Source organism: Falco peregrinus, chromosome 4, assembly GCF_023634155.1.
Source record: "Falco peregrinus isolate bFalPer1 chromosome 4, bFalPer1.pri, whole genome shotgun sequence".
Classification (NCBI taxonomy): Eukaryota; Metazoa; Chordata; class Aves; order Falconiformes; family Falconidae; genus Falco; species Falco peregrinus.
The window spans coordinates 9383292-9454939 of NC_073724.1; the positions used below are offsets into that span (position 1 = coordinate 9383292).

General features: G+C 43.6%; 1 protein-coding gene across 2 annotated transcripts; it reads left to right on the forward strand.

The window, feature by feature from the left end:
• The first annotated feature begins 18876 nt into the window (after positions 1-18876).
• VGLL3 (vestigial like family member 3) lies at positions 18877-47268 on the forward strand. 2 transcript variants are annotated; one of them, XM_055803054.1, is made up of 4 exons: positions 18877-19200; positions 28456-28711; positions 34169-34669; positions 41261-47268. In XM_055803054.1, exons 1-4 carry the CDS (start codon positions 19096-19098, stop codon positions 41302-41304), a joined length of 906 nt encoding a protein of 301 aa, XP_055659029.1. In that variant the 5' UTR covers positions 18877-19095; the 3' UTR covers positions 41305-47268. The 2 variants fall into 2 exon arrangements, with proteins under 2 accessions (XP_055659029.1, XP_055659030.1); XM_055803055.1 differs by having other exon boundaries at positions 28459-28711.
• Positions 47269-71648: the final 24380 nt, after the last annotated feature.

Genomic DNA, 71648 nt, shown 5'->3' on the forward strand with positions numbered 1-71648 from the left:
AGATCTGGTATTTTGCAGGGTGTTCTTTTCTACCATGTTATGGGGATAGAACAGCACTGCTACTTTTTTTACTGTCTTGCAATGACTGATTTTAAACCCCCCAGTCTTTTTAAGTAGAAGGTTGTTTTGATCCTGAGGAATGATTTAAAAGGACCAATATTGATCTGTATGTTCTTAGTTTAGTTAAGACTAGTCCTTTGGCTTTGTTAAGAATTTAAAAAACAATGAACTCTCATTAACATGGACTCACATAGTCTCTGTCATCCATTTAGTTAACTAGCTGTACTGTAATGCACCCTGCTCAAACAAGATAAAAAGGCGGCTGTGGCTCTGCCATCCTTTGAAATCCAAGCTGCCACCTCCTCAAATCTCACAGTGCTGGGCCTGCTTAAAAGTGGAGTACTCCTGGTTCTGGATGCTGTAGGGCAAAGATCTTCACCCAGTAGTGATTGGAAGGCTCCATGTGCCTTTGCTGCATCATACATCATCTCATTACCATGCACAAGACCTTTCAGATTTGACGCTTCCCATCTGCTTAGACCACTTTCAGACTGCCTGGAAGATTTTGGCACAGTCAGGACTCAGCTGAGCACTGCCTGACCTCTTTCGCTTTGTATTCCTCATTGTTTTTTCCCTCTCCCTCTTTGATTCTTTATGTCATTTATCATCACTACACTGATCTATACCTATGTGTGCTCATGACTTTAACTCAGTGTTTTTATGTGACTTTTAGTAAAAAGACTAAAAAAGTAGTAAAAAGTAAAAAAATTAGCCAGTGTGTTATATCTCTCCTTGTCACAGCTCAGTATTTCCCTTACCTTACCTCTGCCTCACTAAAATAAATACTAATTCTACCCTCTAAAAACCTATCCAGCAGTAAAAACCTTCTGCTGAGATCTGTCTGTAATTGCTGACTGTTCTCCACTGGAGCACTATAAGAGGATTTTAATAAGTTTTTTTTCCTATCAAGTCCTATCAGTAAGGCTTGACGCAATATTTTTATTAATGAAGTGTCTGACTGTTTCATGGACTGTTTGTTTTTCATATTGTACTCATTGAGCAGTGGAATATTTTAAAAAATGAGAGGACACATCAGATGCTGATTTGAATTTATTGTAAATCAGCAATTGGTAGTCATATCATCTTACCTTATTCTGGCAGAGAACATGAAAAATGTAATAGGAATACAAATTCTGTTTCCATAAGTGTGATGAAACACTTAAATACATGACAATTTCCTAGGTGACTTTTTCACCTTGTGTATTTGATCAGTTGTACCACGCATTGCTTTCTCTTAAACGCCCCAGATCCATGGAAGTAAGAACAGAAGAATCAAACAGCTGTCCCTAGCTGGCCGTAAACCTGGATGTGACCGAACATAGGAAAAATAATTGGCTGGGTACTTTTTCTGCAGTGTTCAAGCAAGTAAGGTGCCCACAGTAATTCCTTCAGAGGCTTTCTGCATGCAGGGTCTTGAACCGCTTTGTTGATGTGTGTTGGTGTGAGGCTACTGTGTCTGGCTCTTCTCACAGATTACTGGGTCCTACTCCATGCCCATACATCAGAAGAAGACATATACTGGAGTGAAACCTACCCTGCAGACTTCATGGCACAAAGTCAGAACGAGCCTCTGTAGCCCATTTAAGCTTCACATTTTTAATATATGGAAGGGCTTCCATGTATTACAGGGTCAAAATCTTCTTCTACTGCATTATCAGCACAGTCCTACCCATTGAACTGCATTTGTCACTCATCTGGGGACTGAATTTGGGCTTGAATTGAATTTGTCAGTCATCTGGGGGTGATGCAGAGGTTGGGAACAATTAGTTGCAGGGCATGTGATGCTCTTCCACATGTAAATTGTCTCAATATGTTGTGTACTTAGAACAAAATCGACACTTCGTACTAGCAGAGATGAAAAGGCATTTATCAGTATTTAGCACAGCTCAAAATTTGAGCCTGGGTGAGGGGTATGTAAGCTATCCTGGCTACTACCAGGCAAACCACAAACCCTTTATCTATTTTCAACAAACCTTCAGTTATTCCATCATCTCTGTTTCCTACTTCAAATTGGAGCTAATATACCGTAGGTGCTAATTTAAAAGCAAGCTCATTTTTCTTCATAATAAGACCCGCCTTGTTTCGGTATACAGTTCTCTTCAGTGCCCTTGGTGCAGGAGTGTGAAATGTTTTTTTAAACAGATAGATTTAGCTCAGCACTGTAGTATACTGAGGGCTGCTGCTTTAGCCAGGTGGCCAGGACCCTCTTCTCTGGAGAGTTATGACAGCAGATGATGCTGGTAAAAGCCCAGAAGGATCAAGAAACACAAAGGATTGCTCATTCTGCTCCCTCCCATATTATGCCTTTTTCCTTGGACTCTTTTGGTGGGGGAAAGGCTGTAGTTAGGAAGGAATAGGCTAATTTATCACTTTTTTTTTCAACATATTCTGTTGGCAAGGTTCAAAAGGTCACTGCTTGAAAACCAACAAGATATTCTTGCTCTAACTGAGCGGGCAGAAGTCCTTTGCTGAAGTGAAGATGCTTGTAGGGTCTAACTCACTTTCATTCTTAGACAGTGAGTGCTTCTTCATGCTGGGGCAATGCAAATGTTGCTGCCTGTTTTGAGCACACAGTCGTTCTACTGAGTGTATCCCCTTCCATTTCCCTTTCAAATGGAAGGGCCTTACACCAGGGCAGGTGAACTGAGTTTGTTACTATTACTTAGCTTTCTGTTGACTACATGATTTATCATGACCTTTCCTTCGTAGTATTTCTCTTCTGAGAGAGCAGTTCAGTATAATTCCAGGAGTGAAAGGATTGCAGTAAGGAGCATGTAGAGCTGAAGGATATTTTGAAGGTGCTATCTTTTCCAAGAGCTCCTAAAGGTAGTGAAAAATTACTTGACTTTGACTCCAAATAATGTAATTCTTTTCCTTTTAAATAATTTTCTAATAAGCTACAGTATCTTTCCATTAGAATGAAGCAGTCCTATTTTGTGACCTGTGTTTTATTTTGAAGGTTCAGCTCTCATCTGTATTATGAGAAATACATGAACATAACATCATCTACCTATCAGCATGTAGATTTTTTTTCCATAATTCCCGTAAAATAAAAATAGAAGTAAGGTACAAGATATGACAGAATTAACGTAGTACATAACTCTGGAGGCATCGTTATCTGACAGAACAAGTCCTAATGAAATCATCATTCAAAGGAAACCTTGCTTCAAGTTGCAGAATGAATGTGAAAATGACAGATTAAAACACTTAAAAGAAAAGTAGATAAATAGACAGAAGGCATGAATGAATAAAATTCAGCTAACCTGGGTAGTTTGCATTTCATTTTGTGTCTGTAAATCCATGTTATAGATGCCTAGCAAAGAACTGGTGTTTTCCTATGGCTTTCCATCAGTAAGTCATCATTGTGGATTTCTCTGCTGATTGATATCATATCACTGACTATCTTGTGGCAACTACTCCCCAGCAATTTAGCACATCCATATTACTCACTTTTAATCAGATAAGATATTTTCTTCAGCACCTCCTGTCATCCTCAGTAGGCTTTCTTTAAACTTACATGAATTTTACTAAGAACTGATTTAAGCCCAGTGTGGTAATAAATGTACCCCCATTAAAAAAAAAACAAGCAAACCAACAACAAAGTAATTTTATTGGAATGTAGAATAAAACTTAGAGTTTTGATACTTTGATGGACTGTTTTATGATCACATTTGATGGGTTTTATCAGGAAGTTAAACCTACTTCACTTGAAGTGGCTTTATCTACCCATGGGCATGAAGGCAAAGCCTCATTCTTGTATTCTGGCTGCTCCTGCAATTCAGGCCATCCCATCGAGACTGAAATCAGACAGTGTTCCATAGTTGTTCAGAGAGGACTACTTTACGAGCTTCCTTTTCTGTGATGCTTGTGGTTCCTGTGCTCCCAGAAAAGTGCAGGTTTCACTTAGGAGACTGCTGGTGTGGTGCCTGAGGAGTCAGTGTCAATTGCTCCACAGCTCTACTGAACTCCATGGGTTAGGGTCACCATCTGAATTTCTTCTCCCATGATGAGGAACTTCCTCTCACCAAGCACAGGAAGGCATCATTCGGTATGACTCTGGACTACAGTCAGGAGCAGAATTTTTATTTCCCTTGAGGAACAATGGTCATATAACCCAGTTAAAATAGTCCAGGTTTATTCATGGCTAGCCTGAGTTATGACAGATTTTCTTTGAAGAACAATACAAAACTGCTGATGCAATTAAAATTAAAATATTATTCAGTGGTAAGGCTATAGGAAGAACAAGGATATATAAAAGCAATTTAATTTCATGGGTTTTGGAAGCATTGCCCTTCATCTATTTAAGATCTATTTTTATTAAAATTTTGCAGCCTGGAGGTTAATTCATTTTTTAATGTATGTTTGTCTTTCAGAAGCTTATTGATTTAAGCAGTGGTTTGTATGGCAGTTGTCTAGAAATACTAATCTACATGCACCATATCTGTATTTCCTCTGCAAGCAACACAAACGGCTTTTTATCAAAGCTTCTTTCACTTGGTCGCTTTTTTTGAAAACTATGCTAAATGCAGATGGGTCCACTAATGAGTTATTCCCTGATCCTTAGGATAATGAAGTTTGTCTGTATAGGTCTGTGCCCTGTCTCCTTTACCCTTCCCACTAGGATCTTTCCTGTTGCCTCCCAGGTCATCCCTGAGATTGCTGGCTCCTCCGCTGTGCTCTCACTTCCCTCTCGTCCCTCAAACCCAACAGGTCTCCCTACCGGCCTTACCTTCCTTCTCTGGCTTGCTGGCTGAACCAGAGGCAGAAATACCCACAGGCTGGCCGGCTGGCTAGCACCAGACTGCCTTCCTAGAAACAATAACTTCTGGAGTAAGTAGTGCTCTGTAGTGTTAATTAACAGGGTATTAATGTAATTCATACACAGTGGCGGCTCATACTGCAAGGCAGATCTTTGATTGACAAAATCTTGTGTGCTCTGGCTAAACCAAGCACTTTGCCAATTTAAACCAGAACCTAATCCTGAAAGTGGAAGTGGTAGTCATGTAAGAAACTGGGTGATCTCATAAACTGAATTTATCCCCTGTTTGATCCTGCAGTTTTCTACAGGTTATGATACTAATTAATTCTTACTTCAAGCCCGCTCTGCATTTCCATGCAGCTGTTGCAAAATGCCTCTTTCAGAGGTTCAGTGTGTTCCAGAACTTCTTGGAGAAATCCATTGATGAGTTTAGTTCTGTTTTTGAAGCCAGGTGGCATTCAGATCAAGAAGAAGCTAGGTTTATTTTGCAGGGTATTCAAAATGGGCTTTTATAACTCAAGTCTCAGTTTAAAAACATGTATGGTGTCAAGCAAAGCCATGTGTTTACATGTGTTTACCAAAATGCCTGAATGTATAATGCAAAATATGAGCCTAAAACAGTAAGAAAGGAAATTTGTTTCTGTTTTGCCAAAACTTGTTATTCCTGTCGCAAACTACACAATAGTTGCTGGGTTTGCGTATCTATTCTTTGAGTCACGTGATTACTGTTTTTTACATTCCTTACCTTTCATTTAAAATGCAAACCAAATTTTGTTCTTAGAATTGCTGAGAAAACACAAGAGTGTTTTCCAAACAATCCAAACCAACTAAAACCCAAGGCATGGTAAAACCAGAACAAACCCAAAAGCTCACAAGCTCAAAGTCTTAACAAGAAATCCAGATGGGCTCATTCTTACAGTAATTTCTTTTTTGTTTTGATTGTAAGTTATGACTTTAGGGGTACACTGATTTGTGAGTTTTGATTGCAATAGTCCAAAAATAGCACCTTATTGTAATTGGGCTATTAAAACAGGGAAAAAAATCAACAGTTTTTACCTCTGACCTTCCGGAAACAGTCACAGTTGATACTTGTGTTTGCTAAGACAACGGCAGTGTGGGCATGGACATATGAGATCATCAGTGGAGATGATTCTATTCAGCTATCGCTACTCAAGTCCCTGTTAAGTGTTAACCAGAAAAGAGAGCGCATAATAAAAAATAGCGGCTGGGGCTATGAGAGTGAGCCCCGGAGCCCGGAGCAGACCCAAACCTTTCAACTTCTGGAAAATGACATCCATCTAGTGGGCACAGGGCGATATTGCAGCAGCAAACCCCAACGCCTTCATAAAAGGGATGTTAGCATTGTCCACATGTGTAAAAGCGTTTTGTTGGGTTTTTTTTTTTTTTTTAAGGAAATAGGTTTATTTGCAAATTCTTGGAGCCTGCGAGAGAGTTTCTCTGATGGGCTGCTTTCCTCAATAAGCCTATCGTTCTTGACAGAGATATAGGCTCCCATTTTTTTTTTTTCAGATTCTTGCCTACATCCTGATTAAGTTGCTGGTGTTTTCTTCAAATTCAAAATCTGGACTTTGTCTCGTTCCCTGCTGATCAATTTATCACCAGAGAGCAAGTGGAAATTTTGGAGAAGAATGATGGATCACTGTCTGAGAGATCTAAACGGCATGAATGAATTAAAGGTGCTGTTCTGCAATCCCTCTCCATTTGCTTCAGCAGACATGATGCCAGGAAGACTCCTGAAAGACTTAAATGAATCCTCCTACTGGTGTGCACTAGATCTTGCTGCCTAGGAGATGTACAGCTGGCATATGTAACAGCACAGTGTACCCGAACTGTGTTCAAAACCAGGAACCCTGTGAAATGGAAAGGTAAAATCTTGAATTAGCATGATTAACAAACAGGTTTTCCTATCAATTACATTTATATGAATATTTGGGAGTATCCCAAGTCCCTCATCATTTTGACTGCCATAATCCATGAAAATAATCAAGGAAGAAATCACAGAACCCTTTTAAAAATGTCATGTGATTTTGAGACCATCTAATCAAAATTATCCAAAAGTAAAGGGTTTTGCAGCGCTAGACCAAAGTGCTGGCCTGCCAGAAATGGGAATCCTGCTGCTCTCCACACCTTCCCCTCATGTCAACATGGAAGGGTAGCACTCTTGCTGCCTATATGCTGCAGTCACCTACTCCCCCGGAGCCTCTTTTTACCCGTGCTGCCTGAGTGAAGTGAGCAACTGAGAGATGCGTGGTGGCTCTGAATCCCAGCCAACACAGTGATCATTTACTTCAGTTGTTTAACAGAAGGGCCGTAACCGCAGTGTAACTGGAAAGTGGCTGCAAGTCTTGCTTTGATGGGCTCTGAGCTCCCGGTGTCCTGCTGTGTGCTTTTTTTCCCCCCTTCAAATATCCCTATCAGGCTAATTAATTACCCAGTGAGCTGTGCTGTCCCTAATGCTTTGCAGAATGAGTAGGGCAGCATTCCTGACCATTAACTTCTCTTAAAAATTGATGTTTGCAATTTGACAAGACATTTGCTTCTTGTGATGTGTTTTGCACGCTTGTTACAGCAAAGAAGCTCGGCTGAAATGGAATACCTCTGGTGGGAAGCTCCAGGGTTACAACTCAGCAATTCTGTATGAAACACACTTAAGAATTCTCAACAAATTTTAATTCTAACAGCCTTTTAAGACTGCTCTAAACAGAGAAGGTCAATAAAACCCTACTCAAGTTGTCATTTGGGCAATTCAAAACCATAATAAATGGTTTGACAATTGGGAAGTGATGGTTTGATGTGTGTTGGTACTTAACTATGGCTAACAATGGTTCACTTTCTGATTTAACTCACTTAAAATTCGCTGTATGCACTCAGCTTTCTTTTTGAGAGGGAAAATCGTGAATGAATATAACAATTTCATTCCCTTGCACATCAAAAATGTTAGTTATGCTGTCAATACTAGTATTTGTAGCACCCAATTCTATTCCTTGCATATAGCAATGCAAAACACTATTATACTATCTAAGGACCTTCCAGCTGTGCACGGTAATGTTTACATCCTCTTCAGAGAGGTACTGGTGTGAAGGGAAAGAGTCGGTTCCGTTACTAAAATGGCTATAGTTGCTGCTGTGTATGTTTTGCAGAAAGCAATCCCTTATATCTGATGGAAACAGTGCTGAGGTTTGCAAGGACTCTGGGGGAGGCTGTCCCCTTTTTGTCTGCAGAAAGGTCTGTCATCTGTAGACATTTTTGTCGCCTTCACTCTAGAAGCTCTGCCCTCACCCTGGAGAGGCAGAAACCTCATGCCAAACAGGCTTTGTTTCCAACTAGTTCCCAGTATGGAGCATCAGGCAGCCTTTCAGTATGGAGCCATCTCCAGGCACTGACCATGACAACAAGTGGGACATAGATCAAAACTACTCCCGCACCTTAAGACCTATTTTGATACTGGTTTGCTACATAGATGCTATTCAGAATAAGGTGAATATTTCTGCCAAGGTTAAATATTCTGAGAAAAGAGCAATTACCTTTATAAATATTGCAATATGCCTAAGGGACATTTTTTTCTTACACAGCATTAATTTTAAAAGTAATCAAATCTCCTAGGAGTCCCATGTCACATGAAGTCATTTAAAGTGTCAGAAGGTGAACAGAAAAGTTAACACTACCTTTTCATCTTTGCCATTTTCTCCATTATGCCCAAACTTCAGAAAACACAATAATGCATGTAAGAGATCTGGCAGTCTGATGTCTGTCCATCCTGAGGCACAATGGAGGGAATTAAGAATAGAGCAGCTGTCTGATTTCTGAACCATCTTGTTTTTATAGGCTCTTACATAAGCCTTTTTTCTTCTGACTCTCTGTTTACCAAGTCAAGGGTCTATCTCATTGTTCCATTAGTGGAACTTGAATTCACAGCAAACTAATGAAATATGGCAATAAGTCTTATTAGATGTTGTATGTGGAACATAGCTCAGTCCCAAATGCTCTCCTGAGAGTGCCCCATCCCTCTCAAGCAGATATCAATGAGAGCAAGACTATATGCGGAAAAAGAGAACAAACAAACTTTCTCAAAATGGTGATATCTAAATTGCATGGCACAAATGCCATTCTTTGGGAAAGCGAGGTTTTTCAAATGGTCTATATATAAAACCACTGATGGGATGTGTGAGTAGAGGGGACAAAGTGCTCCCACTCTCATTCCTGTCTCCCCCTCCATGTTCCTGACAGGACTCTAAGTGGGGAAAGGCTACAGAGGCTTTCAGATGCTACAGCAGATGAGCTTCAAATGTTAGTCTGACCTGGGTCCCACAGAACTTAAAGGACCAATCTTCACACTTTGGCCTGAAGGGAGACAGTGCAGGGCTCTAAAAAGCATGTTTCTTGCCTTGCTATGGGCGAGGTACCCAGCTCATTCATCCTTCATAATTTGCAGATCTGAATGTTTTGGAGAGCATTGGGACTGACTCTCTGCTGTATTGCTTCCTGTCATGTAACTGCTGGATGCCTAACATGCCCTTAAGCAGTCCTTAAGTTTGCTCACCAGATTATCATTTATAATTAGGATGACCTTATTTAGAACCCGTTCAAGAGATATAGGCAGGCTTTCAGATGCTTCTGTCCACCAGACATTTATCGTTCATCGTGGCTGAAACCTCTCAGGTTTCCCCCAGCTCTCGAGAGGCTCAGCACTGGGCCGGCACGAGCTTCCTCGGCACTGTCAGGAATGAAGTGTTTCTTGGCACGTGCAGAAGCTGAATGCTAGGCACCTGGAGAACTTTAAAACTGAAATAGGTACCTACTTAGGTTTAAGAGCCTTCAGAGCTGGGCAACAGCTGAGCAGAGGTTTTTAGTGTCACTGTTTGTAATTGCAGCTAAATTCTGCCTAGCTGCCTGCTTAGATACCTAAATACCTTTTTGGGATCTGGCCCTAAGGATATTTTTTTTTTTAGCCTTCTTATACATTAAATAATAAAGAGCAGGCAATTAAGAAGCCTTGCTTAACTGGGTTAGCCTATTGAAGGGAGCTACAAATCAGCCTCATTTCCTCCTCCTGAGAATCGTTAGATCATTTGTTACAAGGGCGAAGGGAGCCTCTGCAGCATTTTGTGGTAGGAGTGTGTAGGGCTGCTCTATGGAGTGCTCTGTTCGGTTGTTTACAAACCATGTGTGCTAGATTGAGCATCCCAGTTGGATGTTTAGTTTGAAAAGCGATATGTCAGTTGCTGTTTAATTAGGACTCTACAGCCCACCTTTCTCAGATGCTGCTGCTTATTACAAGTGTTCCCTGATTGGGAATATGCAGATGCTGTTAGTGGAAGAAATAGTCGCCTTTAGACGAAGTGAAAGGGCTTTGCCACCTCTGACTTGGAGTTATGGCAGCAGACCTGGACCCCAGGGCTTAGGTGTGGAAGGACAGAGGAGACAAACGTGCTTCTATTCTCCTTTCAAGGAAAACGCTGTCAGCGAGGGGTGTTGCGGTGCTCTCTGGCCCCAGAGAGGAAATGTTTCTCCATCGCTGCCTGTGTATCCTGCTCATGTTGTTTCTTGGGGTTTCTCTGCAAGAGTTTCAAGAACAGGTGAGCAACTTCTCTTTGCTGCTCGCTTGCTTGTTGGGATTGGGATGCGAGTGCAATAGCAATCAAAAATGTAGCTGTTTAATACTTCAGAGAGAGGCCTGCAAAGAAGAAGCTGCTTGCAGTGAAAGGGCATGGCTTCTTCTCCAGTGGTGCAGCCTTCTCTTATTTGGAAGGCAATTAGTACTTCACAAAATTAAAGGCTTTGAGACTACGTTTCTGCAAAGAGACCCCCCAGTATGCTTTACTGAAATTATAGATGCCTCTGAAATAAACTCTAGTGTACCATTCAAACGCTCTGGTTTAGTCTTGGTGTCGTTAACTCCTTTCTATCTTTCTAATTTATTGCTGCAAGCTTAAAAAAAAAAACCAAACAAACAAGAAAATCTCAACCCCTCATCAAAACTAATGGTTTTCATGGGAACTATGGTGCTGATACACTTCGAAAAGTAATTTTTTTTTTATTCATAGCAAGCTATAGTAGCTATGCTGCTGTTGTTAGCCTGTGGGGCTTGTTTGACAGAAATGTACCTAGCCAGAGGTGACAATTTTCTGTCTCACTTTGAAATATGAAAGATGAGTTTAGAAGAAAGCATTTTTTTTTTTTTTTTTTTTTCAGAAAAGCTAACATGAATGAAATACAACACTGAGCACTGTTGTGTTGGACCCACCTCCTCCAAAAAACTGAAATGCATTATACATTGTATGTACTTTTAAAGCAGAAGCACAGTATTTCTTTTAGATACTAAGGATAATGCATGGGTGTGTATATGGGTAACAACTGTTTACTGGGTGAGAAAATTCTGTTATGGGAGAAAAAGATGGAGCTTAATCTTCAGCTCTCTTATCCCTGACTTTGGGAATATTACCTCTGTTCAGTAGTTTGCTTTAGTTTTGGTGCAAGCAAAAGCTATTCTACTGAATTTCTGCCATCCTCTGGCTTTCTGGGAAGTGAAGAATCATCACTGTGAGCAGTATACTTTAAGTTGCTTTTTCCAGACTTTCCAGGATGCTTGTTCTGCTCATTTAAAGACCTCCTTTTTCATTAAGGCAATCGCATCCAATAGCACAGAGATGCCCATGGAGAGCGGAATAACCATGTCAATGAATTTTGCTCCCTGGAGAAGACTAAACAAGCTGCATGACTTAAGTCCATGTCTGAATGGCAAAAATTCTGGCCATCATCTTGAGCTGATTAAGCCCACAGCCTCTGTATCTCTAGCTCTAAAAGAAATAGCAGTGATTGCTCACACTGTCATTGTGGAAATTAGTACATGTATATATAAATATTTTATGCATTTTACTATACAAATATTAATCCACTAAGAACTAACGACTTGCTTTCCCACTCATACAGAGTATTCTGCTTTTGTGTTGGGGAAGGAATGATGCCATAGACAACTGGGAAGAGCTGGCTAAGTGTTATTGATAGCTGCATTTTTATTTTATTTTATTTTTTTTACCAAGAGACTGATGATAATCTGGAAATTTTTTTTCTAGCCATTTCCTTTACCACAGGTTCTTTTGATAAGCGAATAACAGCTAATGAAAAGCCTATGATAATGATATCACAAGAGCAATAGGAAAAGAAACTTGGAAATGCTGACAGACTTTACTGTTGTGATAATCTAGTATAGGAGAAAGTTACATTGTTACTCTAATATACATTCTTGGCAAAAGGAGTAAAAAAAACCCCAAGCAATTGTTAGATTAATAACTTTTCACTGCCATTTAACATATATATTTAGAGTTGGGAAATGGTGTATAGTGTTAAAAATATGGCAGTTTTTCTCGTAGTTAATGCTTTCTGTCATTTAAGTCAAAGAAAGGACTTGCATTGCCCCGTTTCTGCAAGCAAGAGTCTTCATCAAACGCTCCTATAGTCACTAATCACACCTAATAAAACATAAGGAGTGTTAATTAGCTAAATTAATAGAGAAATCACTTCTGACAAGCAGAGTGAAAGGAGGAATTAAAGTGAGTGCAGTTCAACTGCATGCAGTACTGCAATTCCTTTGTTTCACAAGAAGATAGCTGACATTCCCTTCCTGGGAAACATGGATTTGCCATGTTTGGTGACAAAACTGTATGACTGTGATAGAAGTCTGAGGGTGAAGCAGGAGAGTAAAATTATTCCTGTTTTTCTGCAGATTGCAACATCTAAATTGCAAGACTCGGGGCAGGGGGAGGCAAACATTAGCTATGCCGGCAGGGATGGCTGTAGAAAATCTAGACATCGTTTGGCTGTGGAGAAGTCAGATTGCAAGATTGGGGTGGTGTTTTTTTTTTTTTAAACTAAGAATTAATCCAAGATAAAACTGATCATTATTTTACTGAGTTAGACCTAGCTCACACTGGTGCCTCTGTTCTATTAACCTTACAGATGTACATGTCTGCACTGACACAAGGGAAAGCGAAGGTAAGCAAAGAGATTATTTTGTCTTTAATAGCAGTTATGGCTTAAGTGTCATCAGAAGTCTGAGCCCTACCTTAGGATTTGTTACACTGGATCAAACCCTTGGCAGTTAGCTGATGCAAACATAGTCTGCTACAAACTCACTTTGCTGGTTCAGATTTGATCTAAATGAACTGCTGGGGTAATGTTTTGCTACGGGCTTCATGCCAGACCAGGCATTGTCAGCTTTGCCCCCAGCTGCATAAAACTGGCAGATGCTGTATATCATGTTCTGGCTAATTCATCAAAAAAGGTGTTCGTATGCGTGCCGTCCAGCAGTTACAGGTGGCATATCAGACTGGAAGACCACTGTCATGTTCTGTGAGCAGCTATGCTGATGACAACAAGACTGATTTCAGAGCGAAGTGTCAGTCAGTGCTCACGAACCAGTCACTGGTCCCCAGTCTGCAGAACAACAATTCCATATTGTCCCAGGTTTTCCAGTTGCCAGGAGCTGCTGGGCTTCATCCTGAATCGCTCCATGCTCACTGCTTTGGCTGCAGCCCCAGTGATTCACAGGGGGACCAGGGAGTGAGTCTGTGCTCAAACTGTGGCCAGTTAGGGACCAAGGAAACCTTTGGGGTAACTGGGAACAGCATTGAAGATACCCTGTGTTGGGCCAGCTGCTGCTTCTCTACCAACTAGAAGTTTGAAAGAGCACCCCAATGCGCTTTTTTTTTCCATGAGGGGGATGATGGAGAAGAAAGGCATCCTCCAACATCTGAATGTTTCAATTGGTTTTCTGCTGCTTCTTTACAGTTACTCCCCAGCTGCTTTGCACTTCCCTCTCAGATGCAACAGGGCCCCAAAATTCAACTGCTGAGATGGAAACATGTTTAATAATATGTTATGAAAAAGACATGGTGAAAAATTCCAATATAGATGGAGGATTTCAGTGCCAGACTGTGCCCTTGGATTCCAACGCATATCTTCCATTAAAGCTATTAAAAATGTTTGCGTTTCAAGGAAGAATTTAGATTTTTGACAACATTCCCTCTTTTTCTCTGGGAGCCAAACATTTTCTGTGGTAACAGAAAACATTATAACAAGAATAAATATAATGCATTTAGGCATTAAAATGAATAACAGTCCTTGATCTATTTGCTGAAGATTATAGGCATGAGATGTGAAAGCTGTTAGTGGCTTGAAGAAAGGTCCTTGCTGCAATCGGCACTACGGCTTTGCTTGTATTACAAAATATGAAGGAGATGACTAGAGAGGAATCCAGATCCTTGCATCATATGGAGAAGTTGCTGAGCATCTCGTGATCTTAACTTTGGCCACTGTTTTGCTGTATTTCATCGCATTTGCATCGAGATCCTAAAATCTAAGGGTAACATACTTGCCACAGGTGAGCTGCTGCCTCCTGTTTCAGAGGGGTCAAAACCTCCGTGGTGAGTGTGTAATTGCTGTGTGTATAAGGGAAATGTTGAGCCTGTTTCCTTTACCCCCAAGGTGCTGTATGAATGAAAACGGCATTGTAAAAGGGAATGCTGCTTTCCTTCCCAAACACCCAACCCTTCAATTTCTGTATTGTTTCAAATTAGAGCAATTTAAGTCTGTATAGAGAGAAACTCTTATCTTGTCCTCAGGAAAGGAAATAGCTCTCATCTTTTTCCCCCTCCTCAGATGTTCGGGGTGGTCTGTGAATGTTTCCGTTCCTTTTCTTCAGGAATGAAGGAAGGCTGCCTGTCTCTGTCTTGTGCATCTTCCCTGAGGAGTGGGGAGAGCCTGAGCTCAATGCAGGAGTTGGAGCTCTCTGTTGCCTGCTGCGTTTCTGGAACTTGCACTGTACCAGCTGGAAGCGTAGATCATGGTGGTGATGGCACTGCAGCTTTACAAGAACGCGCTTAGCAGCCCTTCGGTCCCCAGGTCAAGCTGAACTCCCTAGTGAGGCTACCCAGCATCATGTAAGTTAGCGAGAAATCTTTAGGCATTTGTGTGGCAAATTCCACCAGAAACCTAATTTGCTTTAAAGGGTGTTCGTCATCTCCACAAAAATGCTGTTTCATTAAAACTGACTACTTAAAAATTTATTTTTTTTGTCCATCTCATCAGAGAATTCCCAAGGCAGTTGTGAGCAAACGTTATTTTTACCCTTCCTATTCCTTTATATATAAGGCATAGATAACGCCTGGTGTTTATTTCCTTGGGATGCCGTGCATATCTTCAGATTTGGTCTCCTTGTTTAGGAAAAACTAATGTGTTGCATTTTTGGCTGTTGAGCAGACCGTAACAGCAAAGCCAAGGGGCTTTGCCTGTAAATATTAGCCACAGCTAGCTAGGGTGTGGTTTCCAATGATTTAAATGCTTATAGAATGCCATCAGAGAGTGAAACAAGGAGGCAGGGGGAGGGAGGGGATGGGTAAAGGAGAGGACTTGTTTGTTTTAATCTCTGTGGAACTGTTAACTGTACAGAGTTGTCTCCCCAAAGAAATATTTGGAAGCAGTTGCATAGTGGTGAGAAGGGAGGGGGAGGACCCTGACTTCTTGTTGTTATTGTTCAAAAGGTTTGGAAGGCTTGCAACTGTTTTCCAGCATTTATTCAGACCTCTACGTAAATTTTCTGATCTGTGGAAGTGGCAAGCACCCCAAACTCCATCAGGAAAAGTTCATCTCAAAACAAACAAATGAATTCTTGAAGAGCCTGTGCAGGCAGTTTCCACCCCGTTGTTACCTCTCTCCTCCAGAACACACAAGTCGCGTTCCCTTGATGTTATAACCCACAAAACTGCTGTACCAAGTCACGTTTGGCTGTGGTGCTCACCAAGTGCTCTCTCAGGGTTTTCTGGTCTTATTTCCTACGGTTGCCCTTAGCATCGCTGAAGCTAAGCTCGTCTAAGAATCAGTGTAGCCTGATGGATTTAGGAAGCTAGAATACACAGCAAAGATGAATGAACTTTAATTAAAATGCAGCCCGTTGGTTCTTTTCCTCATTAAAGAAACAGACTGTCACAGAAAGCTGGGGTGTTTCTCTTCTGTAAAGACCTCGTACCAGTCATACCTTAGCCTGTTCCCCTCCTTTCCTTTTGTCAGTGTGAGGCATCTGCCTTAGCAAGCTGTGCTCTTCATTCCGGAGTGATGAAAGAGGACAACAATAAATTACAGTGCCTTTTAAGAAATCTCCAAATCTTATCAGATCTCATATTTCATCCTGGCTGTTTTCTATGCCATTCTTTTACTCTAATTGCCACTGAAAATTTACAGTTTGCTGCTGTCCTTGTGCACCCAGTACTTGAAGCTACTGCTGTGAAATGGTATGGAGGCAGAAAGCAGAGATTCTCTCTCCTCCTTTTCTTTTTCTTTTTTTTTTTTTTTTTTTTAATTCCTGTTCCTTGTGAAATCCCCAAATTCACATTTTCCCATGCTTCTGGGAAGAGTGACACTTTATGTACTCTGAGGTATCGTTACGCTGCTAAAAATGGAAACTTGATGCTGCTTCTTGTGGGGTGGAGGGGAAAGAATTGAGAAAGGTGGCAGTTTTACCCCAACTGTCTTATGATGCTTGAATGCTGGGAATAGAAAGCAATATAACAAATGTCTGAAAACCCAGCCACTTACCACTTTTTTATATAAATTCCAGATTACGGGCCAAACTCACTGTTGACATAAGCAGATGCAAATCTAGTGAAGTCACTGCAGTTACTTCTGCTTATGCCAGAGGTGAATTTGTCCTTATTTTTGGAACGTGCTGGGTTTGTGCTACAACATTGGCACACTGTATCGCGTCAGAATGCTTCTGAGCGATGGCTGCCTGCCGCTGGCAGCCTGACATGATGCATCACGTCAAACATCTGCCTGATAATGATCCTGTTCTGCTTTTTGACATGACGTATCATGCCACTGTATCATGCCCAAAGGCACCTCTTGGGAATCGTGGCAGGACGTGTTAATAAGGAATGTGTGCTAAATGAGTACCGGCGCGTTTTGGCACCCTGTGGAAAACAGTGGTATCTATGTTAGCGCATCTATGCATCTCCTGCAAGTGCCTCACGTACTTGAGTGTAAAATGATTGCTAATGTACTCCCACCTCAGTGTATTGTATTAGTGTAGTAGATGATAAATCATTTTCTACTTTGATCTGGTTCTGCTTTAAGGCCCGATAGTGGATTTTCTCCTAAAATCTATCAATATTGAAAGAACTTGTTCCTATTTGTGATTTTACAGACTTGTTTTGTTACTGTTATTAAGTATAGGAGGGTGTTGTGTTGCCCTTGTGTTTTATTCCTTTTTAATAAACTACCATCAGGCTGCATCGCCGTTGCATCTGAAAGCATTTTACCTCTGACAGAACGGTGCTAAACAACATCTTCCCTGAAACAGGAAACATGTTTCACAATCCTCTGCAGCGAGCAGCACTGCTTCCCTGAGAGGATCTGCGCGGGTGGATAGCAGCCAGTTGTCCAAATGTGAGGAGGCCGGGTGCCAGCAGACGGGGCGGCCAGAGGAATGCCTGAAGGCAGCCCAGCCGTAGGCTAGCGGTAAAAACCTCCAGGTCAGGATCAGGCGCGTGTCCAGGAACAGCGAACTTCAGAAGGTGGTGCTTGTTATTGCCGACCGACGGCCCCTGGCTCCCGCGGACGTCGCTGTCGGGATAACGTTCCTGCCTTAGGCTTCTTGTTGCAGTAGGAAATGAGGGGAAAGAGATTTCTGAAATTAATAGGGCCCAGATCGAGCAGAGATTTGTAGATAGCAATCAGCACTCGGATTTTCTGTTTCCCTGAAGAAACTGTTCAGAAGCCCATACGTTTGGTTTAGCAAAGTGTGTGCTGTATGTGTGCAGTGCCCCCGTGGAAACTTCTGAGTGGCTGCGGAGGTTAACACTTCAGGCTGAATGCATTTAGGTAGATACATAAAATGCAACAGGAACAAATTACCAGAGTGCTATTAAAAAAGTATATAGCTGCCTTAAAATCTGTATACCCAAAACTTTTTTTTTAAAAAAAAACAAAACCAAAAACCCTAACCAAAACAAACAACAACAAAAAAACCAACCAAAAACGTGCCTGCAGGAAATTGGATCTTTTTTCAAAGTATTGCAGTTGAATGTTTTGGAGAAATGCTTTCTATAAACAGGGAATCCTACTGGGGTCAGACAGAGCTATTTTAACCTTATGTATTCATCTAACTGTTCTGGCCAAGGAGATGCCTGTGTGTGTATATATACAGAGAAAGAGAGAGGATAAATTTAGAGTTTTTGATTGAAGGCTTCAATGTTTGGCCACTATTAAATGTCGATAACCTTCAAATTTTGTGAAAAAGAAAGTTGAAAAAATTCATTTTAGGCCAAGCAAAAGCAAACAAGAGCAAACGAATGTAGGAATCCCCAGGCTGGTGAGCTGGGGTGATGCTGACGAGCCATATGCCCAGTCCTTTTCCATGTGTGGAATGGTATTGAAAGCCTGCGGGTCCGGGGCTGCAGCAGGGCAGCTCGCTGGCAAAAATGCGCCCCCAGAGCTAGGCCACAAGCGTGTTTGAGTGGGACTGGAGCCATTACAACCAGACCCTGGTTTTCCATGTGCTTTTCAAATAGAGCAGTGCACTTAATTGATTTGGGGGTGTGTGTGTATATATATTTTTTATTATTATTATTATTTTTTCTTCAGCATTGTGGATTGAATGTGGGGAGGGAAGCAAACCTTCCCAGCCTGTCTGGTGGAGAATGCATCCAACCTGCCAGCTCCTGTGGGACCAGCGGGTTTCTCCTCCCTCTCAGATGAATTCCCAGGGTGAGTCCCCGCCGCTGCAGGTGACACTGGCGGCCTCACTGCTGGAGCCTGGCCGCGCTCCCCGCCGACCGACCCCCGCCCCCCGGCAGCGAGCGGGGGGGACTCGCACCAAAAGCGAATAAATACATAAACGCGTCGCGGGGGGGGAGGCTGCCCGGGAGCGCAGCGCCGGGCGGGCTGGGGGCAGGTGCTGCGCGGCCGCGGAGCCGCCGGGCGGGGAGGTGGGGGGGGGGGCGGGCGGGGCGCGGTCCCGGTCCCCGCCCCCCCCCGGCCCCGCTGCTGCCGCCGCCGCCGGGGCGCCCCGCGCTGCCGCCGCCGCGCTATAAGTGCGGGCGCGGGGCGCGGCGGCCGCTGAAGATGCGCTGGCAGCCGGTGCTGCGCGGCGCCCCGCCGCGGCCGCCCTGCGCGGAGGAGGAGGAGGAGAAGGAAGAAGAAGGAGAAGAAGAAGCAGCAGCAGCAGGGGGAGGCGGCGGTGGCGGCGCGGGGCGGCCGCGGCCATGAGCTGCTCGGACGTGGCCATGCAGCAGCCCGCCCCGGCGGCGTGCGGGGCGCCCCGCTATCTGGCCGGCGCTGCGGCCGCGCCCGCGGCGGGATGCCCGCAGGTGAGCCGCGGGGAGGGAAGGGGTGCGCGGGGGACCGCGCAAGGTGGGGCGGGCTGGGAGGTGAGGGCGCTTTTGGGGGACACCCCCCCCCCCCCCCCCCCCTCCCTTAGCGGGCTGCACGGCGCACGCCAGCGATGCGCCGTGCAGCCCCCGGCCTGATTTGGAAATGCGGGGAGCTGCTGAGGGTGCCCCAGGCCAGCGGAGCCTGGTAAGACCTTATTTTTTAAAAAAAGAAATATATTTCCCCCCCAAACGCATGTACTTGTGGGGTGGATCTTGGCTTGCTGGGCTGGAGAGGGGACGGGGGAGAAAGTTCTTTCTTGCTTTCTTCCCCCCTTCCCTCTGCGCCGTCGCTCCGTACTTGACCGAGCTCCCCCGCTTTGTCGCCCGCCGGTGCGGTGCGCTCCGCGGGCGCGCACAGGAGCGCAACCTCCGCCCGCCGGCGGGGGGGGACCCCCGCTGCTCCCCACGGACGGGTGGCGCACCGCACCGCGCACCCCGGCTCTCCTGCAAGATCGGCTCCGGCGAGTATCCAGCTGAATTTGGTGATCAGATGTTTGTTGGTTGTGGTTGTGTTTTTTTTTTTTTTTAAAAAAAAAAAGTGAATCAGGAAATTCTTATCAGGCTGACAGCATTTTTAGACTATGCAGTGCGTGGGTGAAGTGGGACTAATATTGACTTGGCCCTAATGTAGTCATCTGAGAATACATTTTTTGGTTGTTGCTGCATTCCATAAGGTTTTATCATTATTATCCATGAAGATTGTTTTCTCCGTACATGGGAAGTGACCCCTAATATCAGCTTGCCTGGGAGACACGAATATGGGCTAAAACATTAAAATTCCTGTCGCGTGTTACTGTGACTTTTCTTTATTGTTGAGAGAGGGAGCCCGCTGCAGAAACGATACCCCAGCGAACTTGTCCAGGTTGCTCACGTTGTTCAGCGTAAATGCGAGCTCTGGAAAACTTGTGGGTTTCGTCTGTCGCAGCATGCCTTCGTTATTACTCCTTCTCTAATCTAGGTCACAGCTTGCAGAACCTTCCATCTATTCAGTAATTTTAGCTACAAACTTTTGTGTTTGAATATCTGGAGCTCCAGTTGTTAGCCTGCGTGACTTGGAGGGAAAGTCAATAAATAATCCCAAATATCTTGACTCTTTGACTAAGAGACCTAGAAGTAGAAAACTGTACTTGAAACTTCAGTGAACTTTTTGGCATTTAACTTGGTAGGTGATCAGCTGTATTTGTCTTCCAGATCTGGAGTGTAGAACACATCCTATGTGAAAAATCTATTAAACGCGTTAGCAGCTGTGTCACGCTCAAGTGCAATTGCTTTTTATTTTTAAACAGAATCATGAAGTTTCTCCATCAGCTGAAAGCAGCACCGTATATGAAATGTCCCAGAGGCACCCTAACGAGCGCCAAAGTTTCTTGAAATTTTATTTTAAATAAACTGAGTTCTTGTGGGCTGTGCTGCTTGAGAAAAGTGGAGGTAGATAGCAAGGCAGGGAACATAGGTAGCTCTGTTGAGCCAATACAGCTCGTGAGTTGTGGCCAGCACCGTATATCCCCTGTCCACCAAAAAACATTCTAAACCTTGCTGTATCCAACATGTTACTGACAATTTCTTTCAGTTCATCCTGCTTGCACCAGTTTTCCTGAAATATAATGGAGCTGGCAGGTCTTTGCAAACTAGTCAAATGTCAGACTGAAAAACGGAGCTGTTGTTGCCGAACTAAGAATGTTGCACCCTCTAGTTCCAACAGCTGCGAACTTCAGAGCAGTGCATGTATTTTCTCTGAATCCAATGTTTTTTAAATAACAATAAAAAAGTAAACAGAATTAACTCCTCATGCATCTGTAGTGGTAGTGGAAAGATTTATTTTTTTTGCGTAAAGCATGACATTGGGCAAGTGTCTGTTTCTTTAGAATTATCCTGTCAAGGGACATTTAATCGACTGGTGCAGAAGGTAAGAAAGAAGGGTGAAGAAACTGTTGCCAGGTTTTTGTTTCTTCTTACACATGCGTTCAACATGTAAAATGCTCCTGTGCTCTTTGTGAGGATCATGACCGTTTTAAAGTATGTTCTTCTTTGCCAGAATTAAAAACTGTGGTTTAAAAATAACAGCGAGGGAAGATGAATTAGTGGGATATCTTAAAACTAAAGCTCTGTATTGGATCTGATGAAGTGGAGCTCACCCTTAAAATATCCAAGGACTCCATGGAAGCTTTTTTCAGTATCAGTGTGCTACGCTGTTGTCTTTTCGGTACCCAGTTTGTTTTCTGAGAGAGAAAGCTCCTCTGTGCTGTGCTCCTGTTGGCTTTCCTTCTCTCCTCAGTACGAGGAGCTGAAGGTCTGTGACTCTTGCTAAAGCTTGTGCATCTTTGTAGGTATTTTTAATAAATCTGCAACAACTGTGTTGTTGTTATGCCGGTTTTTGGTATCAGTTTTGTCCCTTTTAAAGAGCAGAGCAAGCTCCTTAGCTGTGGAGCTGCCGTTGCAGATGTATAGGCTCAAATTCTGGGCCATGGTGTCTATCTGGAGAGCTAACCTCATCGTGTTTCTATAGGTTGCGTACTGCATACGTGGGTCAGGAGAAGCATCTCCAGCACACAGCTGATATTATGCCACTGCAGTGAAAGGGTTGAATGGTCTTCTCCGTATTTATTTTATTTTTTTAAATAACAGGTCTCGGATTGCTTTTAAATGGTGGACTAGCATGCACCTGGGTTTTGCAGGAGTGACACTTATTAATATTAATTAATATATTTTTTTATAGGGGCTGGTCCATCATGCCTTTTTAAGTTACCCCGCTCTAAAGTTACTCCTACATTTCTGTATCTGTAGTTTTCAGCGCAGGACTGATTTTTGCCTTGCACAGAAATGCAGGATTTCTGGAAGCTTAGCTTTCACCAATCCTTAGCCAAGAAAGGACTTGCTGGCAAATTAATTTCGGTGGGATTTTTTTTAAAAGCACTTAATGGACTGAAGCCTGAATTCCTATTGAATGTTAATGGGAGTGGAGGCTTAGCACCTTAGATCTTTGAGATTGCTGCAGTCTAGGGTGTTTGCTGGAGGGCAGTGAGCGGAGTATGTATATACACATGCTCGTACAATGCCAGAAGGCGCTGATGAAAATGGGGTGTGGCCCTAATTCTACAGATAAATCGGGGTTTCCATATTCCTTTGCCAAAAGACATAGCGAGCGTGTGCCGGTGTTGCAACACAAATGTGCTGCTGTGCGTGGTGAGGAGCCGTGCCGGCGTGAGGGCAGAGCACTGCAGAATGGTGAAACTCAGCCGCTTTGCATCGTACGCTTTCCTGAGGGGCTTTGCAGGAGTTTGGCTTTCCCGTGGGCTGGGTGAGAGGAATGGGTGTAACGGAGCTGCTCATTTGAAGAGACTCCGGAAACACCTAATTACTGAAGAATCCCACTGTATTCCTGGCGTGCACGGAACGCTGTGATGGCTTGCCGTGCCCTGGCAGCCTAGGTATAGCAAGCGGCAGAGCTGAGGTTAAGGTAGGATTCACCCTGGCTCACTAACAGCTGAGCTTAAGACCTTTGAGATGGGAAGTTACAGTAAATGGTAGTTTTGGAATTTCTCCATGGTATGTAGAGGTAGAGAGCTAAGCCAACACCATCCTTGCTAAATCAAGTCTTGCATGAAGAGTTGTGATGTGCTCAAGGCAGACTTTCTGCTGGCAGTGCTGTAGACAGACTTTTTCCAGATAAGGGCTTGTCTTCATTAGAAAATTAGGTCACTAACTCAACTCTTCCTTCCAAACTAACAACATTGCAGACAAGGGCAAGTCATGTTTAACGTCGTGTCAGCTGGCTGTAGCTAAACCCTAATTCACGTGCTGTAACTTAGTTTTTCAGTACAATTCTGTGTATCACATGCTCACAACTTTGAGGACGAGTTTATTATCCTGCTTTTACTGTGTGGCAGTCCACGTAGCTAACGCAGCAGAAGAGAGCTTCGCATTCACTTTCTGTAGTTCAGATGCTTTCCCAAGACTTCTTCTGAAGCCTGACGTTTGCCTTACTGCCGACTTTGCTGGAAGCTGAATCAGACCTACGTAACTCGCCTTTAAAGGCTACTCTCAATTACAGGATGCAAAACCTAGATTAAGTCTTGCCTTGTGTGGGGGGCTTTTGTTGGTTTGTTTTGTTTAATCCCATGAGATGCTGCTGATTTAAAAAAATTGGCTTGCTTTACTTTGTCATTCTGACTGGGACAAAACTCTTTATTTGATCATCATCTGCATAAAAATAGAGCTTTGGACTTGAATGGTACACCTCTGTTTAGATATACAGCAAAAGAAGTAGAAATTCATTCTTTTTCCACTGCTTCCCTCCATCGGCAGCGCATAGCAGGAGCCCCAGGCTCTGCTGCTGCAAATCCAGTGGCTTACCTGAAAGCGAGCGTGTGGCTTTGCTCTTGCCTTGCTCATTTGCGAGGGGAGCAGTGAGCATTTCATGCTTTCAGGCCATGCCGTCAATACTGCTTTCAGGCCCAGCGTTCGGTGCCCTGATTGCTTGAAATTGTCTCCTTCCTTGAATACGTTCTGTGTTATCAGTGGGAGCCTGCTTGGCAGACAGCTCCACAAATGGAGGACTGTCCGTGATTTGCCTCGAGTTTGTTGCTGAAATTCCTTCGCAGAAGCTTATGTCAAATGACAGCCTTTTTCTCAGGATAGGGTCATATAGCGTTTCCTCAGCGTAGTTATTCTTTCTTTTTTGTTCCTGTTCTTTCCCTCATAATGGAAAATCTGTAACAGGTGGCCACAGGCACACCACACTTTCATGCTTGGGAGCGTAAAGGACCATGTGCTGTGTAATGGCATGTGTGGAGATGGGGAGCTGTAGGAATAGGCAACCAGCTTATATGAAAAATCAGAGCTGGCCTGAATTTTCTATTCGAACTTGGTGAAACTGAAACTTTTTCTGTTCTCAGCTCTGCTTGGTTGTTTTTCTGTTTTGCTGCCTACTAGCTGGTTTCAGCTGGAAGTGAATTTTTTTCAATTTGTGAAGAGGAATGTTCTGACATTTTTACCAGACACCCTGGGTGAGATCCGGGACCCTTGAAGTCAGTTGGACTTTTGCCATTGGCTTTAATGTGGCCAGAATTTCACTGCATGGGAACCGTTTTGCTTGGTTCTGGATAGGCTATGTAAGAAAATAACAGGAATCTTTGAGAGGGGGGGTTGTGTGAGATTTTGGACCACATGCTTTCTTGGTCTAGAAGTGGTCAGATTTTCTCCAGAGGACAGGATGATGCTTAGCCAGCGTAAACCTTCTCTTTAATATTCCTGCATTAGTGGTGATTTGCTATTGACCTTTAGTTTCCTTTTGTTAGACAGCTTGTGGTTAAGAGTTTAAATTCTCTTTGCAAGACCCTGTTTGTGAATATATGAAATAACAAAAGTAGCGTTGGTTTAAGCCGAATTCAACCCATGGTGTGCAGCACTATTTACTCAGAGGTTGTACCGTTCATCCTTCAGCCGTGAACTGAAGTCTGTTCTCTTAAGCTGGCATCAGGTGCTATAGACGCTGAATTTCCCTATTTCCCAGTACACTAAGCTGACTATTAATTCTGTATTCTGGGTCTTGGCCAAAATGAGCTTTTGGGTGTTTGTTTTGTTTTCTGGAGGCTGCTTAATGTCAGTCTCTAGTTTGTAAGGAAGGGAGAGGTGGATTTCATGAATATATTAAAGTATTGGTGATCTGAACATAGGCACGAAATCACACTGTGTTTGGTCAGGAAATACTCTTCATAAGATCTTACAGGTGCTTTGGCTACTTCAATATATGCCAGAACTATTCTTATGAAAAACAAAGTGAAACTGGGCTAGCCCAGGTTATTTATCAGAGACCTAACCAGGGTTTTTCTGGGAGGTGGGGGGTGGGAGTAGGTTGTTCAAGCCACCCCCCCCACACCCCCACCCCTTACGGTGGGACAAATTCATTTAGACCTTGATCTTTCATTTAGCACTTGATGATCTCGTGTACTTTTCCACTCACGCAAGTGCAGTCAGAAATGCTATGAAAAGTAAGGTCAGAACAAGTAACACGGAATTTGGGTGCAGACAGGGTGTTTAAGGGAGTGGAGGGGGAGAAAAACGTTAAAGGATGTATACAGTGGAAGGGATGTATATACATTGCATACAGGGAAAACTTACTGAGTCACTCTGTCTTGCTGTAGTCTCTTATTTAAAGAGTTCTGTAATTACAGGCTGATAATTTCATCCTGAAATACAAGTTTATTAGAACTGTGTCTGATCACAGGCTTGAAGCTGGTTCTGTTGGTTTTTTTAAAAGAGATAATTTAGAACTGTCATCCTTTGCAAAAAACTGTCCTCAAAACACATCTTTTCACTATAAATAACTTCAGTCCATACGCGAGGCCTTGTATGTATCCATCAGTACTGTCATGTTTTTTTACATTAAAAAAAAATAATCAGATTTGGGGTTCTCAAAAGCAGCAGTTGCTCAGAGTATCTTGTAATGACTACCCATGGACTGGAGGAGAGGGAAGAGAGTTGAAATGGAAAATGAATTAGATTCTTAGGCTGTGGAAGGGGGGACATTCCTGCACTGAGAAGCGACTCTGGAGATAAGTTTTAATTTCCTGAGCTCCCAATCTTTGTATAGGAACATTGAAAGACTTCCTTCCTGATAACAAAGTCAAGCCAGGGGCTGTATTAAACGGTGTGTTTCTGTATATAATTGCATGCTTGTATATCTGTTTGCATATTTGCAGTAGAAATGCAAGTAGTGTACCTGTGATCGAAGTCAACTTTTAAAGTGTTGCATGTGTTCGAGCGTGTACACTGCGACTGAGATGTGGTAGATCAATGTATATTTAGACTTCTGTAAAGGATCTCTTTCATACTTTGTCTCTACTTAAAAGAACAAAATCCAACCAAAAGCAAAAATGAAAAAAACCCTCACCCTCCTCAGGCACTGGTCTTGCATTTTTAAGAGGGACTGGGTTATGGTGTACCTTTAAGAATGAGCGAGGCACTAAGGTAGATGTGTCACAGATTTCTAATGCATGTCTTCTGTATATGCAGTGTTGTTACAACCATTTCTGTCTTGAGGTCTCATCGTTCTGTGAAGTTCACTGTGAGTGCTATCTTAGTAAGCATTTCGGAAGAGCTGTAAGGAGACTTTTTGTTTGCTGCTTTGTTCATAGAAGGCAAAAAGCATTTACCAAAAAAGTATAGGTCAGCCAGAATTCTGTGTTTGTGAAAATGTGTTTCAGAGCCTCAGACTATGTTTCATTTTGGCAATTTTAGTTTCTATTAAACTGTGTTAATTTGCTGTTTCCGTCTTTGGTTCTTCGCTTTTTTCTTTAAAATGAATCTCACAGTTTTTCTTTATATTTTATAGGATCTTGGGATAAACCCGTAAGTAAATAAGTAAGACTGTGCTAAGCAAAGCCATGGTATAACTTGCTTTGTGAAGCACAGGTTCACCTGAATTCCAGACTATTGTCTGGGTATCCCAGATTGTAAAATAAAATTACTTACATCCCTCATTGCAGTTCATGCAACAGCATCGGAATTAAAGGTGTTACTGAGCTGTTTTATGTTTATCAACCTACTGCAATACTGCTTAGTTGCTATGAGCATTTAGTATTATAGGTTTTAATTCCACTTGCCAATAGTAATTTTTTACGGGTTGTATTTATTAAATAATCATAATTAAGTTTTAGCCCCAGAGTATCATTTTTGTGTTACAATGAGAGAATTTGTATCGGCTTATACAATTTTAGAAAGCACTAGATGTAAATACATTGATGATATACAAGATCTGAAAAAGACTTCAAATTATTTCTAAATTGGACAAGTGTATTTAGTGGATAAATGGAACGTTATAGACTGTGTAGTTGTTTAACTTTTTCTATAGAACAACTTTGGAAAAAGGGAAAAAAGCCATAAACCTAAAGAGAATCTGATGGCGCTAAAGTGTTGCTAAGCCAACCGTAAAAGATAAGTCAAACTTCAGTAATAAGTTGTGTAAGATAAGTAATTCTATAGAAAAGCTATGAAATACTTCGACATATGTGCTGTAGTTGTTTCAGGGTTCCTGAAGCTGCTTATGCATAAAGTCAGCTGTGGAAGTGGCTAGTGAGCTAAAAACAAGGATTCCTGCAGCTTGACTGTTGCGGGGAGATTTTTTTTTTTCTGTGAAAACAGTTGTAAAGTGGAACATCTGAAAAATATGTTCCATGCAAAATGGATCTTCACACACATTTATTTTGACATTCAGGTTTGATTTGAGAGAGAGAGAGATGATTTTGAAATAGCCATTCACAGATGGCTTGTGCGGGTTTTATTTTTTTATATGCTTCTCTGTTTTTGGTTTGGGGTGGATTTTTTTGCATATGTTTGCAGACTTGTCAATTCCCCTCTTCCCCCAGATCACATGTTTACTTTTTTATGACTTGAATTTTTGTCCTTTTTTTCCAGAAGCTCTTGTTTAGAAAATCTAAAGAAAAAGGAAAAGGGGAAAAAAATAAAAGAAAACCACCCCAAAACAACAACAACAAAACACCCCAAACCAACCAAACAAAAAAACCCCCTCAACACCCCCCACTCCACCCCTAACTGCAGTCGCCACCCTAAGGTGTAGCTTCCTATGATACAAGTTTTCTTGGCAGGGAATGAGAATGTATGGATTTTGCGAATGTTGATAATACAGTGGAAAATTTTTCAGGAAGCACCAGATTCTCCCATCTTTACGCCTTCAGCAGCAAGTGGATATGTGGGGTGGGGAGGGCTGTGTGCTCTCGGTGGGGGGAGTGCAGCTGGCAAAGCCTGGTGCACGTACAGCTACACGGGTGAAATGCAGGCGTTGCATATCTGGCCACCTTTCCACAGGGCTGGACTCGACCCCTGTAGGCTTTACTAGCGGGAGTATCCTTTCCAGTTGGGAGTCAGGAGTGAATTGTTAGAGCTTGTCTGTTTTCTTTTGAAGGTATTGAATGGAAGCTGTTGCCGGTAAATTGTGATTGTGAAACGTGGCAGAGAAGCAGGTCCATCTGTATGTGAGGAATAAAAACTCTGTGGGGGGCTGGTAATCTCTTCTTTGTGAAATGGCGGTGCAGAATATCCCTGGGTTCTAGCTATCGTTACGAAATGAATATTTAATGTATTCAGTTATTTTTCTTTAAGGAAACCAGATGTTGAGCTTGCACCGAATGCCATCAGTGATACATCTCTTGTTTGTTTTGTTTTTAATCCCAGAAGAAGTTAGCTGTGTACAACAAGATGCAGGAGTCTCTGGAAGTGACCCTTCCCAGCAAGCAAGAGGAGGATGAGAAAGACCAGCCTGCTGAGATGGAGTACCTTAACTCTCGCTGCGTCCTTTTCACTTACTTCCAGGGAGACATTGGTTCGGTAGTGGATGAACACTTCTCAAGAGCTTTGAGCCAAGCCAGTAGCTTCAATCCAGAAACTGCCCTTACCAAGAGCAAGGCAGGGCTAAGTCCTCTGTGGAGAGGTAAGAGGAGCAGTAACTCGCCTTCTGTGGTGTGGCTTACTCTGTCCGTGTCACGGTAACGCACATTGCATTGCAGCTGAAATTTTCCTCCTCTGTGGAGGTGGAAAAATCCCCCTCAAATTTGAAAGAACCGAGGAGCTTCTTGGGGTTGAGCGAGCTGAAGTGTTAAAGGGGGAGAAAGGTCCCAAAGGCATGGAAGAAGCAGGCGTCTCCCTCTCTTGCCATAGCCCGCGGCCCTGCCAAGGTCTGGAAGGAACGGGGCAGAGCTCACATGGCTTCGCAAACGCCTGCTGCAAGGTTGGAGGCTTATTTTTAAGCTCCAAGTGTGAAACTTGGCCTGTGAGGCAAGAGCAAAGCTGTTTGGGATGCTGGCCTTGGACGTGAGGAGACCCATGCAGCCTTCTCGAGTGACTCTGCCAGGTGATTAAGATTCATCTAAGGCTGCTTTCCAGGTGGGGAGGAGCCAGCACAGGCTGGAAGAGGCTGGGGTGCAAGCCCTGGTCCACGTGGCTGCAGCCGCATGGCGTGGCGCGTTGCAGCCCGCCCATGGGCAGAGCTCACGGGGGAGAAGCGGCTGGTTACTGGCTTCCCACGTGTGAAATGGGGATGGTGTTACTCTGCTTCCGAGCAGAGAGTAGAAACGTGGTAGGTACTGCGAGGCATTTGCGTACTGCCGTAACACTTGTGTCTTCTTACGCATCTAACCAACGTAATGAAGAGCAGATCTTGGCAGACGTGCTAGGCAGACCTTACAGATAAAATTTCAGAATTGGTGACGAGAAAGCCTGCTGGTAGGATGCTGTTTCCATTTTGTTGAATGTGGCAGTCCGGGTCATTCTTCAGATCCACAGCTGCATTGTTTCTTTGTGTGGACTGGCAAAGGGACAGAAACTAAGTGTCATGAGCAGTGACATTGCATCGGGTTGAGTGAGAGGGATACCGCGGGGATCCTTGTAGGGTCGGATCCTTGGGGGGTGGGGTGGGGGGTGGGGGTGGTGTCATAGTCAGCGATGCTGCGGTGAGAGTGTGTTGATGAAAGCCACAGATAAGAGACAGGCAGGATTTTTGGAAACTACTGTGAAGCGAAAAATAGCACAGAAGGACTTGCTTTCCAGAAGGATGATGACAAATCCGAGGAAGTTTAAGCAAAGGTCAGCACAAGTGGCTAGGGAGCTAGAGGAATTTATGGCTTGAGCCGGGACCATTAATGTTAATAGGAAATTTTCCGTTGACTCGACTGAGAGCAGGATTGAACCTATGCTTACTAAAAAGGAGACTGGGGCATTTATAAACGGTCCAGACAGGCTATAAATGTTTCAGAGATGGGATCAAGGCGGTCCCCAGAGACCTCATGCCTACAGCGAGCCCTCCTCACCGAGCCCAGAGACGTACCGTGGGTGGGGTGGGGTGTCTCCTCTTTGGCCTCCGACATTCCCTGCCGCTTGTCCCCTGGCTCCCCACGGGATTGCACAGCCCTCCCCAGGGGCTCTGCTGGGGACACGGTGGCCTGGCGTAAGGGTTGTTCAGCCATGCTGCCTCCTGACCCGCCGTGGCCCGTACCCTCGGCAGGGAACGGAGGTCTGCATGTCCCGAACATCTTCTGGGAATAAAGTAAGGGGATATGCCCTCTGCCGTCACTGCACCTGCTGAAGCAGTGTGAAAACCCTTGGGGAGGCTGCTGGGCAGGGCCGCTTGGTTCTGCACTGTGGATGCTGAGAAAGCTGAAGGTGTTTGCTTCTCCAGAGAGGAGAAGCTGACGAGAGTTTTATCAGGCCCAAACGAGTTTCTGAAACGTGCCTGCTTGGAAAAAGTGGGGAAGGGACGATGCTAACACCTTGGTCTTCTGGTTCATGTACAGTTGTCAAAGATGCTCGGTTACAGCAAATGGATATGAATTTATATCCCATTACCTAAAGAAGTTAAAATAGCATGAGCTTGAAGATCTTCTGTAAATAACCTTCATGGGCAGTTGGAATTTATGTCAATAAATTACTCAAAGATAAATTAAAAAAAATTAAAAAAAAGTTGTTGCGTTTGCAGTAGCTGTTTTGCAAGATACAGATTTAAACGGAAAGTGTGTGGGCAGGACTGGCTACTCAGCTCACTGTTATTTCTCCTTTACCTGAAAGGAGGGGTTAGTAATGGTTTTGGCTTTTTTTGTTGTTGTTGTAGGGGTTTTTAGTGCGCTGATGGAAGAGCAAACCGTAATTTCATCATTAAGGTGATATTGTGGGGGTTTTTTTGTTTTGAAGGGGGATTTTGTTTACAGAAAATAATAGAAATACAGAAAATAGAACCTGTTGTCCTGAGAAGAGCAAGTTTTTGTCTTTTCTGTGTTGAAAATACTGGTTAAAATTAACTTTGAAACTGACTTTTTATAAAATACAGCTCCCTGCAACGTGTTGCAGTAACATGGACTTTGAATATTGAATTGTAGGTGTAGCTACTCGAAATCTTTACCTGAAATCTCTTGCAAGGGCTAATGAAACTAATGATATCTTGAAACTGATGTTACCTTAACAGTATTTTTATCAGCATGTGTTTCCTAGCTGAAAGTGTTGGGGCTTTTTCTTTCCTAGATTTTGCGGTTTTTCTTTCTTTTTTTTTTTTTTTTTTTTTTCCTTTTCTTTTTCCTCCTGCCTTAACTGAGAAGTAATGTTGCACTACAGAAAATTCCATACATTGTCTTCTTTACAGCATGCGGGCTTTGGCATGGTTTCAGTGCGTGTTGGCCAGCCACCATGAACATTCGCATTAGTCACCACTTCGTGGTATTTGAGATGCTGCCATTTCCCTGCCTCCCTGCACTTAGAATAGGAAATCGTGGTAACTGTAGTGTCTTTCTTGGCAGACAATTTTTGTTAAATTCCTCCTTCCCCCCTCCTGAAAGCTGGTGGAAGCTACTCAGGTTTTTTTATTGGGTTTTTTTTCTTACTTAAGCACAGTGCTGAAATGGCTGTTTCTCCGTTGCCGTCTCCCACGGAGGCCAGGTGTCTGACATGATGCCGTCTGTAAAGATAATTGGTTGTGCTTGCTGTTTGAAAGGTGGGAAGGAAAGGAGACCCTTCAAACACCGTGGAAATATGTGGTGGTCGAGGGCTGTGGTTCAACATGGGGATGGTTCTTGTTGGGATTGCTGCATACTTGGTAGCATCCTCTGTGAGCATTCAGGGTGGATGAACTTTTCTTGCATGTTCACATAACTTGGATAGACCCTGTCCCTCCAGTGACATGACTTGACCTTGACCGGTGAGGCTGGCCTCTGCAGTTACTCCGTAGTGTCTCATTGGCAGTTTCTGGCGGTGGTAATGGCTTTGGGGAATGTGCACAGGTTTGAAAAACAGAGGTGACCAAACAACATGCTCTCTGTGGCCTAGACCTTCTGCATGATGAGCAAAGCCAAGCTGTTCTGCAGTCTGGGACGAATTCATATTGGCACATCCAGTGGTTTGAAGTGCTCTCTCCTTGTATAAAAGTTGTCCTGCAGATGCTTTGTGGTTTTCTGTGCTTTTTCGAAGTGACATGGTTTGGATTTAGGGCTTTGCCATGCAGATAACAGCCGGATAGGTTCCAAAGACTCCCGATTACAGAGGTTCATTTTCCAGAATACTGGCAGTGCACTGTCAAGCTGTGCTCCTCTGTTAAGCAACGAAGAAAACAACAGGCTGCACACGAAGCAGGTTGGTTTTGCTTTTTTTTGCCAGCCCCGCTGCCAACACTGTAAGACATGTGCGCTCTCCATCTTGGTCTAATCCTTTTGAACAAGGAACAGTACTAATTTTGGAGGGGTGCTCAGGCTTCTGTAATATGCTTGAAGCTCTGTCCAGTCTTCTAGCATGAATTGCAATAGAAATATGTTGCTAAAAAAGCGCAGCCTTTTGATGAAGATAGCCGTATTGGAGTACAGTTTGCTAGATAAGCTTGCAGCCTCTGAAGCAGTTCTCTATGTTTCTCCGTAGTGTGTTTGTGAAGTTTATTTCCAATATCAGAATTTAATCAGGCTCAATAAACTGCCTAAACCAAAGCTAATTGAGGCAAGGAAAAATTTCTGTGATTTTAATGGATTTTAAAACAGATACATGAGTGTGCTTGTGATGCAGTCAGAAAATTCTTTTACAGTTCTTGTTTCCAAAATATTTTTGTGTAAACAAAGTTCAGAGGCAGGACCGTTTGAAGAATCAGTTCATTCTCAATGGTGTCTTCACCCAAGTCTTATTCCAGCTGCTTATTCAACAAAGTAAAACAAAAGGTCATTTAGAAAAAAATAAAAATGGTAAATGTTATATGAGGAAGAGAGGATTCCTTGCCTCATCAAATATTAAACTTCCCTGGCTTTATTTCTCTGTAGGCTATTATTATGACTGTTCTTTAATCAGAGGTGAAGTCCTGTATTTTTGTGTTTCCATCTTTGACAAAAAAAAACAACCCTTTTTGAGCTGAGACATACTGCATGAAGCAGTACTTTCAAACATGAGCTGGCAAGAGGATTGGGAGAATGGAGGTGCTAGTACTTCCCTACACATCAAGAACACTTAACTGCTCCTTCAAAAGAGGAATTTTTAGAATGTGATTTTGTAATGTAGAGGTAGAATCCATTATAATGTAAGTTGAGCCCTAGCTGTAAGGAGCAGCGAGTCTTTTACTTGGACAAAAACCTCTTTCAGTTATGTAGAAATTTCTGCTTGTCTGATCCTCCTGGGTACAGGGCAACATGATATATTTTATAAGTGATTAACATAAGATGCATTAGATACGACCTTTATCCCATCAAAGCATGCAGTTGGTTTGAGAAGATCTGGTATTCTTCCTTTAGCAAAATGTCTCCTGTTCTGCATTGTGATCTGCTTCTCTGTCCTCAGAAGCATTGACAGCCACAACAGCTGCCTTCCCAAATGGTGCGGTCTGCTCTGGTCAGGAGTTAGCTTCTCCTCATGATTCCTGTACCAAGGTCCTGAGAGACCTGTGACGACTCAGCCTGAAGAAGTCTTCTTGGGGAGGATCTTACCAATATGTGTAAATACCTGATGGGAGGGAATGAAGATGTGGGAGCCAGGCTCTCCTCAGCAATGCTTGCTGACAGGAGAGGCAACAGGCATGAATTAGAAGAGAGGAAATTCTGCCCAAACACAAGAAAACGCTTTTCTTTCTTTTAATCTAAATTGTTGAGGGTTGCTAAACGCTGGAACAGGTTGCCCAGAGAGGTTGTGGGGATTGGATCTCAGCCAAAATCTACTGGTCCTGGACAACCTGCTCCAGCTGATCCCGCTTGAGCACAAGGGTTGGACTAGATGATCTCAAGAGGTTCCCTCCTACCTCAGCTGCTCTGTCAGTCTGTAATTGCTGAGGAAGCTTGAGTTCAGTGTTACAAATTTCAGAGAGTAGAAAACCATTATGGTTTTTTTGTCATTACATTTGTTGTTCAGCTTCAGTCATACTTCGTTTCTCTCCTCTCTACAGAAAGCTCAACAATTTCAAGCCAAAGGAGCAGTTTCCCAGCTTCATTTTGGACCAGCTCTTACCAGCCTCCCCCTCCACCATGCTTAAGTGGAGTACACCCCGATTTCCCCGTTACTGCACCAGGCACCTTCCCAACACCAGATCCCAGCAGCTGGCCAGGACACGGCCTTCATCAGACTGCCCCACCTCCTCCCCCTGCTGCATCTGAATCCTGGCATTATCCTTTAGCATCTCAGGTGAGCCCTTCGTATGCACACATGCATGACGTGTACATGCATCGCCATCACCCTCATCCACACATGCACCATCACCATCCCAGCTCACACCGTGACCCCCGGTATGGGTCCCTGCTGATGCCTTCAGTCCGCGCAGCCAGGATTCCTGCTCCCCAGTGTGACGTGACAAAGACGGATCCCGCTGCTGTCACCAGCGCTACCTCAGCATGGGCTGGAGCCTTTCATGGAACGGTGGACATTGTACCAAGTTTTGGGTTTGACACAGGTAAGGTGGTTCGATTTTGTCTGTGACTTGTTTTAGCAGGAAGGATTTGAGCAAAGAAGTGGACTCCCCACAGCTGAAGCAGGGCTTGTTCTCAGAGCCTTCTACAAATACATTTCCAGGTGGGAATCTCTCCTAAAATTGCTGTCAGGGCAGATGAGCTGTGAAACATCCAGCTCTCGCTGCCTTTTGCTGAGAGACCTTTGTCTGCCTTGGTCCCATTCAAGCCAAATGAGTTGTGACATGATAGATTTTTTTTGGTTTAAATCTTGTGGGAAATGGCTAATTAAACTTCCATGTGGAAGCTTCCAGCTTGTCCAGCTAGTTCATGCGTGCATTCACCAAAATACAGCTCCAATGAGGACTGAACTAATAACTTGTCAGTGCATGAGGATCGCATCCTACTCATCTAAATTGGAACAGATCGGCATTTCCTTCCTGTGCAGTATCCAGGTGTCACAGAGAGAGCAGAGATGCCGGTTGAGCTGTGCTCACCATCAAACCAAACTTCTTTCTGTAGGGTATAGGCAAAGGGCTGTGAATTAGATCCATTTTGCTGCAGGGTCTGTAGGCGTAGGACAGCTTCCACGAACTACATCTGCATCTGCGAGCTTTGCCTGGCAGGCTCCCATCTCAGTGTTAGGAGCAGTCAAGCAGCCCTCGCTGCTCGTAGTTGCTTGCAATCAGGTGATGATGGGTGACAAACAGTTTCCAGCGCATCCGTCCTGGAGCTCATATGCACTATTGAGTCTGCTTGGTATTTATCTCGCCAGCAGCGATCCTTGCAGATTAGTACTTCTGAAACACGTTATGTTATTTATTAAGGAAATACTAGGTTTGCATCTCTGTTCCCTTTTCTTTAAAGTATCTGTCTCTCTTCTTGATAGCTCTAGCTAACTGATTCAATGTGCGAGAAGCACTTCCTTGCTTTGATTAGTGTGCAGGGGAACAAAGAATTGGTAAAGAAAAAAACATGCTATTTCTTAAATATGAAATACTATGAACCTAATGCAAATCTCCCTCTTCCCTTGATAGCAGCTGGGAACCAATAATCTCTTCTAAATACCGTGCCACTTGCTGCCTCAAGAAATTAAGAGAAAGCATGATAGGAGTCTTAGCACTGGACAGTTTTGTATCTATTAATAACATTTCCAGCCATGCCAGTGATACAAGAGGAATTGCATTTTATGCTTTTGGGTATAAAATGACAATCTGACAAGACTGGGATCTCAAGTTTTGCCCTTCTGACAGATTCCATAATGAGCTGCCTTCTCTGAAGGGTGAGCGAAGTGTCGCTGCCCCTGGTAGAGGTGACGAGCCCCCTGGTGTGGCAGTAGCCCCAGCAGTCCAGCTCCGGAGCTCTGCTATTTGACTTACCTTTGGGGACGGAGCCGAGAGCTGTGTAAGGGGTGCTAGTCAGGAGAAACTTCTACCCGGCTTAGGTATAACTTCAGCCTAGACCATGAGCTGTTTCAGTACTGAGCAAGTTGGGTTTGCTTATTGCAATTTTGTTGGTAGTAGTACATCTAATAAACCAGGTGCTTTTTTCCTGTAACACCGCAGTACCTCAGAAAGGACTATGGGTCCTAGCGCTGCCGTAGAGGACTAATACAGCCTTTGCTTGGTGCTGCCTGCTCCTTGTGACGATCCCTGTGGAAGGGGACAGTTGGATGCTAATTTTGTCAGGATCCTGCTTTGGCAGCGCTCAAAAATGGCTGGCAGGTATTGCAGTTTGTATACTCGGCAGGGGAGGCAGTGGAAAAGGCTTGAACTGTTAATTTCTGGCCCGTGCCTGATGTGTGGGTTTTAGTCCTTGAGTTCCAGTGGTGGAATGGAAAGAGGGGGCAGAAGCAGAGGACCTCGGCAGACCGATGTCTCACTTGTTTGCGGCTATTCAAAACGGCCATGCACTGAAACGCAACAGCAAAAACTTATCAGGCAGCCCCAGTTTGGCACATAAAGCTTTGGAAGCAAGGGAGCAAGCAACAGAACACAGCAGGTAGTGGTGGCCTGTGACATTACAATTATTTGCTTTCTTACCCTGCACGCTCATCTCTCCCGTGCTTTCCAAGCAGAGGCTTGCTGGGAAGGGCAGGCAGGCTCTGAGCTCCCTTTGCAGGATTGCCCACAGCTTGTACATTTGAGACAAATGCTTTGGTGACAGGCATTCCAGGCGTGATCAGGGTGAAAAGAGGGAGCTTAATTGCCCCAGTGTTTTGCATGCACATCAAATGGTATCATCCCAGGGAAGGTGTGTTGTGCTGGTGGGGAGAGGAGGGAGCTGCTGAAGCACCGCACTGAGTTGCATCCAGCCCTCACCAGCACAGATGAAGCTTTTCTTGCTGCACATCCACTCCAGGGGAGGATTATACTGGATAAGTCTTCACATCACACGGAATTTCATTACATTAATGTGAGGCAGCAATCTCAACAGAGAGGCTAAAAACTGAAGGGCCTGGAGAAGTGTACTGGCTTTCTGCAGCACAGAAGTCATTTCTGCAGAGTAGGATAAAGCCATAGTGGCAAGAAGAGACTTTGATTCTGGAAGTCTTTGCTCATATGTCCCTGGAGAATAAGACGTCAACCTGTGGAGCTGTCAATATATCAGATTCCATGAGCTTCAGATGATTTGTGTAAAAAAAAAAAAAAAAAACACAAAAAAACCAAAAAACCCAAGCTCATTTGGTGTATATACCTAGACGCTGCTTTTCAGAGCCCTTCCGATATGAAAATGATTCCCCCCCTGCTTACTATGGGTCACATTTCTTGTGCTGCTGTCGCATGCGATTATAGAAACATTTGCAAAATTCCTCACGCTGTCTTACATGGAATGATAGTGTTGGGATCAGGGTAGGCTGGCTGTAATTTTACCCTCTTCCAGCTACATTGTTGCATCTCTGCCATACTAAGCCAAATATTCGATCTCATGAATGGATGGTGCTGAATCACTTCAAAGATGAAGAGGGGGTTCCCCTGGCATGCATGGTATAATTTGGGAATTTATGTTTGAGAACAGATTGTGTGGGACATCATCATATCGCCATTCATAGAGCTAAGTATTGATCTGTCTTGCACATCTGTTTGAACTTACATGGTCCTGCTTTAGGGGATGAAGAGGGATTTAGCTACCTGATTCCCATTAAATGTGGCTCAATCCTCATGTAGTGTGTTGCAAATTAACCCTTTTAGAAGCTTCTTTATTGGTACAGGTGGGATTAAGGAAAATGCTGGTCTGCATCAAAATCTATTAAAACCTGTGATGTTTGTGGCTGCTGTTATGCAAGTGTCTTTCCAAAGCTGAAGTGCCCAAGCTCTGATGCTCAGTCTAAAAGTATGTTTTATATCAGGTATTGATACAAACACATCGATAGAAGTGCAGCATGTTTGTGCTTTAGGCCACGATTCCCTGCCCCGCTGATGTCAAGCAAAGCAAGGTCAGCCTCCAACAGCGCTGGCTGCAGTTCACAGCCCTTGTACAGGGAGAATGGCTGCAGCTGTAATCCCACGGCGCTGGGGCTGAACCCTCGTGTTTACATTAAGGGTATGCAGGCTGAGTTGAGCACTTAAGACCACGGGCAAGGGGAGGCGAATTGCTCTCTTGCAGCAGAGCTGATGGTTCCAGCCATCAGTGTTACCCTCAGGAGCAGGGCAGGAGGCTGCCCTGCATACCGGGCACTTCAGGTGGTCAGTCAGATCCAGCTGTGCTGGCAGCTGCCAGGCCTTTGGGCAGCCCCGTGGGGAGGAGAGCAGAGCAATTTACTGTGCTGCTGCAGAGCCCCGGAGGATATCCTGTCCTGCTGTTGGACAGATGTGCTGGAGGAGGCTTCCTGTAGCCCCAGCACGCTGAAAGCAGAGCAGGATTTTGGCATATCTGGAGGCTGTAAGTCTGCCTTAAAATTGAGGTACACCCTTTATCATGCAAAGTTATGCACGTTGATGTGCATAACTTTAATTTTTGGTGAATTAATTGACATCCGCTAGTCCTGGCCAAGTATGGAAAGTCCGCTTTTGGAATTGCCTGTATGTCAGTGTGTCACGTTCAATACGGAATTGGGCTGGTCAGTCTGCTGCCTGCTGTAGAGTTACCGCTGTTCACACGCACCACAAGCTTGTCACAGCTCTTAACATTTGTTTAGATGTTCCCACAGACCATGGGTTCTGCTTGCATGGCACTTAGCTGTAACGTTGGTATCCCAGCGGCAGGGAGCTGTGCTGGGGTGGCAATACTGACTCATGCAGGGTGTCCGTGCGAAAAGGAAAATGTTCTCGCAGCAGGCTGCAAGTGGAAGCTCTCCGTTAGTGGCAGGGTTGCACTTGGATGATGTATGAGGACTGCAGACAGCCTTGCCATGAAGGAGATGGGAATATAATGAGGAAAAGGCATGAGCAGTGTTCCACATTCAGTTCTGTAACTAAGGCAACTTTGGTTTTTTGGATTGTTTTCTCTGGCTGTTTGTAAGAGTTATTGGCTATACCTTAAACCTTTGTACAGTTACTTCTTTTTGTTGCAAAGACACCTAACTAGGAAGGTGCACGTTCAGCTGGTTATTCCCCTTCTACCAGTTGCTGCTATCAGGGGGACACCCTCGTAAAGAGGGGCGGTGTGCGTGTGGTTTTTTAAAGCTGCTAGGAGCCATGTAACCTGTTTTCTTCTCAGGGGCTTCCATTGCCTCTGGTGGCCTTTAGTGCTCCACTGGTGAACTTAAATGACTTCCTTACACTCTGAAAGGTTTCTGCTGCCTGACTCTCTCTTGTTGTCATCGTTGTTGTCATCTTTATTTAAAAAAAGTTGTAAACAGCAGGGGAAGAATAACACAAAATTGTCATCACTAACTTTGAGGGAGCTTTGAAGGAAACTAACAGCAGTTTATGCTGACTCTGCCTGGGAATGATGCTGCCAGGAAAACAAGTAATTCTTAAGCAGGAAGAAGACGTCTTCAGTGACCAGAGAGCCCCTGAACATGTTTTTGTAGGCATGTTTTAGTTGAGGGATATCCCAGTTTTTCCAGTCTAAAGAAGTAGGTGCAAGTGCATGTGGAATGGAGCAGAAAGCCACTGAACAGGTTCTGGCATGCTCTGCCTGTGTGCTTTCCTTGTCTGTGTCACTGCTGGACCCACAACCGTTTGGATGCTGCTTAGGAATCCTCACATGGATAGAGCCATGCGCTGTCATCTTTTGTATGACTGTTAAATGCTTTGAAGCTCAACTCTGAAATTATGTTGATCATCATTAACTATTTAGCTGTTTATACTCTTATAACACAGAGGTAGTGGTCAGATGTGAACTGTCATGGCTATTAGGCTTTCTGAAAACATACGGGTCTTCCTTTGCGTTTCACTATATGATCAGATACGGAAACGAGAAATCCATGCTTAGCACATGGGTCCGTCACTTTTCACAGGTTAAAGATCAAATCAACGCGGAGCTCCAATGGTTACAACATCATTGAAGTCTAGAGTTGCACCTACTTACGTTAGTGGTGAGATTGCCCCTAAATTCCTGGCAGATCAGGTAGTTGATGCATTGGTCTTGGTACTCTATGTAGCAGGGCACTACACAGTATGACACAGAGTGGAGCGTTGCTGTCTATATAGCAATGTGATTTATAGTGGGAAGTGCACCTTCATCTCACGAAATGTGATTTACTTGGCTCAAAACATCAAGGGGCAGGTTTTAAACTGATGAGTCCAAAGTGCTTTACTGCCTCTGAAAATATGTGCCTGCACCTCTCTCCTTTTTACTTTTCCTATAAATGAGCAAGAATGTATCTTCTTTGGGAAGTTTCATCCGCGCCTCCCCCTCAATTGTCTGGATTTTAGGTATACGCCCTGCTGGGTGTAAATCTAGCGAAGATTGAATCCCTCTGGGGCAGAGAAATCCCAGATTACAACACAGGTTCCAAGTCAATAATGCTAAAGCCACAACATAGCACCACATTTATTAGATAGTCCTCACTTTTTATAAAGGAAAATGTTAGAGGAACTCATAACAAATGCAAGCTGAAAATCATTAATTTTTCCCATGTGGAAGCACTAGCCGTTCTTGGCTAAAAATCTGACACTCTGTAGGTGAAATTATTTGGGTTTTTTACATGCTGCAGGAATATTTTCCCTCTCTCTTCTGTAAAGTGAAATGCCACAGAAACTGTGAGATCCTGAAGTGTCACAGGCCTTTTCTAAAAGAGGTAGGGTCTTTGGCTGACCCCTTGTCAGGAAAAATTATTCTCTTGCATACTGGATCATCTCTGCAGACCTGCAGGATTTTACCACATTATGCCATGCTCCAAATGAGGTCGAACCAAGGAAGTGCACCCAGGATTTTATCAGTGTTCCTGAACTGCTTGAGCCAGTGTAAAACTTACGTATGGTTTAAGCTTATCCCACATATACGCAACAATAGGGAACAATAGCAATGTCACTAACAAGTCCACTAGGCTGGTAAGTTGTGAGGGGTTTTTGTTTGGTTTTTTGTATGTTTGGTTGGTTGGTTGGTTTTTTTAGATCAAAATGTGTTTATTCTTACTTCAGTTGCTTGGGGAGGGGGAGGAAAAAGCTGTATCAAATTTTAATTTTGTTTTGTTTTCTGAAATGTAGGTCTACAGCATCAGGACAAGAGCAAGGAAACTTCTTGGTTCTGAAGTTCAGATAAATTAAGACCAGCTAGAGCTGGAGTCAGAGCAGCTGGGCGGGCGATAGAACAGTCGTTGACTCCTCCTGCATGGGGCAAAGGACACACATGAAGATGAAGAGCCAACCACTCTGGTTCTGCTATTGAGCCTTTTGTTTGTAAGGCCGTTTATAGGTCCCACAGTGTTGGAAAAAAACCAAAAACCTAACTTTTCTTTCTCTCCTCATCTGAGCCTGCTGCAGCTGGGCAACCTAACTCCTTTCTGCTCCTTTAACAGTGTTTTGTTTTGTTCAGCTTGATATTTTTATGAACAGTCTCAATTGTCAGGAAAAAGACTCTCCCTTGACTACAGTGCGCCTCCTTTCAGGAATACAGTATTTTGTAGCTCTTTGTGCATCTATTTTTGTAGAAATACAGAAAGTTTGGGTAAGGATTGATGGGCTATTTTAGGATGACATATTTTTTTTAAAAAAATGTAAAATTGTTAAGTTCTGTTTAAAGAACTTGCTCTCAGAGAAGCACTGGCAAAAAAAATGTATAAAATGCTATTTTTAGATGTCTGTGATGTGTTTTGTGCATTTTGGGTTTTTTGTTTGTTACCTCAAATGTCTATCTTTCCTTTCTTTTTAAAGAGCTAAACCTTCCTTGTTTCCACATTACTAGATTTTGATGTTTTTGTCCTTTTGTTCTAGCTTAAGCAGTATAATTCGCACCTAAAGTGTCAGCCAAATATTTTTCCTGGTGTTAGATTGTAGTAAGAGTGTTTTTATTTTCTTGCTTCTAAAGGTGGCTTCAGGCTATGCTGCTTGTCAGAATCTTGCAAACACCTTTAGCATGGAGCAAAGCTTGGGGTTACAGGAACTGCATTTCCAACCCATCCATCCTTTCAAAATGGACCAAATACTCTCATGGATTTAAATAAAACATGATTTTGGGCCTCATCTGGCGTACATTGAAGCTGTTGAACACAGTTCCCCTATGGGTTATCTTTCAGGCCCTCATAGTGGTCATAAATATCAGTATAATCTTATTTTAACTCACGGGGCAGGATTTTCACCTAAGCCATTTCAAGGGTGGTAAATTAGAACACTGATATTCAGGAAAGAAATGTCAGTTTTATAAAAAGATGTGTGACTTGTGGAAACAAAATGTTTTCAACTGGCCTGATCTGTCTGCTGAGCATCTCATGGAAAGCGCTGAAATTTTCAACTCCTCTTGACTTCAAACTCTGTTTATCTGACCTAAGATTTGCTATGGGCCTTACGAGACCGCAGCTGCAGCTTTTGAGTTTTGTAAGAAGTTGCACGTGCTCTGCGTGCACAGATTCAGGCTTGGCTGCCGTCTGGGTAAGCATCTGAACTTGGAAACGACGTGGCCACATCTAGCCACAGCGCTCTGCAAGGTGCTTGGGGAACCCCATTTCTGGCCTGGCCCTTGGATCTGATTTGCATGATAAGGACGTTAGCTGAAGCCAAGGTGAGCCCGGTCCTGTGCTGATAAAAGGGCTGCAAGGTTGCCCTTGACAGCCCCAGCCCTGCGACGGGCTGGAGCTGGGTCAGCCTCTGTGTCCAGCCCTTAGCGATGCCAGCCGGTGTCACCATGTGTCTGCTCAGGTGGGACTGAGCGCAGGATCAGGGCCGGGGGTGCCAGATCCTTGCTATTGCTTAGAAATGTTGCCTTTCTGCTCCGTGCACCCAGGGTCCCTCTGTAGTATTTCCTAAGGCCCTTATAACCTGTTATATTTCAGTCACCGCTGTTTTCAGACACCCCCGTCTGAAAGACGAACCAGGTAAATGCAAACCAAGACATAAACACATGGCTGAGATAAGAAACAGTTTAATTTTCAGGCAACGAGCGTTGTAAATGTAGGTTTGTCAGGTGGAGACCACATGGGTCCGCGTGTGAAAGGGGAGGAGGAGTGCTGGGATGTGCATGCTGCTCCGAGATCCAGGCCTCCCTCCCTGCGCTGCTGCTTCTTTCCAGGCTTTTTGAACTTGATCCTATGAGGTGTTGAGCGTTCTCCCTTGACACGTGAGAAGGCTTGACACGCTGGCACTGGAGGCATTAGGATTATGTCACCATTTGGCAAGACCCTTGAGTGTGTACCTTGCTGATCTGAAGTTTGAGACAGCGTGTAAGTGCCGAGTGGACTATGCTTAAATATTACTTTGAAATAGTAGGGTTGTAGTTTCTGTGTTGGGATGCTGAATTAAATGTAGGGGGTTTTTTTCCCCTCATCTTTATAGTCCATCGGCATTTCTTTCTCTCAATAAATTTTACTCTCATGACAGTTCTACATGTTATTGCCGCTTTGGTGGAGCGAGCTCCTCAATTTGTCAACGAATTCGTAATGCAGTGGGAAAAGTGTACGGGAGGGAATGTAGTAACAGCTACCATGGTTCGCTTTCTTATCAGGACAGTATAGCTCAGGAGATATCTCAAAAGAAAGAGGTCTGACTTGGACATTCTGACAGCGTTAGAAATACTGGGAGGAAAAAAAATACAAGGTTATTTTATATATATATATATATATATTTTAACTTTTTTCTGGCCTTGGCAAAGCTGGAAGGCTAAGCGGCAGTGTATTCTCTTTGAACTTCAGAGCTGGGGAGTTTGGGGGTGGGGTGGGGGGGCAAAAGAAAATGCAGCATTTATTTTTGGGGTGTAGTGTGTTTGATGCCCTGAAATAGTATAAAGTCTAGCAAAAACAGTCAGCTCATTGCCTTCCTCTTTGCAAGTTCAGATGATGAGAGACCTCCTGCCGTTCCCTATAGATGTCAAAGCAGAATGGGACAGGGAAAAACAGGCCCACAGTTTGCACTGGAATCCCTTTCTGGATTGTTTTATGGAGTTGATGGGTGGTGGGGAGGATTATGTGGTGAAACTAGTGCCTCTTCCACCTCTAGGACTACTATCACGTGCCCATTTTCTTTCCACTGCTGAAGCTGTGAGTGTGCCGAAGGAACTTCTGTCGCTCTGCAGGCTCTGGGAGACAAGTGGCAATAAAAACCTGCTATCATCTGTATCTGTATCCATCCACGCACTGGTCAATTGACTTTGGAAGTCAAATAAATTCATTTTTTTTCCTCAGGCACTAACCGTCCCTCGCACTAACAATTAAATTGAAAGTAAAAGTGCCAGTGCATAGCGTTACCCCTACTTCTGTGTTCTGCAATTTCAAGGATGGGAAAGACAAATTCCTTCCTTGTGGCAAACTTTAAAGTTAAATTCAGCAGATTTACTTCTCTCTCTCTCTCTCTTTCTCTCATACACGCACACTTACACACGCACAAACGTGCTTATGAGAAGCAGATGCTGTGATGGTTTTATTCTTGAAAGAGGAGGGGAGCGCTTGCTCGCAGCGTTGCAGTTACGGAGAATGGATGGCAGTGAGAAAGAAACGGAGATGTTAAGACTGCTCATGTTTCTGCAAATAGGAAAAAAAAAGGCCATTAAAATCAGGTCGCAGACAAGTTATGCATCTTAACACATTACTAAAGGAGTTGTTTCATTCTTTTTATGTGTGATGAGGTCTGATGCTGTCCCAAGAACGTGGATGATTCATCTTGCGAGGACTTATGAAACATGATGTACTCTGTCACTGTTTCTGGGAGAACATAGGGGAAATCATTGTTTTATTTCAAGAAAATCTACATACTAAACTCCTTAAAGTTGTCCAGGCTTTTATTTTATTCCTATTAACGTTGAGAAATCTGCTGTTATTTTTTGTTTGTTCCTTTTAAGACTGGGAAGGTTCAAGCTGCTCACCAGTTTTTGAAAAGCATATACCAGTTTGTTTCAACTGGACGTTTCCATCCCCAAAAGATGATGGAACAGTGCAGCTACTGACCGCCCAGCAGGTTTGAGTTCTGGAGAGCTGAAGGAGCTATACTTGGCTGCAGTAAAATTGCACTTTGTTCCGATTCCTCCCCTCAGCAGACACACAAAATCAGTTATCAGTTTATCTGATACCTTTTTCCTAGTGTGAAGATATTCAGTGAGTGGCAGTTTTCTCTCTGTTGTCTACTTCTGCCTCAGGACTCGCTTTCGAGAATGAATCTCTGGTCACAGCTTTCAGAGAAAGCAGAGGTTGCGGGGGGAGGCGGGGGGGGGGGGGGGAAATGTGTCACGTTTCCCTCCCCCTGCACTAGGATTGCCTTGCCTGTACCCAGTCTTTCTACTTCCAGGCAGTCTTTCTCCTCCCAGAATTCCTTATGTGTGCGTATATATCTATATACATATACATATATATACACACACTCACGTGTAGCTATACCTGTTTCCCTCCATGCCACCCTCAAGCTTCAAATGCACATCTTTTGGAAATGAAAGACATCACTAAATCTCATCTGAGACTGAGAAAATGTAGGCATTTTATTGTGTTCTCTGTTAACTCAGGAGTGAATGGAATTTTCCTATACTTGTAAAAAACCAAACCCAAATAACAGTAACAAAAACTCAGAAAAAAACAACCCTTTTCTGACATGCCTGATTTGTTGTATCTGTAAAGGTGACCGTGGAGTCAGCAGAATTATATAGAGGTGCAATATATTGCCTTTTAGCAGACAAGCATATCTTTTTGAATATGGTTCTTTTAAATAACTTCAGGTACAAGCTTTTTCTCTGTATCAATGGACCAGCAACATATATTTCTTATAAACAATTTAGAAATATATATATTTTTAAAATCGACTTCTTGGCTTTAGCATATCAACCTTTGAGCTTTTAAAGGGTATTTGGATGATAAATATTGATTGTGTGCGGATCTTTTAAAAAAAAAAAAAGTTGATGCATGTTGTTTGGAACTGAAATCTCACGTAAAGCAGGAATGTATGCAGAACCAAATACTTCTTTTACGTATTAGCCCTATGGGCAGGATCTGATAGCTGTGATGCAGGAAGATGTCCCTTTAAAGACTAATGGACTCTTGGCTGAGCAAGGTCAAAATGCAGTCCTTGTGACAGGAGAGCAGGAGCAGGTGTCTTGCAGGGGTTGAGGGGTTGAGCTGGTAGAGCTGTGATCCTCTCCAGCGTTGTATGTAGGCGTTTGGGCAGCCACTGCTCAACATACTAAAATCAGACTGTATTGGCAGGTTTCTACACTTGTGGGGTGAACCGTTTGCTAAGGGGAATTAGAATGTCCTTGGAAACCTGTGTTTTAGCTGCCCTTGGTCTGCACAGTGCCCAGTAACTCTTTCCCTGTTCTTGCTCGGCAGTCTCCATGACACCATGGTGGCACCTATGAAAGCGGAGCTGGGGATCCATGTGAAGTGCAGAATGTTCTTAGCTCCCAATAAAGATACTTGAGGAATGGGGGTGATTAAAACATCACAGTTAACTCATGCATCTGCTCAAAGGCTCAAGCCTTCAAGATGGATCAGCTGTGCATCATTGACGGTGGCCATTTGCATACAGGAGCCCAAATACTGCTTCCTCCCCGGACCCCCCCCGGTGTCTTTGGAAATCTTTGATGGCATTGAGATTGTTGGGACCAGCCTCAAATGCCTGAGTTGCAGTCCGGTGTTGGCTGGCACAGCATGGGGGCCTGGGATCTGGTCCCACATTGGTGGACATCAGCTGGAATCGGCATTGATTCCAGTGAGCTTGGGCTCAGGTAGCTAGTACCTATAGGCAACCAATATTTATAGCAGTTGAGGTTTACAGTAATTAGTAAAATATCTGCAGAACTACGCTGCACTTTCCCTGCTAGCTGTTTGTAGCTGTTGTTTAAAACCATCAGTCAAATCAGGGTCCCTCTCCTCTTCCCACCTGTTTTCCAACCCCGCTTCCCTCAAAACTCCATTGAACTTTTTTTGCCCCTCTCATCAAAACTGGTGGTGGGGCTGTGTATAAAGAAAAATGTCACTGTTTTAATTACTGAATAAATAATTTAATGTGAATTTTATTGTTATATTTTTTATGTAGCATTTTCGGTTTGGTCTGTATTTCTCAACAATTACCTAATGCTTTCTTTTCTTCTTATGCAACTGAAGAACTCATAAATCTCTTTGTAAATTACAGCATCCTGAGTTTCTTTTCCTTTTTTTTTTTTTCCCCCATGAGATTGAGTTTTTAGAGCCAAGGGTTTGTCTTCTCATGTAAAACAAGTGTTATAAACTCTTTCTCTACTAAAATTGGATGGAGTGAAAGTCTAGCATCAAAGGAGTTTCAGGCAGGGTTCTCATGATGGCACTAGGTTTCCATTTCAGTTACTGTCAATTGTTTCTGCTACAATTGTTGTCTTTTTTTTTTTTTTTTTTATACCCCTTAAATAATTTTTTAAGTTGCATCAACACTAGAGGCTATTTTACACTCAGACCTAGTAGAATCACAACATGATACTTCTTAGCGTAAGACCCTTTTACGTTTTACTATTTTCTGGCAGTTTGGACAGTCATCAAGTAGAGACTTTCCATGCAAGGTATTTATCTCAAATCTACTTTTTTTTGGCAAAGCTCCGTGATTCCCTCTAAGGAGGTAACTTTGCCCTTGCTGAAATTATTTTAAAACTGTTTAATTAAGAAATGTTTGCATGTCTATGTTCTGGCTCAAGGGCTGAAGGTTTGGTGTTTTGGTAACAGATTCATCATTAACTGTTCCAACAGAGGGGAAAAAAAAAAAAGCCCTCCAACTTTGGCCAAGCACTCAGCTGTTGAAAAATTGCCACTTGCACGCAATCAGCAGGGAGCTGTTAAGAGTTTAGTTGCAAAATCCTCTGAAGATCCTGACCATATGGGATGTGCTGTTTCAGAGCATCAGGAGATGAGCAGGATTTTCCCCATACGTCCTGCTCCAGACGCGGTTTCTAGGACTAGGCAGCAAGCAGGGTGCTTTTTCTGTGTGCAAAATCACCGTGTCCTTCCTTCTTAGGCCATGAGGAAGAGATGGAGAGAGCTGCCAGCCAGAAACTCGGGGAGAGGAAGGCCAGAAAAGGAGGAGACTAGGTTCAAAATCTTCCTATAGGAGAGTGGGGTTAGGAGCTACCAGGAGAGACATGGTCTCCATGGGCAGTGGGGATGAAGATGGGATACAGACCACTGAAAAATAAGGAAATAATGCCTAATGATGGCTTGGCTAATACATGAAAGAGGTAGAGTGGGATGTGACAGCCATCAAAAAATACCAGAATAATGTGAGGACTTAGAAATTTGGTATAGACTAAAATGTAGAGGAAAACGTGGGATAAATATTGCAGGAAATTTCTTTCTCTGAAGTGAGCTGTGTACACTGTGATTTAGTCTGTGAGAAAAGATGTGGGAGCCCTGTTGCTTTAAGACAATCACAATTGTCCTCAGCGAAGCCAACGTACTTTAGGAAGCAAGAGTGCATTAAGCTGGGGGATGAGCTAGCTGAAGTGCTTTTTCTTCGCCCCATAACTTCTGCTCTCACAAGAGTAGGGCTCCAGCTGCCTTGCCCCACACCTGAGGTTCTAGGTGCTATCGGGAGTTATTTCTACACACTCTCATCGCATCAAGAAACGACAGCAGGGGAAGCGATGTTCAAGAGCAAGCATTATTTTGGGACTGTTAATGTAAATCGGCATCACTCAGTTGGCTTTAGTGACCTTAACACCCATGGAGAATCTCATCGGTTACATCCAGATAAACCTCGTTTCGAGTGTTATCAGCTGGAAACCAGGTCGCAGGCTGGTACCTGGGGGAGGTGCTTCCCTCAGAGCCAGGATCCAGCCGAGTGACCTCAGCGGTGCTCAGCCCACCTGGCATAGGGGAAACACCACGGAAAATGCGAGAAGCAGGGATGGCATCCTCTGTGCTGGTGGAGGAGGTGAGCGTGGCCAGGTGCCAGCTGCTGGGGCTGGCTGGCCCTGGTGGGATAGGGGTGCTGTCAGCCCTCCATGGAGATTCCAGGTGCAGTGGGGCTGGCCATCCCAGCAGGACCTCGGACTCCGAGGGGTTATGCTGCCTGCGTGACGTGGGAGGCCGGGTGGGGAGCAAGACATCTGGTGAGAATTCCTCACGGCTGAGCTGTGCATTGGGCTGGGATGCCGATTAATTTAGCTGATTTCTTTTTTGGGGTTGTTGGGAGGAGGAGGGGGGGCTGGATGCCACAGCCTTCCAGTAATTGTCTCTCCTTCAGAATATCACTTTTGCTTTCTTTGAAGACAAGTACTTAACACAACCAAACCAAACAACAAACCAGTACCAGGAACTGCACCGATGTCTTTTCCTTGACAGTAACTGTACATCTGCAATGGTTTATCACTGTGGGAAAATGAGTGGGTAATAAAGTTTTGATGTTGGCCATTGCATGTACAGAGGTATCAGAGGCTTTGAAAATGATTTGTTATGTGAATGCCCATAGTAGTACTGAGGTTCAAAGGGAGGTGGTTTGTTTTTCGTGCCCATTTAGTTACGGATAACACCAGCTCTAATTTCCTCCTCCCACCAGCAAGCAGAGAGTCCTACATTGGAAGCCAAATATAGCAACAAAGCTTTCTAGCTCTGGCCAAAACCAAAAAAATCTGTTCCCTTTTAAGAATAACACTCTCTTCTGATGGAGATGGATAAAGAGAAAATTCAACTTTAAGGAAGCCAGTTTCTCAGTGGGAAACTCCCTAGTCTCTCTCAAATGTTCAGCGTAAAAGGTATGAGCCTACTTTTTGGCATCTGCGTAGAAGCCAGGGGGGAGAATTCTGCAGAGTCCCATCAGTAAAGCACTTTTGGGGTGGCAGTCTGGATAAATCTTCCCTACTTGCTGGTGTGTTTTTTCTGCTCTGCTTTGTCTGTCTCTTGAGCAACACAGCCAATGCTGAATGGGAACTCTGTGAGTTGCACAACTATCCCTGCTTTTTCTTCACCCTTTTCTTTCTGGTTTGCTTTTGTGAAGTTAATTACTTCACTCTGAGGGACAGACCCCAGCTCCACCTGAGGAGTAAACTCAACGAGACAACACGAAGCAGCAGCATCACCCCATGCTCCCTGCCTCCTTGGCTTTCTCATGAGGGTAGCGTGTGGGAAACCATTCCTGTGCTCTTTCCCGTGGCCAGACTTTCCAGTTGTGCGGTGCCCACAAAGGATGACCAGGGGCAGTGGGGCTGCCCAGTTCCCTGCCTGGCTGGATGGGCTGGAAGAGAAAGGATGTCAATGCCAAATATTAATGGTGAAAATGCTTCCTCGGGTGATCACTTGACTTTTTTTGAATGAGAGTTAATGCCTGTTGAGGATGAGCATGTACGTAGGTGTCACTACCTGTTTTTAAGCTAGAATGTGCTTTTAGAAGGAGGTGCGGGAACATCACCCCACCCATCCCCCTTTCTGATCTTCAGCAGTTTCTTTAACTTCTCTGCACCATCTGAGGAAGGCTATTCAGCCTTTCCTTCGAAGGATTTATTCCCATTCCATCCCACCCCCACCACCCACCCATAAGCAACTGGCATCTGTGACATGTGAGCAAAAAAATCCCTTTCTCTAATGCACCAGCTGTCCTTGTTTTAGAAGTGTTGCCTCGTTCATTTTCAGACTCTTTGGCCGAAGGCCTTTGCTGTAAGGTGAATACTTTGGTATTATGGAGTTAGTTCTTCCTCCTTTGGAAATTTGAGGGGTTTTTTTGTTGACTTCAGTAGTAGTAGAAGTAGCCTTGGACCCCGATGCATTTTAAAACTGATGCAGGGAAGTGTCACACAGTGAATATATTTGCACTGGATCTGTTCTGCCAGACATGTTGCTGATGGAGTTTTAAATAAACACAGAGATGTTTGGAAATATTTTGTGTATGTAAATATGTAAAATATGCAAAACACAGCTAACAGCTGTGGCGTGTACTTGTTGCTCACGTGAGGAGGCTTTGTGTAATGTGTTTTTCCATCATCCTCTCTTTTTTTAAGCATCCGTGTCTGTTCCAAGATAATCACTTCTCTGTGATTCCCACTGGAAAAAGAGGGAGGAGGCTGGATGGGCCTGTGTGATGCCCTAAAGTCTGCTTGAACTTCTGTGAAGAAGCTCCTACTGAATGGCAAGACCTGTTTTCCACAGAGCACAGAAGCACGTGCCCTGAGGGCAGGACACAGCAATCGCTTTTCGTTAGAGGTGGGATGGTGCCTGGGTCCAGTTGAACTTGGCCTTTCAAGAACGGTAGCGCAAGGCACAACACGTAGCACACAGGGTTCGTGGCCATCCGCGGGTGCTTCGTAACTAGCCTGACAAAAGCATTAGTCACCAGCGTATGAGTCTTAATTTCCTGAACTGAATCTGTTGCTTAGGAAAGGGCAACAGTTTTGTAGCCTCAAGTCCTTTATTTAGCCAGGGAGAGCTGAAGCCTACATACACGTGTAATCTTACTGGAGGCTTTGGGAGCATTGCAGTAAGAAGAGAAAGTCCCCCAAACTCAGTCCGTAGCACTACTAGACTCTTCACGTTACGTTTTTTAAAAAATGAACAGTGCTGCTTTTTAGGCAACCTTTCAGAGAGAGCAATGTCTTCTATGCACATAAGTCTCCACACCAGTTCTGAATTCTACAGGATATGTTGTGTGACGTGGCCACCTGTTGTTTTTAACAGTTTTTTTCCACCCTTATCCTTGGTCTTGTTTTCCAGTTCTCCTGCTTTAAGGGCAGTTTTCCAAACTCCTGGCTTTCTGGCACTGTGGATGTCCAGTGACATGGCACAAGCGACTCTGTGTCACACATAGCATCTGTGTGCATGGTGAGTTTGACCTGTCCATAAGCCATGACGCCTGGACATGTGGATGGATGTCAGAAGGTGCCACACAAATGCAAGCTCCATTTGTTTGTTTGGTGGTTTCAGTCACAGCAAATGGAAATGCTTGGCAGGAACAACAGCCCCGGGTGAAGGGCAAAGTGGAAGTGCAGCATTGTTCAGCAGGATCCCAGGAGATGTTCTGGCTCCCTCAGAAAAAGCCCCATTTACTTTGGCAAAGGAAATAGATTAAGTGTGTCCTACAGAGATTTGCTGCTGCTTACTCTCCTTGCTCCCAGTTAGTCTAGCTGGACTTTTTACCTTGCTGTCAATGACATGGAAATAATTTCTGTGTAAATAGGTTTGAGGGGATCTTTATGAGATCTAGTACTGTTAGGAACATCATCCTCACCTTACTTGCATCCTGATGCAAAAAACCAACGCTATGGGACAGGACACAAACGTTGTATAGCGTTTTATAATGACTTAATGCTATATTCTCCTAGTTCAAAGAGTGACAGGTTCCTCAACTCTTGTTTCCTCAGTTCTTGCCCTGCATGACATCTTCCAGTGATTGCATGTATTCTACCACCAGTTTCCCCTTGCAGTGACTGGAAATTGCTACAAGCCTTGACCATGCAGTAAAGTCTTTGAGGCCACTGTTAAAAGCCCATGTCCTGAAAAAATTCTACTGTTTTGTGGTTCATATATGGCCTGGTTGATTTTCTGTTGCTTTCTGTGATGGAGAAATAGTTGCTTTTTGTATGAAAGTAGATACCAAAAGACTAGAATGCCCTACTTGTGCAGCAGGGCCCAGGCTTGTGCCAGCCAGCACAAGAAACAGCTCAAGAATGTGACACTGAACTTCTCGCTTTCCCCTTCACTGCAATATCTGCCTGTTGTCCTGAAGAGACCACCACAATAGACGGCATTTCATTCTGCACCCCCAGATCACCAGGCAGAAGGTAATTTCTTCTAGTTGCTTTGTGTTTATGATATTTGCAGCATGTGCTGGTCTCATCAAACGTGAGGACAGCAAGCACTTGAAAGCAGCTGGCTAGGTGGTCTACCTGCCATACCTTGGTGTTCTTTATGAACAAACTCATCATACAGGCTTAGAGGAACATTGAAACCAAGTAGGATCCTCAAGCTTCAGATTTTTCAAAAAACCCTTCAGAAATATTTTTGACTGTATTTCAGTGAATCTTAAGGAAAGTTCTCCTTAGTAAAGGAGAAAAAGTAGCTGTCATCCATGGTAGACATTGCTGATTGGTTTTCATGTGGCTGGCTGCTAATTTGAAGAGGTCTGAGAGGAAGTACAGAGGATGCAGTTCAGCTGGTAAATGCACAGTTTAATTCATCATTGCCAGGATTCTTCTGCAAATCTCAAATCTGTTATTTTCTTCATATGAAATCAACAATCATTATAATTTCATCTCAGCTGGAATATTATTTTTCACTTTTTTTTTTTTTTTCATTTTGATGGGTCAGATTTAAACCATCTGCAGGCAGATGGAAAGGAAAAGTAGAATTATTGTTTTCACCAAAAAATTTTGCAGCTGTCGGGGTGTGTTTGACACAAGCCTGATGGCTGAAAACAAAGACAGGACACATTGTCCCAGCTGGATATCAGAGAGCATAAGAACTCTTCATGGCCAGCTCTTACTTGGAGAACTTGGGGCTAAATGAGGTAAACAAGATCATTACTTTGCCATACTCCAGGTCTATTCAGAGGGAATTCTTCACTGAATTACGTACTGCTCTTGTTGGGCCTCAGTGAGACCCTGTCGGTTTCGGCACGAGGCGGGTGACTCTCTCAGTGATCGTCACCATATATCACACACACCACTGCTTTGTGACTGACGTACCACGTGGCAGAGGCTGCAGCCATCGCTTCCAGTACCTGTCATGACATATTGCTTTTATAATTCAGTTTAATTTATGGCCCTGTGATTAACAACTGCAGCCAATGCAAAAGGGCTTAAAGCAGAGCTTTCTAGGACGGACACCAGGAGCTATGACTCAAACCCTCCCAGCGTGGACTAGGAGATTACTTCACCACTTTGTATCCAAACACTAGTGGCTCCTTAGCGATACCAGTATTACTTCTTTTCAAAGCAGGCCTTTCCACAGGAGCTCGGGCTGTGTGGAAGCCAGATCCACCACTGGGACCTCATGCATCTTGCTGGTGGTGTTTTTGTTGTTCGTGTTTGTAAGACTAACACTTCCTTTTCCTTGCACCAAGCTAGGAATTGTCAAAAAGCACAAATTAATTCCCAAACTGGACTAAAACTCCAAATCTTCGTGCCAACTTGTAGGTGTCTTTCCATGTAGAAGTGTGATTCTTCACTGGCGGTGTGAAGTTTATAAAAGCAAGGCCTTCCTGACATAATTTTTTTCCATTTAATTGCAGACTTTTGCTGTGGTTTTGTGTGTTGATTTGTTGTTTTTTGTTGGTTTGTTTTTTTTTTTAAACATTCAGTATTAACATCAGCAACAAGACAGGTAACAATAAAGTTTTTGTCCTTTCATCATGAGTTTTGAGAGGGATACACTATGAAGTCATTGGGAGGTGTATTTTTCTGCTCTGAAGTGACAACCATGTATCATTTCCATGTACCAGGGCTGACACTGTCATGTTGGTATTTATTCACGTTGTGTTTTTTCCCCCAAATAATTTGCCTGTATACGTCTGTAGACAGAATGTGCCTGAGCTAAGATAAAACTAAGTGAATAAGACATTCATGAACTGTGAGCTATTATCTATCATTAAGTCATCTGAACACTTGCAGTGCACAAGTTTTGAGCTGCACTCTTGTTATTCTGTGGTTACTGAACATGTTGTACAGCAGCTCAAACTGAAAGCAATTTTGGAAATAGTTCATCAGATAGCTTGTCTTCTGAAATAGCTCAGAAGACACAGCTTCGCAGCCTATCTTGGATGAAGGTAAAATGGGACAGTACTGTGCAGCTGTAATTTGGCTGTAATTCGGCTAGTGTGGGAGGAAGGGAAAGCCCTGAGGATGTTTCTTTTCTTTTTTCTTTTTTTTTTTTTGGGGGGGTGGGGGAAGGCATCCTACTTTCAACAAGAAAACCAGGACATTGGAGATCTATTGGCAATATCAACACAGGGAGCCCAGAAAAGGTAGATCACAGACTAGAGGTTAAATCCTATACATGTCACTCTCAGTAACCCTATGAGTGTACTCCTGTTGGAAAGGATAACAAGATTTACCTTTCAGTGCATCAGAACTGACTTTCACAAAGGGAATATTTTCTCCTACCTCTGTGCTTGCTATATAGTGCTTGGACATGTACTATTTGCAGCCTTAGCAGGAGCACATAAGGCACCGCGTTCCAGGCTATGTACTTTTGTACTTTGCATACCTGCACAAAGTGGGTGTGAAATGTTCCCCCTCAGCACTGGTTATGCTCATTCGCACCCACTTAACACTGATGTCAAGGAGCCCAGAAGTGGCCAAACAGCAGAAACCCATCCCCAGCATCCTGCTGTCTCTGCCTCAACAAGACTCCTCAGGACAAGCCCTGCCTTCTCTGTGGGTCGGATCTCCACCACCTCCCACAGTGAGCAATGTGGGAGCAAGGCAAAGGAGCCGCATCCAGCCAGCCCACCTCTGCTCCCCTGGCAGCCATGCTGCTGCTGGAGATCTGCTTTCTACATTGCTTGCTTTGAAGGTCTGGAAGAAGAAGCCAATATTCACTTGTACATTTATTCCTTTGCTGCCCATTGCTGTCTTTGGAAATGGAAAAGAGAGGATACAAAATGCTCTCAATTTGCTGAGGCTGTCCTGGTCTCCCAGAGCCGTTCGTTTTCATGTGGTTTGCTGCTGTCTGTAGGTTTAAGAGATGAATTCTCATATGGCAGATTCAGTTGCAAGTGCCTCACTGTGATCTCTGAGCAGGTGCATCTGTAGCAAACCCTGTCCCTCCTTGAGGGAAGGAGGATAACAGGCTCAAAGAACAAGAGAACTTCCATAAAACTAAGAAAGAAAGTGGCTTAAGTGATGCTAACTTACTGAGCTCTGAACTGATCTGTGGGACATTTTAAGGCAGGGGTCCTCAAACTTTTTAAACAGGGGTCTGGCATGTGGATGAAGTGGCAGGGAGTCATCTGCAGCTGCTTGGTTCACCCCCCCCCCCCCCCCCCCAGCCCCCAGCCCCCAGCGGGGGGTGGGGGGGTTCTGTAAATACTGGGGGCCGGATTGAGGACCCTGGGGGGCCATATCTGGCCCGCGGGCTGTAGTTTGAGGACCCCTGTTTTAAGGAGAGACCATCCATAAGCAGTTAGTAGAGAAAGCACTGTGGGATACAGATGCAACTTGTAGCTGCTAGGATCAGTGCTCAGCCTCTGGGGAAAAAGCCACAGCCCCTGCCAGCACAGATGGAGAGCTGTGCAGTTCTGCCAGCGGTGCAGCTCTGCTCCTTAGCCGTACGTTTACCTCCATACTGCTGCCCTAGCCGTGGGGCCTAAAAATTTAAACGGGAACACAAAACCAGTTTTTCAGATTATGTTTTTGCTCCTCTGCCTTCAAGCTGCCCTGCTAAGGGGAAGCCTTCTGTGGCAGTTCTCCAAGAAGTTCAGCAAAACAGTTCCTCCACTTGGTTCTTTCTGTTCTGTTATGGAAGTATTTTAATAACAAGGTGCTATGCAAAAGCAGAGCCTCCCTTGAGTCTGGCTTTTTTGTGCACATCAGAGCCCTATAGCAGGTATTGCCTTTCTCAGGACACAGCTGAATATGGTCTGACTTAGCAGCAGTGACACAGCCTCTGGAGGGGGGAAACACTGATTAGAAAACACAGTATAATGGGTGCTGCTCTGTTTCTGTAGGTGTTGGTTCGCTAAAAGGGCATCAGGAAAGGAGACATCACTTCCAGGATGGGGACAAACATTATACTTTGCGATCAGCATGTTCCAATAGAAAGCAAAGTAGCTTGATTAACTAATTAAAGGTCAGGGTAATGGCATGGAAATTCACAGCTGAGCTGACCATGCTGCTGACCAAGCTGAAGGAAGAGATAAGAGGTTTTGTTGTATTTCATCAGACCATCACTAACAAAGGTGAAAATTCAGGTAGGCCATCATCTGTTTTTCAGCAGTAAAAGTGCCTTCTCTGTTTTTTGTAGGGACTGATTGGGAGCACTAAAATCAGCTAAGCAAATGATACCAGTCAGAGTGGATCTTAGATTTTCTGTGGTTCTGTTCCTGAAGTCAAGGTAGTTGCTTGGTTTCATCAATAACTATCCTACAACTGTTCACTTAGTAAAACTTAGTTGGTTGAGATTCTTAAGTAGGAGGAAGCTTAGAGACGTATCATGATACTATTATTGGTGTGTTTCCTGTGTTTTAAAGTATGGTTATTACTTATGTATTTAGTTTCTTCGCTGGAAGAATCATGCAGTCTTCTGCATTTGAAGTTACACCCCACACACACCTTCCCCTTTTTATTTTTTTTCCCTCTAGGGGATTTTTAGAGAGGTGCCATGGTTTCAGCTGGGATAGACTTAATTTTCTTCTTAGTAGCTGGCGCTAGCCACACAAGAGGCTTGCGTTTGAACTGAACCTTTTAAGGTGTCTTTTATTGTGCTGGATGCACAATAATAGGTGTGCTTCTGGGAATGGGTGGGACAGCACAAAATCTTCCGATGTCCAAGTCCCCGAGTAAAATTGTAGCTCAGCTGAAGGTAGATGGTGTTTTGACATTGACTTTGATAAGGTCTCTTTCTTTATCTGCTTTCTCAAACTGCTTGTATCTAATTATGAGAAGCATGAGCATTCTCCCCACCTGTTCAGAAAGAAACCCACACACAACTTAAGACTTTCAGATTGTTACAAGGGTAAATATTTTTCTCTAAGGAGAGCAGGTACCAGTTGCTTGGTTGTGGTTTTAGGCTGTTCATATAGACATTGTGCAGGCAGAAGGAGGTCTAAATATGTCAGTGGATAATATTATTAATATTGGTTCTTACATTGTAATTTTACATTAAAGGTTCTAGTATGATCAGAGGCTTATTCTGTGTTAACTCTTGCATGTAAATACAATTCTTTACGTTGGAAAAATTGCCTTCTGTCTGTAAACCTAGCTGAGAGGAGCTTGAAGGACAGGGAGGTCCCCCTGCTGTCAGGAGGCAGGTGAATGCGGACAGGGATAGTATTGTGGAATCGCACGTTATAGTACCCTGAGAAGCAAACAGCTTGTTGACAAACATTGATGGCTAACATTAATTATGAAGGCAGGAGACTTAAACAAAGCAAGCAGATTGAAATACTGAGAAAGGATTATACGGAATTTACCTCTGTCAATTTTTGTGTGGATGGTTGTAATTGTAACCACTAGGTATGGCCGGTGCAACAGCTTGGCTGTTGCCATTTAGAAGCAATTATTAATAACACTGTTTAATTGCAAGCTGATTTCCTCTCGCTTGAAGCTTCTGTGATTTAAATGAGAAATGACCCCATTATTCCTTTATTTAATTGATACTAACTGAGACTAATTAACATACAAAAGTTAAATCAGCTTTAATTACAAAACCATTACTGGCACGTCTCTAATTAATGTTGGAGGCAGTAGCATTTTCAGTGGCACTGAACTGTTAATTTGAAAAGTAGCTGTATGAACCACACTGAAAGCAAATGGCTTTGGACCAAGTATACCAACAGAGGTTTTGTTTTCATATTTTTAAGACAGAGATTCAAACCCTTAAAGACCTTGTACAGGCTCTCATATTTAGAAACTACTTTGAAGACACTTGTATATGCACTTAGCTTTTGTGGTGCACTATTACAGCAGGCTGCTTTTCTGTCCTTAACAGAGAAGTTAAGATTGAGCTAATTTTCCCTGGTTATACAAATGATGTCTCATTCACAGCAGGGTAGATTTCTCCAGCTGTTTATGGACAGGATATGAACAGCTGATCTCATCTAAAGAAGTCAAGCTGGGAAACAAGGGGAGAAAAAAAGCTGTTGAGCAGGAGGTGAAATGGGTAATGATGTAACAGTATGAAACTGGCCATTCAAGAGCGCTGTGTACTTTACCTGTACCTGCTTTTACGGTAATGTTTGGTTTACTTTTTGTTTTCAGTTTTGTTAACATACTCATGTTACTGCTGAAGAATAAATCTGTGCTATTATAATGACCTAATATACCAATAGAGGCACACAGTGTGGTCTCAGATGTAAGTTAAAAAGGAAAGTTTTTACACTGGTTAAAAATCTAGTGCATGTGCGGGAAGGGGAATGAAACAGGAACACGAATGGAAGTTGTATAGCTTTAGACGCAAGTAAAGAGCTTACAACATGGGAGAGCTTCTCTAAGCTAGACCTGTAGCACCAGGAAAGGTTATGTCCATAAGCAGTCTGTCCACAGCTGTCCGCCAAAAACCTCCCAGGTCTGCTGTTGGGGGAAGGCTCCCAGCAGAGGCAGGGCTGAGGACAAAGGCTAAATCTGAGCCTGATGTTGTCATCGGTACCATCATTTTGGAGCTGTGGATCACAGACACCATCTCCTTCTGCTAGTGTTCAATGAGATGTCAGCCTTTCCTGGTGATGGTTTCACTGAATGCATTCCAGCCCTCCCTAAACTGTCATTTCTGTTAGCAGCATTGTTCATCACTACTGAGTATTTCTGTATAAAACTTTTTTTTTTTTTGTGCTGGAAAGATCACATTTGAATCTTTTTTGAATGGCTGCAGCACTATTAGAGAAAACTAGCAAACCACAATTGCTCTCTGACAATTCTTCTTTGTGTGTGTGTATGTAGGCTAAATCTCTATGAAAGAAATAGAAAACATAATTTAACTAGTTGCATGGAAATATCTGATGCATAAGTTCATCTCTAGGAGGTGTGGTGGAAAGATGCAGTCCTACATAGGTGTATGAAAAGAGGAAAAAGTAAGTTTTGCATATTTTTCTCTTTTTGTCCCTTGTATTTTGTCCAAGAGGTTACTCTCTAACATGAATAAGGGTTGGATATGAAGCTTATAAAAGGTGGATTGTCATTAAAAGGTGTATTGCTCTAGATAGATATTTATTAGTAACTAAGAACAGGTAAACTGATGTGCACAGCTTGGTGGGTATGCTGGGCTGAGGCGCACAGCGCATCTCTGGTGACAGCCAGGCAGGCAGTGGCAAGCGGCAACCTGTTTAACTGCAGGATCTGAGTGGCCACGGGGTTCCACCCTGGGCTTCCCAGTGGCTTTGTATCACAGGATCACAGACTGGTCGGGGTGGGAAGGCACCTCTGGAGATCATCTAGTCCAACCCCCTGCCAAAGCAGGGTCACCCAGAGCAGGCTGCACAGTCACATCCCGGTGAGTTTTGAATGTCCCCAGAGAAGGAGACCCCACAGCCTCCCTGGGCAGCCTGTGCCAGGGTCTGGACCCTCAGGGTAAAGGCATCTTTCCTCATGTTCAGATGGAGCTTCCTGGGCTGCAGTTTGTGCCCGTTGCCCCTCGGCCTGTCACTGGGCACCACTGAAAAGAGCCTGGCCCCAGCCTCCTGACACTCGCCCCCGAGATGTTTGTGGCCATTGGTAAGATCCCCCTCAGCCTTCTCTGCCCCAGGCTGAACAGCCCCAGCTCCCCCAGCCTTTCCTCATAAGGGAGACGGGCCAGTCCCCTCATCACCTCGGTAGCCCCCGCTGGCCCCTCTCCAGCAGCTCCCCGTCTCTCTCGACCCGGGGAGCCCAGAACCAGACACCGCACTCAACCCCCAGCCCGTGCTGGTGCCTGGGGCTGCTCCTCCCCAGGGGCAGGACCCTGCGCTGGCCTGGGCTGAACTCCATGAGGTTCCTCTCCGCCCGACGCCCCGGCCTGCCCAGGTCTCCCTGAATGGCAGCGCAGCCTCCGGGGTATCAGCCGCTCCTCCCAGCCTGTCCCACCAGCAAAGGTGCTGAGGGTGCCCTCTGCCCCTCCACCCAGGTCGCTGGTGAGTAAGTGGAACAGGACTGGAGCCAGCACTGGCCCTGGGGAACCCCGCGAGCTACAGGCCTCCAGCTGGGCTCTGCGCCGCCGGTCACAGCCCCCTCAGCTCTGCCGTTCAGCCCGTTCTCAGCCCACCTCACTGTCCCCTCAGCCCACCCGCACTGCCTGGGCTGGCCTCTGGGGATGTCATGGGAGACGCTGTGAAGGGCCTGGCTGAGGCCAAGGCAGACAGCACCCACCGCTCGCCCCTCATCTACCCAGCCAGTCGCTCCATCACACAAGGCTATCGGGTTGGTCAGGCAGGGTTTCCCCTTGGTGAACCCATGTTGACTACTACTGATCATCATCTTTTCTTCCACATGCTTAGAGTTATTTCGAAGCCACTCTCCGTCATCTTTGAAAGGTCATGGAGGACAGGAGAGGTGGCTGAGGACTGGAGGAAAGCCACTTTTACTCTCCAGTCTTCAAAATGGCAGGAAGTAGGACCCAGAAAACTACAGGCTGGTCACCCTCACCTCACGTTGTTGGCTCCTCCACCACCTGCATCTAAAAGTTATCTTCAGTGCTCTGCAGGAACCTCCTGGACTGTGAGCACCCAGCTGTGTTGTCTTTCCAGCAGGCATCAGGGGGGTTGAGCTCCCCCATGAGAACCAGAGTCTGTGACTGTGAAGCTACCCCCAGCTGTCTGTAGAAGACCTCATTGACCTCCTCTTCCTGATCAGGTGGCCTGTAGCAAACACCCGCAGCCGTGTCACCCATGTGGGCCTGTCCCTTAATCTTTACCCATAAGCTCTTGTTCTTCATCCACCCCTGGGGAGAGCTCAACACGTTCCAGTTGCTCCCTCACATAAAGAGCAGCTCCCCCACCCTCCTTGCTGGCCTGTCTTTCCTAAGAAGTCACAGCCATCCACGACAGCATTCCAGTCGTGCGAGCTCCCACCGTGTCTCTAACTGCAAAGAGATCACGGCCCTGCAACGGCACGCAGATCTGTAATTCTTCCTGTTTGCTCCCCATGCTGCGTGTGTGGGCGTACAGGTGTTTTGGTGAGGTATGTTTGCCTTGTAGCTGTTGAGGGCTTACCTTTTTTTGTTTATACTCCATCACTTTTAAATTGAAATTGTTTATGTATTCTGAATATCAACTTCAGCAGCCAGGCCAGTGCAGCTGCCTTTGCAATCACTGCATTAATAAGACCAAGATATCTTTTGGTAAAGACAAGGGGGTTGTACTTGTGCCCTGCAAACTGCATCACGTCAATCACTGTTGCAGTGCTGCATGAGTGCAGAAAACAAGCTGAAGAGTATGGAAGAACACAATGTTAGTTTCTGAGAGCAATTTTAGTTAATTCCAGTGAAATCGTTAATGGAAAAAATGCAATAATTAATTAACTACATTCACAAACCAAGCTTGCAAAACAAGATAGTCTTATTAACACTGAAAACTGGCAAGAATGTTATGGTGTAGGAACACCTCTGGATAAGCTTTAAGATTCTTGAAAAGTCTACTGAATTCCTGTTGCAAAATTGGAAATAATAGGAAATGCCTATTCAAACAATTTCCTCTAAATGCCTTTTTACTAGGGTGTTAAGAAAATATTCATAATCATTAAAAATTAATATCATATCAATCAAAATTATATCATATACCTTTTTAAAATTTCTGTCACTGCTCTCAGTAAATGCTTTCCATCGCTATAGTTACAGAAATAAATACAGGAATTTGGGTGACCAAAGGAATGCCACGAAGAGAAATGGAGCAACTGAACATGTTTCTGCTAATAACTGACAGGCTAACTGATAGTACAACTCTTGGAACTTTTACTGTATATTATAGATTGTAGCCAGTATTAAAGATGAGATTCTCATCTCTTGAATATGTTCTTTCTTTTAAAAACATGTATTGAAAGACAACAACTTTGTATACCTTTAAAAGGACATTACTTTCAGTTTTCATTGCAAGGCATTCAAAGATATGTGGTTGTTATCATATTTAGATAAAATGGAGAAGGAAATTCCTTGGAAAGTGAGAGCACTAAAGAATCAGTGGGTAGAAAACATTAATAGAAAAATCTCACTGAAAATGAGTTCAGTTACTCCTGTAAGCTGTACTCTTTGAGAAGTATTTGAGTATAAACTGTAAGTGCATTCTTATTTTTTCAATTTCACATTTTTTCACTGTCATCTCAACTTGGGGGAAGTGTAGCGCTAATATAAGTACTTTTATTTAGGCACAAGTCATTTGCTGAATCTGGATCTTTGCTCTTAACTAAGGTAGGGTTAAGCTAACTGAGCAACCAGCCACCCACCCAACTAAAAAAAGGAACCTCCCCTATCAACACTCGTCTTTGTAAATGCTAAAATTAAAAGGAGTCCTTTGAATACGGAGCCAAAATGACTTGTATGCCATGTGTGAACATGAATAAATGGCTCTTGCTTGAACCATCTCCCTTTGAAATGACAGACTTGTAATACCAAGCACAGCCCTTCTTCCAGCTGAGGCTCTGATTGTGCAGCTGTCATTGAGCAGAGCTTCTGGGTACAAACAACCTCAAGGCAGGGATTTAAAAACAATAATAAGAAAAAAAGTCTGTGCAAACTTGGTTTTCTTTGACTTTGAACTGAATTACCTAGGCAAGTCTTATCTGTGGAAAAACATTCTGTGCAATTTCAAACCAGAATATTGAGTTCCCAAATATCGTGGAATAGATTCAGACGAGCACCAGAAATGAGATCTGAGAACACTTGAAAAGCTTTATTTACCCTCACCTAAATGAGATTTGAATTCACATACTATTATGCTTGTACAGTGGAAACGTAGTTCTATTTTAAAATGTGAACAAGAGTGGTGGAAAAAACAAGATATGGATGTTACAGTGCAGTGGCAAAAGAAATGTGGCAGAGGCAAAAAGCTCATTTATTTTCATTACAGAGAAAACAGTTTAGGCCAAATCCAATTGCACTGGAGTGAAGGAAAAGATCCCCATTAACCTCTGTGCAGCTGGATTAAGCCTTCAACTTGTATAACTGACTTCCTTAGTGGATCATATTTTGCATCTCATCCTGTATGTTGTTAAGCTTTTTCAGCTGCATGCTGCTTTAAATAACATTAGTAGTGCTCAGCATTCTGCCTATTTTTTTTTTTTTTTTCTTATGGATGGGAGATGTCCCTGAGTCTGAGAGAAAAGAAATCCATCACTAGTGGCTAGTGCTTGGACGAGTGCATTGAAAAGCTGTCCTCTGAATGCTGTGGGAATTAAATCCTTTTGTGCAAGTGTACGTACAGCCACTAACTTAAACCCTTCAGATTGATCACGAACTTCTGGAAATCAGAATATCTTCATTCATCATCAGGAGTTCATGTTAAGATTTATGGCAGGTTTTGCATATTTATAGAAACCAAGTGATAGAACCGGAAGAAACAGAAGTGCTGACTGACAAAAAGATTAATTTTGTTTATATCATGCATGTGACCTAAAGAAAGTTTCTTTAAAGTAGGCTAGATTTCTTGTTGAGGGGAAAAAAAAAAAAAAAAAAGTACTTTTGGACAAAAATAGGTCTATATCCTATTGCTGAGCAATCATTAGGTTTTACAAGTTCCTTCCTTTTTCCAGGTTCTAATTGGTGGCCTGTTGGGAATCCTCAGTGCAGAGCTGTCAAAGCAGCCCTCTTTTTTACTTTTTTGTCACATTCCAATATAATTAGACAGATGATTATAGTAACAAACACAGTACCAGCTGTTTCGAGCTTAATACTATTTAAGTATTACCATGCCTTTATTTTAAAGTTACTGAAACATATGGGAACCATAAGCCATTTCTCTCTCTCCTTGCTCCACTAAGCTAGACTTCTGTATTCAGATGCTAAGCCTGTGCTTGAAGAGAGGGGGGGAAAAAAATAATGTTCCTGAAATACCCTGTAATAACTCCAACTCATCTGTCTCATTCGTGCAACTCCAATTCCCCTTTCTACTCCATCTCTTTACTGACATTATTTCTCTGGGCACACAAGAGTGACAATAATACAGAAACAGGCTGGTGCAGCTTTAGCAGCCTAAGACCCAATTAATGGCAATAAAAAGAGTAATAACAGTAATAAAGGGTCTTGGAATGCTCTTTTCCTTGAAAACTCCTTGAGGCAGCAGATGTATCCTTTCTATATGGGGCTGTGTCACTGCTTGGGTGGCTACTGAAACTCATTTCTCTCCCAGGATTCAAATTTTCTACAGTGGAAACTGCCGCCTGTTTTCAGATAGATACTTCTTTTTCTCACTTCTCACGTATGTTTTAAAAGGAAAGCTTATATAATATAAAAGACCAAAAAAGACAAGAAAGGAAAAATACAGCAGTAAGTAATTTAAAGATATCAAAAAATTACAGCCAAACTCACCCTGTGCAATATTACTCAGAAATCTGCCAAGCTGTTCCAGGGATTAAACTAACCACAGAGCTCGCATTCTGAGTTATACGGCGTTATCTTGCTGCCAAAGTACTTTAAGACTTTGGCATCCTTTGCTTTCATGTAACCGGGAACCAGGTCCTCTAGCTTTATCCCCTCCACTCCGAGCTCTGTTCAGTGAAATCCCTGGGCTTTGCATTCTGTCTTTATGATGGGTGGGAGCAATGTGCAGCGGGAAGCTTGAAGGAAGAGTGAAGCCAGGGATAACAGCGGACTTGGTATTGCAGTACCTAATCAGGTTCCTGTGCCGTGCCTGTCGCTGGGGCATCTCTGTGTCTCACAATACTGTAACAAAGGGGTGTACTTTGTGCCTGCCGGATACGAGTCCTGCTATTCCCATCATCTGTAGCAGCGCGTTTTCTGTTGCATGGAAAGACTGTGGGTCTTGGTCATTTTTTTTTCTTTTTAAATACCATGTATGTTCACATATGTGCATTTACAAGCCAGCAAAACATCTCTGCGCTTAGAACTGAATGTCCAGGGTAGTCAGTGAGGGTTTTGTGGTACAGGGAAAGCTGCTCCCTCCCCATCCCGGCTGGCAGCGCGGGGCTGCCCACGCTGAGAACGCGCAGCAGGTGCAGTTGCTCCGTGTCAGCCGGGTGTCCCGCTGGGGGGGCTCTGAAACAGCTTATGGTTGTGCTTGAACTGGAGATTAAAATCTCATTGAATGAGCTCTGTGTTTGGGTTTCTTTTAAAGGATTGTGAGGCTATGGCCAGCCTCCTTTTAAATATGGAATGAAAATAAGCATGAAACCTGCTGCTACCCTAGCCAGCCGCAGAAAGTAGCACCCGCTTATTCTCGGAGGTACCTGAGTTCAGATTGTATGATAGGGATCGCTTCCTGTAAGTTCTAATTAAGGATAATTGTATCACCAAATGCGTTGTAAATATTAGTAACAAAGCTGAAAGGAAAGAGAAATTTAAGATAGCAGAAAAATATTCTGGTTATTTTTGGGGATGAACGAATAAAACGTTGTGTGTGTCAATGTTTTCAACAGAGTATTATGAATGAGTACTGGGCTACATAAAAGATGAAGTGCTTTTCTCTTTTTTTTTTTTTTTTCTTTTCTTTTCTTCCTTTTTCCCCCCTCTCCTCACCTCCTTACTACTTCAGGTTTTGAAAATGAATCCTTTCCAACAAGCTGATCTTTTTTTGATGTTGGGTCAGTGGACAACTGAGCTATTTCACACTTGGAAAGCCAAATTTTGTCTGCTATTGCACATGTTAAAGCCTAAATTTGGGCCTCAGATGTTTCAACAGAGACAAGGTTACTGCAGGCACAGGGTGTAGAAATTTACACTGGAGCTCGTGTAGGTATGCTAGGGAGATAATACTTTCCAGGATAGGAAATCATCTCACCTTCAGTGAACAATGTTGGAGAAATAAATCAGCTTAAAAAAAACCCAAACAAACCAAACCAACAAAATTAGAGAAAAGAACATGTGGTTTAATTGTTCGAGGGAAAGCTGAAGCAAACTTTAAAGTCATCATCTTCCTTTTGCCAGGCCAACCAAGCCTCTGGCACACATCAGAGGAACTTAGAGAGTACTTGAGTTAGTGTTGTGGGTCACCACTGTCCCTATGGCACTCCTTTGCTCTGGCCTGACCCTTCTTCGTCCCCGGAGGAGGGTGATGCAATGATCTTAGTGCCATTTCAGGATGAAAAGTCCGACTCTTGCTCCACTAGGACAGAAGTGAGGGAAGACAGGGGGCTGACTGTGGCCAGAGCCAGGGCAGTACAGATTCTCCCAATACACTGGACATGTGAGCCCTGTGAGATTAAGATAGTTCTCTGAAAATAAATATGTATTTTATATATGTATATATGTGATTAGATATTAGTTGTGAACTGAATGCCTTTAACTTGTAGTTTGGCCCAAAGCAGTCTCTTTAATGGTGGTATTGCAGCGAGACTGTATAGACAAACACAGCTGTCACTTTGTGCCTAGCAGTTGCTCATGCACAGCCTTCAGCAAGCAAAAGCATTCTCTCGAGATGCTGGGAAGGATGCCGAGGTGACCCTTGTTCTCTCTCTGCATAAACTCAGACTCCCAGAAGACCACGTTCAGCAATGGATGAATAGATGGACCTCAGTGTAAAACTTTATCTGAATAATGGTGCCTTTGCCAGCTCAGTGTTTCTCATTTGTAAAAATTTTTTAGTATTTTTTTTGCTGAATCTTCCCTGCTAGGAGTAAGATCATGTCCTACTGGGATGATTAAAACCAGTTGGCTGACTCTGAAATGAGCACACTATATAGTACAGCACAAGACATGAGATGCTCTGAGAAAGCTTTTTCTCATCTATCTGCTTTACCATTGTACCAATTAAAAAGCAAGCAAACACAAAAAGAAATGCAGCTGCCCCTTCACATTCAGGTTTATCTTGAGAAAGCTGTATTGAATATTAAAGCACTTGAGTTGTTTTGACATCACCCTTAAAGCTGAACTGTGGTTATTTTGGTTTGGTTTCTTTTAATTATGCTAGAGTATATACTGTGCATAGGGTTTTGTTATTGAAGATTAAAAATCTAAAGCAAAATGTAGATTGCTGAGAGAGGATGTTTTTTTTACTCCAAGTGGGCTAGAAGGATGATGGTACCAGGAAGTACAAAATTTGATATTCAAGACTTTATTTACTTTCTTAAAGAAAAAAACATATCCTTATTCTGAGGATATGCAAATATGGTACCACACAAGTCCATGAAGGACAGTAATTGGAGTGTGTAATATCTGCCTATTAAACATAAGCAGACTGTGTACGTTCTCCCTAGTGCTTCTTTCTTAGAGCTGTATTCTGGCACCTTTTGGTGTGAAGTGGCATGAAAATCATAACCAGCTATTCAACACTATGAATGCAAGGAGGTGAGATGCCAGAACAGAAGCGTAAGGCCATATGATTTGTGGAACTACTTTAATTAAGCTGTCCAATGACTCCTTGTGAAGAAGTTTACAAAATAGGACCTGTTCATATGAGAGTGATAAAGCAAGCGGCTTGTGGCATACCTGACCCTCAGGGGAAAAATTATTTTCAGCTTGGTGCATGATACAAAAGTTATTTATACTGACTGAGCACTTAGCTGCATTTAGATTATTTTATGGAAGATACCTGGAAACTTAATGGTATCCAGGCCATTTTTGTAACAATGTTGTTATTTACCCATCTGAATTGCTTAGCATTTCTCTTACTGGAAGATAGCTGCTTTTATGTCTGGGTGATAAACCAAACAGATTGAGTTTAGATCATAAAGATGCACCTAAGGTGCCAAAACGTTCCTGTCCGGAGGCTGATCACAGGGAAGCCAGGGCACGAAGGACCCAACACGCAGGCTGGCGTCACTGGGGCTGGGTGGAAGGCACAGGTAGTTTTTGGCCTTCATTGAGCTCTGTGCTGTTTAAATATTTGTACCAGAAATAATCTGCTGAGGTTCAGTACTAACGCAACCTGCAGCTGCACTCATTTGGTGGTGGGTAACAGTTGGTTTGAGAGTAAAACTTGAACTTTTATTTTAACTTTTCTGACCACAGCACATTCCAAGCATTCAGAGGTGGTGTTTTCTTGTCTCCCTCTTTCTAAATGCTGTGAAAATGCTGTTATGATCTTGATGATAAAATCTAGTATGAGGCCATTGTCAGACTTCTGAAGAGAGGCAGCAATGTAACTCTTCCATTTCAAAGGTATTTGAATTTTCTGTGGATTAGCTTTGGTCCCACAACTGTCTATTTAAGAGACCAGCATGGTTCCTTCTCTGTGCTTCTTAGCATGAGACTGGCTCATAACACAATATATTTTAACCATGAGAGGAAAGAAAAAGACCACTTCTGCTAAGCCGCAAGCATTTTGTACGGAGATATGTTTTGATTCGGTTTCCTTCATCCACCCCAGACTATAATTTGTGTTGCTGCAAGCTCTGTACAACTATGCACAACGTGTATAATCTTGGCTAGTTATTTCAAAACAATCTTTAAAGTTTATAGAAGGCGACTTTGAATTTTAGTGGGGGAGAGAGAAGGAGACAATGACTTTACTTGAAAATAATCGCGGTACACGCTCAGTTAATGTTTCTGTTCAAAGTATTAGGTGTGGCTAAGTTCAGCTCTAAAGGCGGGGGGGGGGGGGGGGTTGTGTGTGGAGCATTGCTACTTCACTTTTGCACAGACTGGTTGAGGTTGGAAGGGACCTCTGGAGGTCATCTTGTCTAAGTCCCCTGCTCAGACAGTGTCACCATGACCTGGTTGCCCAGGACTATGTCCAGATAGCTTTTGAATATCCCCAAATGGGAGACTCTAAAACCTTTCTGGGCAACTTGTGCCAGTGCTCAGCCATATTCACAGTAAAAAAGCATTTCTCATTCACATCCATTTTGGCTTGTAATTATTCCATGAGGCATCAGTAAAAGTTTTGATTGACTTTAGTGACATCTATTAGATGAACAGTAGGAGGGAGGCAGCCAAACTCAAGCAGCTGAAAGCAGCTGAGGGTGAGTGCTCCCCATAAGTGAACTGCTTACCCTTTTCCTAGGGCTGCTGCATGGGCTGGGAGCCAGCAGTGACCTCCTCCACAAGCAATCCTGGCTCCCTGCTTTTTCCCACCCATCTTCCTCTCCTGTTACCAGGAAACAATGCTGACATTTCTGCACGTGGATATGGTTGTCCACCTTGCCTAATCATCATGCATAGCCAGTGGTTATTACAAACTTCCAAAGCTTCCTTTTAGTTTGAAAACAAATTTGACATAAATCATGTGATGTGAGAGAAATGGTGTGTGGGTTTGACTGCCTTGGCAGGTAGAGAACAGAGGTAATGAGGGTCTCTCCTCCTTGTACCCAGTGCGTTCATTTCTCTCTGCGTGGAAAGAAGGTGGTGGGGAGAGAGAAGTGATTTATACTCTAGTTTCACAGGTATAAGTAGTTAGATGGAGAGCTTAAAGCTTATTAAAAGATGTCCACTGTTGCAAAGCAAGGGGAGCACCTGTAACAGTGGGCCACTTCACGTTTATACCTGCTTTAAGTCTCCGTGTAATTAAAACAAATGAAATGCTCTTGGTGTCAGAATGGGCTGGAGGTGTCAAGTAGCTGGGAATCAAGCTTTGATCCGAAGTCTGCTGGCCAAGGATTTTTTTTGTTGGTTGCTTTTGTGTTTTGAATTGTGTCCTTCTGTTATGCACTCAAACACTTCCTTGCTTTTAGGGAATCTGCCTGAGATGCCCATTGTAAAGCCTGCAGTGCATATTCAGAAGCAGCATCAGCAGTTCAAGTCTATGCGAAATATTTTGGCTACTTGTCATTTTTTTTTTTTTTCTCATGTATTTAATGGCTTTCTTAATGTCCTGGCTTTCTGGATTAGCAGAGAGACCTAGCAAATGGAAGCCAAAGAGCTCTGTGTGCATGCTCACGGGTGATAGGCACAAATTAGAAGGGCTGTGGGAAAGAAGCCCCCTGACGAACAGCTGTTGTGCCATGTGCATGCCTGCGTTGGGAAGGGGGAAGGCAGGTGGTTTCTGATCAATAATATTATACAGGTCAGAACCGTCTTGTGGATGCAATTATGGATTATGTCCCTTTCACATAATATGGATTTATGCCTCTATCCCCATAGGAGGATTAGACTGCAGTGAATTATACTTGCATAGCTACAGTATGGTTCAAATTATGTGAGTAGACCAGACTTATTTCCAGTTTTTAGTGAAACAATAGGGACAGATCCAAAGACTGTCAAAATTAATGGCAGGATTCCTGTGGGCTGCTTTCCATTTATTCAAGAGCCACCTAAGAGGGCACTTTACCCTCTAGAAAGAATTTAAAATATAATTTTCTATGACTCATGGGCTTATTTTCCCTCCCAGGCTAGTGGAGAGGACCCCTATTATTGCTTTTGGGAGGTGGCTCAGAGTCCAGTATTGGATGTGAATTATTTGAGAACATAATTAGGAAATATATCACTTCAGCGTTTTTTATTGTAAACATACATCACTGTAATACACCATTGCTATGGATATCCAGGATCTATGGAACGATCCCATTTGTTTTAAGAACAGAAAGAAGGTAAGTTTTCTTCAAGATCGCAAAATATGCCCCTTGCTGCTGAAAGCATGCTCTGCGCTAAATTCTGGAGTCGGCGGGTCTAAGCCACGTATGTGTTGGCAAGAGTGTGCCTGACTGTTGGCTGTAGAGCACATGGAGATGGCAGCAATTCTGTGAGACTGATTAACAAAGACAGACACAACTTCTGTCTCTCCTTGAGGAGTAAACCCTTCCTTTTTCCTGCCAGTCTTGTACATTTTTTGAAAGGCACTTGTGGAGCTC

Bases quoted from the DNA above. Each gene is read 5' to 3' on its own strand.
- VGLL3 (XM_055803054.1), top strand. From the start codon at position 19,096: ATGAGCTGCTCGGACGTGGCCATGCAGCAGCCCGCCCCGGCGGCGTGC. The intron at 19,201-28,455 runs GTGAGCCGCGGG...TTTTAATCCCAG, and splicing joins CCGCGGCGGGATGCCCGCAG to AAGAAGTTAGCTGTGTACAA. The intron at 34,670-41,260 runs GTAAGGTGGTTC...TCTGAAATGTAG, and splicing joins AAGTTTTGGGTTTGACACAG to GTCTACAGCATCAGGACAAG.